Below are 72,089 nucleotides of genomic sequence, written 5' to 3'. Positions count from 1 at the left end.
AGTAGGTGCCCTACCCGACACCAGGGTCTAAATGTCTGAATAGAAGAGTAGAGAGACCACCTCCAACCACTGTAAATGTACAAGTGATACTGTATATTAACAAACTCTCTACAGATTGGTTAAAACATTTCCCAGTATGTAATAAACAAGTTAATTTAATGAGCAGCAACACTAACCTTATTGATCATATTGATCACATCAACACTTCATATATGATCTGATCACTTGTACATTCAGTGTACCAGCCTACTTTATTTACATTTAATAAAACAGTAACATATAAGTAAGTCACAATAATCTGCTGTTGTCATTACTGTTATATCACATATTTGACAATATAGTGAATACTATTTGTTCTGGCCCTGCCAGTTAATGTGAAGTGTTTTGGAGCCCCCTGCTGGACACTATATTCTTTCTACATTGACTTTCTAGGCAGTGATTCCTTAGAAGCTCAGAATATGATGTGTGTTTCAGAGAAGCAGATGTTTTCAATCCTTGCCATCCTACATTCATAGCCCTTCAGAAGGCATTGCTTGTAAGTTCATACATTTTGGAGGGATTTATCTTTGATATGAGAACATTATTTTCGACCAGATTTATGTTCATGATGTTTGATAGATGAGCAGCCAGTTAGCTAACATGTGTGCTGGCTCCTGCCTATGTTGCCATGTATTGCAAGGATACAAGCTTTTATCCTCATTGTAATGCATCTGCCTTTGTTATGTTTGTGCATTTATATTTCTGTGATAGTGTTCAGTCATTTGATACCACTGCAGTTTTGGTTGGTTTGTGTTCACAATAGACGGCGCTTTGTATTGATGTAATACTTACCATCCCTATATACCTATATCTATGCTTATGTAATGCTGTAGTTATGATTTTATGGAAATTATACTTACCACTGTTATTGTACTGTGTATTTTACAGTTTCACACTGCTCCATGAGTAAAGGATCTAAACAGCATGTCGTGGTCCTGAGAATTATTTGTGGACATGTTTAGCTTGCTGGATAACTGATGGGGAAATCAGTGAGGCCAGTACACTATTAGACCAGTGGTTCTCAAAGTGGGGTCCAGGCCCTCCAGGGATAGCCTGGTAAACTCCCTCCCTCCGGAAATCTCATTTGCATTTGTATTCAGGGAGGTCTGGGATTGCGCAGGGAGTAAGCATGCCCGAACACTGCGTGTCCGAACCAATCAGCGGCTGCTAGGGGCGAGATCATCCAATCACCTGCCTAGTAGCTTGAAAAAAAGAAAAACTGTCTGTCATCGATTCTGCGACCGGAGTCTCAGATGGGAAGTAGGCTGTGAAACAAATGTGTGTCGCAAGCTTCTTCCATTTGACGGTGTCAGGTTACTCCAGGGACCCTCTGCGTTCCAAATGGACCCTTACAGATATTTAACTCTTGTAGTGTGCAAATGGAACCAAATGGACCCTTGGGGTTATGTTACAGGGGTCCTTGAAATGACATTTGAACACTGCTATAGACTAACAACTCTAAATGTGTCTCCATCAACCAACATGTAATAGTTCTCTGACAGACAGAATGTCAACATTAGTGTGTTGACTCTAGACCTACTGATTTAACTATTTAGAGCCTGGATTCACACATTTAGCTTCAGCTACACTAATTATTACACTTACAGTATATAAAGTGAACAATTTTATTTAGACTGAACTGACCACAGAGCTTTTTTTATTTAAAGAGATATTATTTAATACTTTCATTCTCTTCTCTTTCCATGTTGCTCAAGAAGCTCAAGAAGTTTAAAAATACCAACATGAATGTCAGCTTATTATAATAAACCTAACAGCCTTATGTAGATGATAAAATATGTTTACCCTATAGGCCTGGGGTGTGGAAACTAAACTACTTCAAAATACAGATATAGATTCAAAATACAACGTATATCATAATTTATAAACTACATATTTGCTTGTAACATACAGTAGGGCCTATGCCCCAAAGCTCAGATGTACAAGTAAAGTGTGTGCGTGTGCGTGTGCATGTGCGTGCGTGCGTGCGTGTGTGTGTGTGTGTGTGTTTGTGACTGTGTGTGACTTAATTGAAACAGTGCTGCCCCTGTGAAAAATCCCCACTACACCACTGGTTGTGATATAGAATCATAAATGATTATTATACCACACTAATCAGATTGATCACGTTTGATAGAAGTAGACAATACGTCAAAGAGGTTACATTTAGAACAGAGATTAAACCTTCCGTGATATAGACATATATTATTTAATACTTTCACTGTTTTATCATTTTTAATCTAGCCCTTATCTTTTACTGTTTATTTTTTTCTTAATAAAGTTGGTTCCTTCCTTTTCTTTATGTAAAGTGACTTTGGGTATTTAGAAAAGCGCTATATAAATCTGAGCTATTATTATTATTACTGTCATCTCCTTCCATGTTGCTCAAGAAGCTCAAGAAGTTTATCAATAGCAATATGAATGGCAGCTTATTATTATTAACTTAATAGCATGTGTGCTTTATTTGTGTAGATAATAAAACATGTTTACCCTAGGCCTGAAGTGTGGAAACTAAACTACTTAATACTACTTAATATCCACAAAATGTATCATATTTATAATGAACACATTTGCTTGTAACAAACAGTGTAGGAGCTAATTCTTTAGTTTATATTCAATAATAATGTATTTATTTATTGTCCTTCTTGTATTGTGGTGTGTGTCTACTAATGGCTGTAGTGTGCTCAACCCTCTGCAGGTCTCTTTATGAGTGAGTCATGCTAGGGGGCGTGACAGAGAGACAGTCTTTAGACCTTGCTTGCGTGCGTTTTTTTCGATTTATTTTGTAATTTTTTTCATTTTATTTTATTAACCCACAAGTTTAGTTTTCTTTTCATTTATCCATTTGTAAACAGAAGAAAAATAAACATCTTTAAGTTGAAATCTAACCAAACCTGGAGTGGACATTCCATTCTTCAATCTGCAACAAGTGTCTATTATTTCAGTCTGCCCAAGAGTGGCTCACACAAATGGGAAAATGTGTTTTTAACAAAAGGATATGTGGTCACTACAAACAGGGCCTATACCTCAAAGATCAGACTTCATCAACATGTTAAGTTCACTGTCCTGCACCAACAGTACTTAATGAAATAAATACATAAACCATAAACACATAAACTATAAACATAACTAATAACAAAACTGTTACAGTGATAGTCAGTGCACATTCCTCACTGTCTGTCATTTACTCTACATACAAACATGAACCAGCTGGAATGTAATCACTGTACACAGATCACACTGAAATGTTGACACAGAACCGATCTACCAGCAGGTGATCAGATCTGCTACAAAATGATGTAATAACTGATGCAACTCTGACTCTCACTCAGGTGTGCGTCATCACTCATCATCCTCAAAGCCTCACTGTGGGCCTCAGCCTGCCTTGTTGTTCTAACCTTGTGTCACCAGGATGACCTGGGCCTCAGCCCAGGATTTATAAGCCCACTGCCCAGGGGTCCATTGTCTCATCATCTGTCTATGGGTGTCACCAGGCTTTCCACAGTACCTGTTTCTATTTATTAGAATATACTAGAAACTACAGTAGAGCCTGTCTACTGTATCTGGTGATTTGCACACACACACACACACACACACACACACACACACACACACACACACACACACACACACACACACACACACACACACACACACACACACACACACACACACACACACACACTCACACTCACACTCACTCAAAAAACTCAGTCTATATTGTTCAGTAGGGAGCACTGCCATGCCCATCCCAGTGAAACAGCTGATATGACTTTACAAACAGCTTTCGGACTTTACATTTTTGTATTTAATGAAGACATTTCAAAATATTTCATAAGTATCATCTATACTAGTATAATGTACAGTCATATACAGTTCTATTCAATGTAGCATGTGTACCTGTCAACGAGTTCTGTCTGTCATCGATTGCTGTCTGTAGATTGAGATTTAATCTAGTTGTTTAGTAGATGAACTGTAGTCACACAGCATCAGCAACTTTCTATTTCCTGTTCAGAAAAAGTGGCAGTTTGGGCGGAAGGAGAGAGAGATTAAACATACCTTTAGTTTAGGCGGAAATTGTACTTTTGTAGTGAGGACTCCTCTACTTTCCCTCATTTAGAAAAACAACATACGTTTATGTCAAATAAGCTGTTACTGCATAGCCTAAGATGCTATTAAACAATAACCATGTGGAGAGATCTAGTACAGTTTTATTGCAAATGAGACTTCTTTAGACATACCCCTAATCACAGTATTCCATTTGTGTAATGCTTCTCTGTATTGAGGCCTGCAATTCTCAACAAAATCAATTAATCTATGCACCTTTGGTTTGGATGTGTATATAAAAAAGTTCTTACTGAAATCATAAATTCATATTTCCATTAATTAATGACATGGCTTCATGTTGCCCCTGCCACACACAGCAATCATGTGTGAGTGTGATTGAATGTGGTGCTGTACTTTGCTCACATACATAATTGCCTCAACATTGCCCCAAATTTTACTGGAACAAGGCTTCAAGATATTCTCAAAACACAACAAAACTAATAGTCACAAATTACAATTTGCAGTAATTCAGAAGGTGGTGGCAGAGAATATTGTCAGTTGATAGATAGTATTTTTTTCAATATTGAAAGGTTTTGGATAGCTCTGTGGATCAAATTTAGCCCAAACTAAATTCATCTTTGACTATACACCCCACCCCAAAAAAATGTCTTGCATTATGAACCAATCTCTCTGCACCCCTCCCCTTACCACCCAACTTCATAACTTTTTTTTTAGCGCAGTGTCATCTTGTAGATAAAAGATTTTGAAAGACATTAAATAGATGTTTTAACACATTAGGAAGGCAATCAGTGTGAGTGTGCAAAGAGGGGTGGGGGTGGTTATGGAGCTTAGTGTAGAGCTGTCAGAACCGAGTATCTACTGGGTGCCTAGACAGAGGGGAGTATGGGGGGTGGGTCTGGTCTAGAGTTTAGTGGGCCTAGGGTTCCCCTCAGGTGGGTAGAGGGGAGTATGGGGGTCACTGGATTGCTCCCTGGGCACTTGGAGCGCAGAAGAGCAAAGTTAGGAGCCAAGGAGACCCTGAGTTTCTCCTCTCCCCCATGTCCGATGTGCAAAATCTCCAACAGAAATGATACGCCATTTCAACGACATTTTTGCAAACGATACATGAAAGATAAACTTGTATCTTTGCCAGATCTCACTCCAAGTGGCTTAGGGAGCCTGCGCTCTCTTCGTTCTCAGCTCCTCCAAAAGCAAATTAGCATTTGGGATGCAAACGATTTCTAAGTCACGGCACGCTGGAGGACGGAGTGAGGAGGAGGCAGAAATTAAGTTATTGGAATTTAGCTAATGCGTGAGGCTGAGAGGAGTGTCCCTATGTCGCCTGGCTCACTGGATAGTCCCACTGGTCCCAAGTGGACCTCCACGCTGGCTCCCGAGATAGGCACCCCCGAGATAGGCTCTCTTGAGTTAGCATAGGTAGTGAGGACAGTCCCCAGTGGTGGTGGTTGACCTCCACATATTGCAAGACTGTGTCATATACATATGTATGTATGCTGGCCCCAAATGGACCTCCTGGCGGGTCTGGCTGGCTCCTATGCCCGAGATAGGCACTCGTGAGTGGGCATAGGCGTTCGTGAGGAGGGTCAGCCCCCCCATAGTGGTGGTTGTAAGACCTCCACGTGGTGGTGCATGACTGTGTGTCAGGCAGACAAGGGTGTACTGTATGTCGGACTGGCTCACAGGAGAGTCGGTGGTGGCTGACCATTAATATTCCCAGGGGCCCCGACTGACTTATCATTATGGCTCAGAGCGTCCTCTCCCCTCTCCAGAACAGCTCCAGAACAAAAACTTGCTGCTATCCAACAAACAATGCTTGTTTGTTGGATAGCAGCAGAGACCCTTATGGGTGTGGAGGTCGGTTAGATTGGGATTCTATGGGGAGACTGGAGCCCAGGGCGTCATGGGCTGTCCCCTATACGTACCTTCTTGCTGTTAAAATTATCCAGAAAAAAAGATCAAGGTTCAAGCTTATTGCCAGCAGTACCAATCACAAAATAAAGACATGTGAAATTAATTTTGCACTAAAACCTCACACAACTACTAGTCTCAGGAATAAGGAGATGTTTGTGACAAGCACATCTGCACCTTATCCACGCCACACTCCTCCACCACCCCTGCCTAGACACCCAGACACTAGATACATGTTGTGATAGCTCTGTACTGACTTGCACACCCTCTCTAGGCCCATAAGGGGCCATTTCTCTCCACTGTATCCCCACTGAGGAGTCCATCTTCCCCATAGACCAGATAAGTGGCCATCTTTTTTGAGTGTAGCGTTGTGAGCTTGTACATCGGCTATTTTCACAATGTTTGTCTTTTTCTTACCTAATATTTGAGATAATATTGAGTCTTAAGAGTAATTAAATTGTAACTTTAGAAATGTGTAGATACCCTGTATACACTTATACTGTATGTTGGTTTGTTTACCGTTGAGTGAGAGAACAATGTTGCACAGCAAGCTAACCATCTGGGGACCCCCCAAAATCATTTGGGGGACCCCCAGTTTGGGAACCAGACACCTTTACAAACAAATTGGTGAAGAAATTTCCCGGTAAGGAATTTCTTCCAAGATTTGTGTAATATTCCCAGTCTATCACATTGGCAGCCATGTTTTTACAAATGTCACAGTACCACCCAGTAATAATTAATGTATTCCTTATTGGTATCAAAAGAAAGCTTCAACAGAATGTACATTACATCCTGGGCATTATGGCATGTAGAAAAGGGAGACATGTCAAATTACATTGTTAAATATGCTTATAACCAATTGCTTTAATATATAATTGTACTTATAATCACTTGACTATAATTTATATATGCTAATTGGATTCCTAGATCACCAAAACATGGGGTTAGGCACCAAAATTACTTGTGTAGGGCAAATAATGAAGGAGTAATGGTCTTTTAAGGAACTGGTGGTGGCCATCTTGGAAATTTGACATTTCTAATGATCAGATTTTGGTAAACTTTTGATATGTTATTAAGTACACCTGATACTACAATAAACCATTGAGAAACCTTTTGTTCTAATAATTTTTGGGTCAAACCATATTTGCACCCGCCTATAATGTTTTATTTCCAGAGAAGGGGTATGTCTAAAGAAGTCTAATTTGCAATAAAACTGTATAGATCTCTCCACACAACCACTGGTTATTGTTTAATAGCATCTTAGGCTATGCAGTAACAGCTTATTTGAAAATTTTAAATGTATGTTTTTTTTTCTAAATGAGGGAAAGTAGAGGAGTCCTCACTACAAAAGTACAATTTCCGCCTAAACTAAAGGTATGTTTAAAGGACTATATTTCAGTATTTCTTTATGTAAATTACATTCTGACTCTTTGGTGATGTAGGGTAGACACCTGGTACATACCTCAGCAAAGTTGATGAAGATAAGAGTGAGCATTCTCAAGTTATAGCATATTTGGTCACCTTTGCCCTATTCGGATTTGCCTTTTTCAGAGATTGGGGTAGTTCTAAAGAATAGCCAAAAAAACTAATTTTGCCCCAAAATAAAATTTCACAACAATCCATTTCATTAATGGGAGACCCTAAAGATAAGAAAAAACATGGTCGTGTTTTGTTCTAACTCGGGTGGGGGTATCTCAAAAACTAAGGGCTTTTTTGAGGACTTGCTACAGGACTAAGAGAGAGAGAGAGAGAGAGATGGTAACCACATGCTGCACTACTGATGTTCAAGTTGCAGAGACTGTGCATGCTACATGGCTGCACATGCACGTGTCAGACAGTGAGTAAACAACAGGATAACGCTTAGCACCAAAAGCTAACAACATACTCTGGGGACTCCGTGGCCGTGCATGCGCACGTACGTGGCTGACGTTAATAAGCAGGTGACATTTAGCCTGACACTCAGCCTGAATTTTCATTTAGTTTCACTCCATTATTCAGTCTGAAAGCCCTCTCAATGCAGCGGAGTTCTGAGATGGGGGCGTGGCCAAAGTGGGACTCCACTATGAGCCAACGCGATTGGTTCATACTGGATTGTCCCGATCCCGATTCGTCGGTCAGATTTTCAACCGAGCAACACCCGCCTTCGAAAGCGTCACCAGACCCTGAATGCTAGGCAAAGGATTCAGGGGGTGGAGCCAGGCTAGGTGACATTTGGAGAAAGCAAAAAACGGGGATAAAGCAGGGCTAATGAGGTGATAGTTGAGGAATGTAATGAATGACAGTTTTGTTCAGTCTCCCAGCTGAACTTCAATAATTAACTTCCATTTCTGTTGGTTCGCTGTTCTTCCCATGTTTGAAAAATAAATATGATATTCATAAAGATCACAAATGTAACTAAACCAGTGTCATTTTGCTGGTTTCATGTGTTTTAATAGAACTCACCTCTGATGGAAGCTGAGGTTCCACTGGCCATCCTGTCTACAGCTGTTGTTTGAACTGTAAAACAGTAACATACAGTAAGTCACAATAATCTGCTGTTATTATTAAAACAAAATTGTCATTACTGTTATATCACACATTTGACAATATAATGAATACCTTGAGAGGTTCTAAATGGACCCTTACAGGTCTGTAACCCTGAGAGTGTATAAATGGAACCAAATTGACCCTTGTGGGTCCATTTGGTTTGTACATTCTCAGGGTTATAGGGTCCTTCAAATGAAAACGTTTGATAACACATTGATTCTCAAACTTGTTTTGGCTCAGGACACCCCTGTAAATAACGTTTTCATCCACGGCACCCCTGAATTACATTCTTACTTTAGAGCACCTTACTGTACATTTATGTGATATTACAGTATATAACTAGAAAAAGTGCACAAAAGAGCACAGGTCTCCGCCAGGTCAGGTACGTTATTGTGGCCTCCTGGTGGCGCTATAATAGGCCAATGTGAAAAGGATGCCATTTATTCTTAGGTCTTTCACGGCAATCAGACACTGCATTCATGATTTGAGGCATTTTGTTCCAAAATTGTGTTTAGCTAAATTAGACCTGCTGGTGGCGCTATAACAGGCCAATGTGAAAAGGGTGGCATTTCTTCCTCGGCCTAGTGGGAATGTGCGTGTGAAAATTCACGGAAATCGCAAGCTGCGTGCATAGTTTGAGGCTTTTTGTTCAAAACGGACCAATCCTGCAAACTTTGGAAGCCAACCATAGGCAATGAGGATGGAATATGGGAAATCGGACAAATTTGTGTTGATCACATGACTATAGAGATACTGTGTACCGATTTGCATGACGTTTGGATAAAATCTGTAGGAGTAATGTAAAAAAAAAAGGGTTTTGCACAAATCGGCCTCCTGGTGGCGCTATAACAGGCCCATGTGAAAAAATTGGGGCAGAGGTTCTGAATTGGCATCCAAGGAGTGTGTGTGCACAGTTTCGGAGCGACCGGGCCAACGGTGCCAGAGATTAGCTGCTAACACACAGACAGGACACACGGACGGACGGACGGACGGACAGGGGCGAAAACATACTCTCTCGCCATGCCTTTCGGCCTGGCGGAGACAATAAAGTACGCAAATATGTAAATATTTCCCCCTAAGATACAATATGTCACGAGGTGAACTTAGGACAGATTGTTAACAACTTTATTTAACTTTGTTTAACCACTTGAACCCCATCATTCTTATTCTGGGTGGAACATTCACCAAAAATAGCCGATCTACAAGCTCACAACGCGTCCTACTCCCAATGGGACGCGTTGTGAACTTGTAGATCGAACAGATTTGATGTAGATCAAAAAAGAATGCACAAAGTACAGTGAAACTCATGTCCGTTTTACTAAGTATAGAGCAGTGTTAATCAACAGGTGGCCTGTGGGCCAACATTGTCCACATATGCTAGTGATTGTCAAAGTGGGGTCCAGGGCCCCCCACGGGGTCACTGAAGGGCTTCCAGGGGGTCCCCAGCTAAATTGTAGTTTGTAACTAAATGGACCCTTAAAAGGTCTGTACCTCCGTCTCAGAGAGAGACACTCTCAGAGTTATGGGGGTCTGTGGCCTAAATTTGAAACCAAACTGTAGATCCTTTTAATTAAAACGTTTGAGAAACACTCTACCATCATGTCAAAATAGAGAATCTACACCCACCGTAAGAATGTTTTTATCAATGTTGGTGCTTCACAGGCATGTGTTTCATAAAGTCTCTCTCCATATCTAAATAGAGACCTTAGAGCTCCTTTTTTTGTACTTAATCCATTAAGACTGGGAATGCATATGTGTCATTTTAAGATTTATTTGGCTCTAGCACGGCACTATGAGCTTTTAGATTAGCTAGATCTGCTATTTTTTGAAAATTTGAGGAACATTTTTTCAAATCTTTGAATATACATAAAGCGAACATTTTTTAGCCCAAATAGACAATTTGAAAACAAAATTAGCTAAAACAATTGCAATCTTATACAAAATGAAAGACACCATTAATAAAAACTCACTTCAGACACTGTACAACGCTTTAATAATGCCCTATTTAACTTACTTTAAGTCTGGGGAACCACATATAAAACAATAATTCATCCCATTATTATTTTACGAAGAAAAGCAATACGAATTGTCAACTTGGCTGACTACTATGCACCAACAAACCCATTATTCATAAATAACCGCACATTGAAATTTTAAGATTTAGTCAACCTTATCTCAGCAATAACGTACAAGGTTCACAATAGGACCCTCCAATCTGCTTGCAGGAGCTGTTTGAGCCCAGAGAAAGCAGGTACAAACTCAGGGGAACGGCTATATAAAAATAAAAAAAAGGGACAAAGGACAAACAATAGAGATGACTGTCTGCCACTGGGGTAAACATTTGGAATAAATTAGACAAATAACTTAAACTGAGCAACTCCGTAAGAAATTTTAAATTAACCTATAAAGTAAAGGTAATAAATAGATTTATGGATTCACTAGTGATATAGTTAATTACATCTTTCCACATTATGTACGTGTGCATATTTATATAAAGCGTACTTATATAAATATATATACACACACACACACACACACACACACACGCGCGCGCGCGCGCACGCACGCACGCACGCACGCACGCACGCACGCACGCACGCACGCACGCACGCACGCACGCACGCACGCACGCACGCACGCACGCACGCACGCACGCACGCACGCACGCACGCACGCACGCACGCACGCACGCACGCACGCACACACACACACACACACACACACACACACACACACACACACACACACACACACACACACACACACACACACACACACACACACACACACACACACACACACACACACACACACACACACACACACACACACACACACACACACACACACACACACACACACACACACACACACACACACACACACACACACACACACACACACACACACACACACAGTACATGCTGCACCGTTTCTGTATTAACTCCAGACCCAGGCCGGCAAAGCAGTCTATATGGTTCAGTAGCGTGCACTAGAGATCTTTCACCAAATGGTCCCAGGAAATTTGTTCAGATTCCGAGCCGTTCCGGACCGAAATTATTTTCAAATAACGGAATCGAACCCCAGTGGACCCGTGACAATTTGGTCCGGTTCCGAGTTCTGACACTTTTTTCTTCTTGCAGAACCTGACCCTAATTGGCTCTGTGAAATTTGTTCCGAGATCAGATTATTTCCCAGATTCCGAGACAGACCCGACCCAAAAAAAAAGCATATGAAACTACAAAAATAAATAAATACACACAGAGGTATTAATTTAATATGCTTGACAAAAGGTTTTCTTTGTAAATAAATGTGGACCTATTGACCAATGATGAATTTTTATGATCAAAGCTTTGCTTTCACCTCGTCAGAGGAATCCATGATTTGCACACTTGTTTTTAAATCAGCCTGGCAGCTGGCTTGCCTTGCAGTATGGTGGTACACATGCATTGCGAAGCTCAACTTTTTTTTTGCGCTGCAGAAAACATCACGCAAGATGCACAGCCATTCATGTTGCTGCTGCACTAACCTGATCCTAGGTCTATCTAAAACATCACACCCAAGTTAAACAGCACTTCATCGCGTTTCTCTCCTGATTAGTGCAGCCGCACACACACACACACACACACACACAGTAGGCATACTACGGGTCTTCTCGGATCCACTCAGGCATTACACATGATGATGGACAGACCCGAGTTCCGAGGTAATAGCGCCGTTTCCGACCCGGTACCGAGTGATTATGATAAAACGCGGATCCATCCGACCCGTGCGGGTCTCGGGTCCTGTTGGGTATTTTCGGAATCGGGGGCCCGTGAAGAGCTCTATGAACTGCCATGAACCCCAGTGAAACACCTGACATATATTATTTGTCTACTCTACAGCAACTGCTTTCCAGAGGCTACATTTGTACTTAAAGAAGACATTTTAAAAGATTTCATCAGCATCATGTGTGTGTGTGAACTATTTACACCGAACTGACCACAGAGATGCGTGTGTGTGTGTGTTAGTTCCGTAGTAATATGCGTGTGTTAAACTTATATTTATAATAGCATTAAATAAGTAGGCCGGGGGGGCTTATTGTCAGTATCAGCCGAGAACACAGGAGTCTATCCCCATTACAGCACTAGACCTCTGGGAGATGGAATGCTGAGGTGGAGCGCAACACCTACCATCAGCTCCCAGTACTTGCCGCACGACTTACCACACCCAAGCCGTGCTATTCACATACTGAGTTAGTGGTGCCCGGGATTGAATTTATGACCTTTTGGTCCAAAGGCCAGAGCTCTACTGACTGAGCCGGACACTAATAATATTATTTTCTACTAAATACATTCACTGTCATTTCCTTCCATGTTGCTCAAGAAGTTAGCTCCATTGAATCATGTTGACATTTAACCAAAAAATACATTTATTATCAATAGTCAAGTATTAGCCTACCGTATGATGCAATTTCTAAATTTTAACTGATGCAACTCTGACGGCAGCTCAGTTGGGCATGCCTCATAATCCTCAAGGCCTCGCTGGGCCCCTAACAGTGTACCAGTCAGTCAGTGAGGGGGTATTTTAAAAGCCTGTGCCCACTGCCCAGGGGCCCATTGTCTCATAATGTAACTACTATGGGTGTCACCAGGCTCTTCACAGTACCTGTGGAAAGACTAGTTTCTATTTATCATAAAATACTAGAAAGTACAGTAAAGCCTATCTACTGTATCTGGTAATTTGCACACACATACTGTACATGCTGCACCGCTTCTGGATGAACTGATATACTGTATATTATGTCTTCACAAACTGCTTTCAATAGACTTTACATTTGTATTTAATGAATACATTTTAAAAGATCATATACAGTTCTATTGTACAATGTAACTCCATCAAACGTGTGTTTGATTTTCTGGTTCAGTCCTTACCTTTCAATGAGTTCTGTCTGTCCACACCACCGTCCTTCGTCTGTAGATTGAGATTTAGGCTAGTTGTTGTTTGTTATGAACTGTATGAGCTGTCATACAGCATCAGATACAAGTTTCATTTCCCTGTTCGTGCAGTCTGGGTGGTGAGAGAGAGAGAGAGAGAGAGAGAGAGAGAGAGAGAGAGAGAGAGAGAGAGAGAGAGAGAGAGAGAGAGAGAGAGAGAGAGAGAGAGAGAGAGAGAGAGAGAGAGAGAGAGAGAGAGAGAGAGATGTCATTGAAAGCTGAAGTGTCACATAGAAGGTGATACAGGGACATTAAGTTGGATATTATTAAGACTTTAAGATGGAGAGGCCTTTTATGCTAGCAGCAGAAGGCATGAACACAATTATGAGAACAGTTCATAAAGCGCCCATAAATGATACTGTTGTCTCTCTCCAGATAGAGAGAGATAATTGCAATAATGTCTGAAATACAATAGAGACACAACTAGAGTCCTAATCAGTGCTCTGTCTGCTTCGCTGTGTACATACATCTACTGATGCCTCTGGACGGTAACAGGATAGGTGGGCACTAGGGACATCTGGGCACCTCGATGTAAAATTGGCTATTTTGTCCAAAATGTAAAAAAATAGAATCTTTGAAAAATGGTCTTAAGTAAAGTAAAGTATGCATGATCAGAACATGCTTAAACATTTGACAATTAAGGTGTAATATATAACCTGATGTTACGACCCCCTTTGTCTAGGGCAAAGGATCATAACATAAACAAAGGAGGACAATAGCTTTTGCACAAACAAGTTCATTTATTAACAGAAATAATTATATTTACAGAAATTAAATATAATGTAATTGGTACAAACTTAAATCAGGCTAACTAACAGAAAATAAACTAACTAGACAAAAGGAAGATTCCCCAAAAGGATCTTTTAACACATAACTTGAATACAGTCACTGGTGGGATTAGAGGTTGGTTGTTTGGGAGAAGGAGGAACCGAGACTCCGCTGCACAAATTGTTGTTTCAGTTCCAGACTGAATTGTATAGTGGGAAGTTGCGGCCTGCCAACCCGCCGTTGCCATGGTTACAGAGGGAAGTGAGTCCAGCCGACCAAGCCGTGGGGCTGATCAATTCCCCACGCGTGGAATAGTCGTCTGTCAATCTCCTGTCAATTTTGTACAAAATAGCCAATTTTACATTGATGTGCCCAGATGTCCCTAGTGCCCACATATCCTGTATCCCCCTGGACACATCATCAGAAATAACTTTATTGATATTGTCAACCAGTAGGTGTCCTACCTGACACCAGGGTCTAAATGTCTTAAAAGAGTAGAGAGACATTCAACCACTGTACATGTGCTAGGAATTATAGGTAGAGTAAGTCATATTTCTTTGTTCAAATAAGTGTTTAAAGGCTCTATATTCTCATAGTAATAATTTCTGAGTGTTTGTCCAGCTCTTTTTTTAAACAGAAAATTCATTTTCAGGTGGGTTGCCAATATCTTACAGGATAAACAAGTGAAATTGGAAGTGAGAAGTGATCACACAAAGAAGTGAGCAGACAAAATTGGAACTTGAACACTATAAAATGTAAGTTGAGAAATGGGTACTTTCTCCTGATTGGCTGAAATTGGCAACCCACCTGAATTTTTTTTGTTTTGTCTTTGTTTATTAAACAGCCGGAGAGAAATGGTGATGCTTTAACAGCCTTTCAGCCTTTCTTCCTTTATTTGTGACTCTTTTTAAAGGTAAAAAGTGATATTTTTGTGGTAAAACAGAAAGTTTGTTAAAACGTTAAAGTTCTATTGTGATGGTAATCACTGCTATAAAGCATTTGTTCAGTAACAGGGGACCATCTCTCCAGCTCTTGAACAGGGCCGGATCCTGAGTCCACGGACCGGAAAAGAAATATGTATTAAAAAAAGCGGCCTGTATTCAACATTTTACTTGATTAAAGTACAAAAGTATTGGCATCAAAATATACTCAAAAGTAAAAGTAATATTTTTTGGAAAATGTGCAATTTAGGAATAGTCACAGGGACATTCAGCAAACCCAGGCAGATAGCACAGCAAAACTGTTGCTTGTCCAGTTCAACTCACTGTGTCATTTTTCTGCTGTCTTGTCTTGATAAATGCTGTGTAATAATCAGTGTTTTATTGTTGAATTGGAAAGTGGTTGCACTCTATTTTATGACATAACGCGCACGTCGCTTAACACCTACACTACAGGTCACACAATGGACAAGTGATATGCATCTAGGTTCATTCCTATGTTAATTCATGCTGGTGTGACAACCGGCGGTCGGCAGCTTTTGTTAACTTTGTTGAGGTGTGAATTTAAAGTCTATGTGCGTGCGCGTGCTCCTGTTCAAAAAGGTTGTTGCACGGCATGTTAGGCCGTCCCATGAGCAATGCAACCCTGATAATAATGCTTTGAACCCTCACTCATATATAAAGGGCCTGAACACTCATGTGATTGGTGATTACACTTCTTCTCAGGGCTGTTTGTGTGGGCGTGCACAAACTATAGCTTTGAATGACACCTACAACTCCTAGTAAAGATGGAGCCTTCCATTTGTACACTCTCAGAGTTACACACTTTGAGACCCACTGGTGTAGCAGAGTGTTTCCAGTGAGCCAACATGTACAATATCAGCATCCTAACTTTGTTTGCCCAGAATGGGACAGAGCCTTATTGGTAAGACCTGTGAGGGAAGTACATGACATGTGTCTGTCATCTGTCTGCTCCCACTCTGCTGTAAAACTAAAGGCAGCACTGCTCTAAATCACATTCTACAACCACCACAGCTATATCAGCCCACAATGTTTAAAAGCACTTAAGCCCTGTTTTATAATTTGTGTGAGTGTCATGGGAAAATAGCCGATCTACAAGATCATTGCGCCCCGTATAATGCGATGTGTTGTGAGCCTGTAGATCGGCTATTTTATAAATGTTTTAACATGTTTAAAGAAATGTGAAACATTTTGAAGTTTTTCGCCTATAATGACATGGCCAAAACATGAACACCAGGTTGAAAGTAGTCTTAAGTTATGGGCTAGGCACATAAAGCTGCAGTCCATTTGTGTGTGAATAACTAGCTAAATAGCTTTTTTAAGCAATCTGTATCATAATCATAATACAATATAACTAGCACATCTTCAGTGGTTGGAGGTGGACTCCCTGCTCTGACTATTAGATCCTGTGGTCAGGTAGGACACCTACTGGTTGACAAGAGGTACTGCATAAAACTCAAAGGAAAACTCCCAGACATGTTCTCCATCAGGGGCGTCACTACCGTCACGCAGACAACGCGGTTATGTTGGGGCCCATGACGTTAGGGGCCCCTCCCCAACCAGGAAAAAAATCAATAAAAAATCAATAAAAAAAAACCTGGGTGGGCCCCTTAAAGGTTTAATGACATTCACTTTTACACCACATTCAAAGTCTTTGTCCTGGTCCTTCAAAAGTGTACAAAAAGTTTTAAGTGAAAATTCCATTCCAGTGATCCATGGCAGGTGTTTTTCTCTCACATTTCTAAAGCCTTTTCAACTGCAATGAAAAAAGAAATCTTTGCCTGCGGGTGTCGCTGGTGAGGGATTTTGCCTGTCAATCATCGCCTCTGCTCCGCCCCCCCCAAAGGAAAGGATAGGGGAGGGGAGGGGCGAGGAGGAGAGTGGGCGGGATTAATCGACTGTGACCTCACTGTCGAAGGGCCAAGCTCAGATTACTTTTCAGCCTAATTATTCAGAAAACCCCAGACCACAGAAAATCCACTGAATGTTCTAAGTTCAGGTTTTTTGGGTGTAATTGAGGTCATAAAACCCCAAATAAAACATTGAAAATAAAAAAAGTGAAAATGAATGTCATGATACCTTTAACCCTTTAACAGTCTGCTCAACCAATTGGTAGAGCACATTTTAAGTCACTATTTCTCATTGACAACATTGCTGAACTTAACTCAACCTGATTGAGCCCTTTCTACCATTTGGTTGAGGTATGTTATGGCAAAAAAAGGTCCACCAGATGTCACTGTTTCCCAGTCACATGGATTCTCAGGTAGCCACTTTTTAGGAAGTGAAAATCAATTAATCCACTCCTGAAAGGTGGGTTTTTTTGGTTGAAATTTCAGAGGTAAGATTTTTTTTTTGTCATATTATCATCTCAGAGGTGTTACTGAACCTGATTATGTAGCTTGATACAATAAAAAAAAATCTAATAATGGTCTAATAATTTTCTGAAAACATGCTCTACCAAACGGGTTGTTTGTCACTTTATGGTAAGTAGTGAAGCTAAACTAAAGTAATTAAAATGTACTATTTGCTATGGATAAATAGGGCTTTTGCTAATTCAGTGTTGTTAATATAATACATATAATGTTATTTCATTATATTTATGTATTAGTATGATTTTATTCCTATCTAAAAAAACACGCTCAACCAAATGGTTGAATTGTCATTTAATGGTAAAGGTAGTGGTGCTGAAATAAAAAATGGACTATTTTGATGATCTTTTGATGATCAAACAGATGATGCTGATCAACTCTCACAAGCAGAAGAGACTGGGGAACATAATGGGAGACATATTTCTCAGTGAATGCATATAAATCAATGTATATGCATGAAACTTTTACCATTACCATAAAGTGACATCTCAACCGTTTGGTAGAGGCCTATATTTGGAAAACTGTTGGGTCTGTTAAAGAAATTATAATTGATAGTTGTTACTATTGCCCCAAATAAATAAAAAATGCAAAGAAATAATTTTTCCAATGCTTTTTTCTTGGGGTGACCTTTAAAGGGTTAACATTGTAATAGACCGCCGAAGTCTGACGTCATTTACACATCCTTTGTTTGTCTACCTGGTTTGCAGTTTTCCACCCCCGTTCTGAATCCCATAGACGTATTTAATATCGCGTCAAATAAGAACTGTGTTCCAAAAATAAACAAATGACCCCGGCGTGTTGACTCTTATGGATATGAAGCATCAACTGACGGTGAGAAAACGCTAATGTTACTTCCGCCGAATTAGTTACATTTTCGCCAGAAACAGACTGTATCAAATATAAGTGACTGACTATCATAAACGATACAGAACCCCCTCCCTGACAATAACGCCGACACGCTGTGTTTATTTTTGGACCACAATTCTTATATGAGACGATTCTAAGATGACCCAATGTTATTCTCCATAGAGAAATTACTTCCGCAAACCTGGGGATGAACGAGTCACGTCAGGACTTCGGTGCTCTATGGTTAACCAAGGTTGATTTTATGTCGCAACATAATATCTCAAATTCGGACCATGACTGTGACTTCTTAATTTTATGGGAGGAGGGGAGGCGGTTTCTGTGTTTTTCCTTCATTCAGTAGTGTTAGTGATAGTCAGTGCACATTCCTCACTGTCTGTCATTTACTCCACATACAAACATGAACCAGCTGGAATGTAATCACTGTACACAGATGACAGATCACACTGAAACCAGTTGAACTTGACAGAGATCTGATCTACCACCAGGTGTTTCACCTGGGACCACCCAGGGGCCCGCCTCTGACACACAGTGATGTGCATTCCCATTGACTGCCATTGATCCATCACGTCAAGCTAAGAAGCTAAGTTAGCTCCATTGAATAATGTTGATATTTTTCAATCAAAAATAAATTAATCAATATTCAAGTAGGGGAGGGCGGGGACAAACGGCACGGAGGGGCGGTTGCAAGTCGGTCCTTTTTTCATGCTACACTTAAAATTCGTCACCCTCTTCCTCTTCGAGCGAAAACATCAGAGACGATTTCTTTCCCAGTTCTGATCAAGATTGGCAGAGTTGAAGCCACTTTTGTGTATTTCCACATTGTAGTAAAAAATACCCTATTTGAGTGTTTTCCATTTTTACTGCTGTGTTTATTTGGTGCCGATTGTAAATGGATTTTGTCTGTTAGGCTAATCTGTGGGCTAACTCTCAGTGAAGGTTCCATTGAAAAATATTCATTAGCTTTTGTGCTAGCTAGCAAAACATCCCAGGAGGGCAGGGAGGGACGAACGGCGCATTACGGACAGGGAGGGACGAACGGTGCATGTTTAACACAAAGTTGAGGAATGGACAGAGGCGACATTAACATGATACATTTATTTGACTATCAGCATGGTCATTTGCTGTAGGATTCTACTGAAGCATCAATGAGCGTTAGATGCCAGAAATGTAACTTATGTGCTTGTTATAGGACATTTTATCCGACCGCGCCGTCCGCCCCCCCATGTATGCACTGTTCGTCCCGACTGGCGGCCGTGTGCGGAAGTAGCGCAACGTCACTTTACTTAACGATTGCGTTCGACTCGTTTCACTAAAATTTAAACGGCTGCGGGTAATGGGAGAGGACAGGTGTCTCTTGTTCACAAAAAAAGTATGGTTACATGAAATTAATTAATCTCTGTGCAGGGAGGGAAATAAAAAGGGTGCGCCGTTTGTCCCCGCCCTCCCCTACTATAGTATGACATTTAAAAGTTATATTAAAAGTGATTCTGCCACCCATCAGTATGCAACTCAGACAGCAGCTCACTCGGTTGTGCCTCGATGTCTGCCTTGTTGTTCTAACCTCATGTCACCAGGCTTTCTGCAGTGTTGTGGAAAGACTAGTTTCTATTTACTGTTCAGTGCTCTGATCCGGTCTAGAGCCCGCCTACTGTATCCTGTAATTTGCGCACACACACACACACACACACACACACACACACACACACACACACACACATACAGTACATGCATCACTGTTTCCCTATCCGTTCTACAGACCCAGAGTGGATCAGCTCCCTGCAGAGCAAACTGATCCCAGTCTATATTGTTCAGTATCACACACTGCCACACCCATCCCAGTGAAACTCCTGATATATATATTATTTGTCTTCACAAACTGCTTTCAATAGACTTTACATTTTGTATTCAATTAAGACATTTTAAAAGAGTTTATCAGCATACAGTATATTGTATATATATACAGTGGTAGCCTACTCTTCCAAGTGGGACCAGAGACAAGAGCGTGGCTTTGCGACACTGAGCTGGACATATGACGACGATACACGAAAGAAGAAGACGTACAGTGACAGTCATATGGAGTCACATACAGTTCTATTGTAGGCCTACATTGTAACAATGTGTGTTTGATTTCCTGGTTTTCTTACCTGTCAATGAGTTCTGTCTGTCCTCGGTTCTTGTCTGTAGATTGAGATCTAGTCTAGTTGTTGAATGTCTTGTAGATGAACTGTAGTCACGCTGCGTCAGATACAACTTTCATTTCCCTGTTTAGAATAAGTGGCGGGTTGGCCAGAGAGAGAGAGAGAGAGAGAGAGAGAGAGAGAGAGAGAGAGAGAGAGAGAGAGAGAGAGAGAGAGAGAGAGAGAGAGAGAGAGGCTCTTATTCGCACACAGTAGATGCAAGTTGATACTTGATAATACAAAGGGGAGGGGAGACAGAGAGAGGTTGTCAAACTGGTTTCCTATCCACACAGACTAAACAACAACTGATCATCATGTCTACATATGACACGACATCAGTGGTCGAAAAAGTACTAAATTTTTGTACTTAAGTAAAAGTATCAATACTGCAGTTTTGAAATACTCTGTTACAAGTAAAAGTCCGGTAATCAAGATTTACTTGAGTAAAAGTACAAAAGTATTGGCATCAAAATATTCTTAAAGTAGGCTACCAAAGGTAAAAGTACTCATTATGCAGAATATCCCATTTCACATGTATAAAAATCGTTTGAAAATAGCCGATCTACAAGCTCACAATGCGTTGTCACATCACGACGCATTGTGAGCTTGTAGATCGGCTATTTTCATATGGGCGACATGTATAGGGCTGAAGTGGTTCATGCATGTTTTGTACTAATAATCTAAATCTGCAAGGTAACTAGTAACTAAAGTTGTCAAATAATTGTAGTGGAGTAAAAGTACAATATTTGCCTCTGAGATGTAGTGGAGTAGAAGTAAAAGTATTGAAAATGGGAAATACCAGTAATTCCAGTAAAAAAAAAATGCCTCAAAAGTGTACTTAAGTACAGTAGGCCTACTTGAGTAAATGTAATTAGTTACTTTACACCACTGCACAACATTGTGAAAAAACATCAAACATCAAAAACAAGCAAAATATATTTTAATTAACACATTTTTAGAATTTGTCACCTGATCATAATTCAATATCTCCAGAGAATGTCCATGATGGACACTGCTTTCATCATGTGTGTCCGTGTCTCTGTGTCGTCTGCATTGTGGCCATGTTGTTTTCATCAGTGGTGGAAGAAGTACTCAATCACAGTACTCTACTCCTGGTCAAACTAAGTTGCTCTGTCAAATTTCTACTTTGTAATTTTGTACTTTGTACAAAAATGTGTCCTAAAACTACTTAAGTATTCAAAAGTACGAATCACAAAGTGCGTTGTCTTTTTTCCCCCAGACATTTCCCCAAAAAATAATAACAGTGAAATTAGCAGATCTACAAGCTTGTAGATCTGCTATTTTCACTATATTTGAAATGGGGCTTAAATGGTTAATTCATGTGCTTTATCCTTCCTACAAATGTACTGTAGTGGATTCAAAAATACAATATTTGACTTTGAAATGAAAGTGAAAGTCATCAATACAAATACTCAAGTAAAGTACAGATACAATTTTTTTGTTTTACTTAAGTGCAGTATTCAAGTAAATGTACTTTGTTAATGTCCACTCTATAATGGGGCCCATGACTGCTGGGGCTCCCGGCCTTGCCTAATGGGTAAGTCCACCTCTGCTGCGACTATTTATGGTACGGCGGCTAAGCGTTATATTGTGCACTTTACCATAAAACATGGTGATTTTTCCATTTTAGTTCCTGACTATTACACAGAAGTCTGTGACTGGCACGGTTGGCCATTTAGGTGGTCAGTAATTTAATCAGGGAGGCCATGGCCACTCTGGCCACAACTTGGGGGTACGACGTCCGCACACGTCATTGGCTGATTCTGTAATTAAGGAAAATGTGTATAACATGTATATGTATGTATGTAATTATGTTCGCTAAAATGTTATGTATTTAATATTATTTAGTTCCCTGGATACCAGATACATGTAGCTAAGTACTGTAACTGCCAGAATGTTGTAAATAGTACCACTGTATTCCCTATCCTTAAAAATAGACACTGAATCATGATCCTAGGTGGTCTAGAACCTGAGTGGTCAAATAAGAGGTACTGAATGAAAGAAAATCTAAATTAATGAAAGAATGAAAGAACATTATTCATAATCCTTTTTTTTTTTTACTGTACTTCAAAGAAAACATACATTAAGATAAATAACAATCATAGAGAAGTTACATACACAAGTGGTGTGCATAATTTGAGAATTCTGTGTGAAACAGTAAAAAAAAACATCAAACAAAACGTTTCTTCCTACAAATAACCCAGGAGATCACAAAACACACACATACACACACACACACACACACACACACACACACACACACACACACACACACACACACACACACACACACACACACACACACACACACACACACACAAAAAGCTTCATATATGTACATAATTTTTCATAGTTTCTAGGTTTAGATTACACCTCCTATACAGTAAATATCCTGCTTTAGTAACATGGGATTTTCCAAACATTTCCTCTCAAGGGTGGAGCAGCAGAGCAGCAGCTGTAGCAACCGTATAAAAAGTCGAACATTTCACAAATACCACCTGTACATTCTATGAAGAACAACATGAACTGTGTTTGTATGAACTGTGTGGGATTTGATGATCCCATGCCATCTCACACTTGTTGTACATGTTGTATGTATTTCCTGTCAGTATCCTGCGTATAAAATATGCAGATATACAATAAAAGTTTGACTTGCCTTGACTTTTTAATACACATGACAAAATGCTACTTACAACTAAAATATACATCAAGACTAAACATTAGCATGAGAAGAGACAATACTCTAGTCTAGGCCTTCATGAGAGTGTACAAATGTAACCAAATGGACCCTTATAGGCAGGGTTGCATTGCTCATGGGACGGCCTAACACGCCGTGCAAGAACCATTTTGAACATGGGGAGCACACGCATAGATTTAAAACCACTTTAAAATCTCAACAAAGTTAACAAACGCTGCCGACCGCCGGTTGTCACACCAGCATGAATTAACATAGGATTAACATAGGAATGAGCCTAGATGCATATCAATTGTCCATTGTGTGACCTGTAGTGTAGGTGTTAAGCGACGTGCGTGCGACGTCATTAAAATAGAGTGCAACCACTTTCCAAATCACCAATGCAACACTGCTTATAGGTCCATTTGGTTATAATTGTAATTTGTACACACTAAGAGTTAAATGAACACTCAGGATTTAACTGTGTAAGGTTTCAGCCCTGTTCCGCACTTATGATCACCATTGAACCCAGCTACCACCCCTCCTGTAGCCCCATCTGTGACCTTCTCTATCGCTCCTCGTAGCTCAGAACTTGTGCACATAGCACTGTCATCCAGGACTGGGAGTGCAAGGCGAAAAAAAGTTGTTTTTGACCTACCTGCATCATATACAAAATGTGAAAGCAATGACATTTTCCTACAGATGTTTGAAGTAAAAATGGGGTCGTCAAATGACAACAACAGTTTTTTGACAGCCTGTAGCTAATTTCACACAGAAGCATGCTCCTGATCATCAGCTGTGTCTAGGCAGCAAGGAAGAGTGCTCTTCAGTGTTCATTAAATAATAATATTTCTGCACAGGCTATCAATGAAACATGATTTATACAGGATACTTTTACAACCCTGTTGTACATGTTAACTCATTAAAACCGGGAAAGCATCCGTGTCATTTTAGATTTTTGCGTTGGCTATAAAAAAAATTGCAGATCTAAGGCCTGGACCGCTGGCCTAGCGGTCCAGGCACTTCGTCTCCAAAGCAGACTGACAGCATATCGTGGGTTCGAGTGCCGATCCCGGCGGCCTTTACTGCATGTCTCTCCCCATTTCCTGTCAGACTACTATCCTATCAATAAAAGCAACAACAAAAATAATCTTTTAAAAATAGCAGATCTACAAGCTCACAACGTGTTGTGAGCTTGTAGATCTGCTATTTTCACTATTTTTGAAAAAGGCCTTAAATGGTTAATTCATGTGCTTTTTCCCTTCCTACAAATGTGTGCTGCGCTGCGAGCTTGTAACATCTGCTATTTTTGAACATTTTACAAAAATCGTGATAGTGTGAGAACTACTGATTTAGAAGGCATTTGTAGAACTTTGCAATGCAACATTGGAAGGAAATAAATTCACCCAGCACCCCGACTCCCGGATATGTGTTTGCTATACAGCAAAAGGCAGGTCAGAGATGGGTCTACCCGTCCCCCACTCACTACCTGCAGCCACACTCGGCTACCTTCATCTCCTCGTACAGGTAGCGTATGGTGAGGCGACCGTTCTCCTGGTACATGACGGTGATGGGGTCTAGTTTGATGGGGACGCAGCACGCCATGTTGGCCTTCCTGGGGTTCAAGATGTTCACTAGAGTCTGGATGAGGGCGTGCTTGGACGGCGTGGACTCGTCCGTCAGCGGGTGGTAGCACAGGCCGCGGCACTCGAAGGCGTCGTACTCGGGGGGCGCCACAATCCAGCTGTCCCAGCCGATGTCCTTGAAGTTGACCTTGAGCGAGGTCCTCCGGCAGTACTCCCGCTCTGCCTTCCTCCGCCTCCTCCGTCGCCTCGGGTGCAGCAGGGCCTCCTCCGGGAGCTCGTTGGGGAGCTGGCCTCCCTCCGCGCCGCCCCTTTCTTCCCCTCCCCCTTCTCGCCAGTCGGCCCCCGAGTACAAGATGGCCGCCTCCTCGTGAAGGATCATCTCTTTCAGTTCCTTCTTCTTCTCTCTCCTCCTGCTCCCCAGGTCGTCCGAGAAGACTATCAGAGCGGCCGAACTGTTGTCTCCGATGGACGTGCTCACGTCTACACAGGCTGAACCTCCAGACGGTCCACAGTCCTTACTGTCCACCACCACCTCAAACTGGTTCACCACAAGGCCTGACTTCACCCAGCTCTGAACGGCTCTGGTCACATCGAACATCTCCCACGAACTATGCGACCCGGCAACCTCCTTCCCCTCCAGCAGGTGCGTGACAGGTTCAAAACCCTCGTAATCCACCTCATAGACTTTGACGGTGGCCTTGGACCTGGGATGGTGCCCGAGGAAGAGCCGTAGTTCGGCGGCCGTGACCTTCTCGTGTCCTGGCAGACTGACGTTGAACAGCAGCCTGTGATTGGATCTGGTCCCATTTCTCGATGAGTGGCTGATATCTGTTGGGAGAGTTAAATTACATCATTTTATTTATGTACTGGATCTTTGTCTTTTGCTGATTTTTTTGTTTGTTTGTTTCATCTCCTATCTTGATACCACTAGCTTGTTATTTTGTGTTGTAATAATATACTGTAGCTCCAAGATGGGAGTCATGCAACTTGATCTGATGTAAAAATAAATATATTGTGCTTTTATTTGAAATCTTTATTTAGCTGGGGACAGATACCTAATAAAATATCATCATATCTTATCTTATGTGTTGTTATTGTAAACCCTGTTTAAATCCTGCCTGCCAAATTTCCGTCATGAGAAAGCTACAGTTTGAATTTCACTGAATTAGCAATTCAGACTGCTGGGTTTATTAGGAAAAATCACACAGTTTAATGGTTATCTATATAAAGGACGTATAGCATTGACATATACTTAATTTCAATGTGGTTAACATCTATCATGTTAAATATGTTAAAGTAATGATTCCTGCCTCGGACACAAAGTACTGCTGGCTGTCTCATGAGGGACAGCCAGCAACCTGCTATACAAAGTGTATACTAACTACACGATAGACCAGAAAATTAGCAGTATGTAGACCCCTAGTAATGCAGTGGAATGCATCCACTTCCCGGTGAAATAGAAAACTATCAGTCATATGGGTTCTTTTCACCCAGAGCTGCTCTGTACGTTGGAACATGTACCTTGTACCGTGAAGCTCCGTATGACATCAGACTGTGGTATGGCGGTGCTGTTGGAGGCATACTTGTTGTACAGCTCCATCATAAACTGAGGAGGGTGAATCTTGGCGTTGTCCTGCGGAACGTCTGACAAGTTCAGCTTCCTCAGAAAGCCCTCCTTCATGGTCCCCAGGAGGGTCTCCAGCCGGGAGCTGGTGTCCTCCTCCTCCAGGAGGTCCTGCTCCAGGAGCTGGGATTCGAACAGCCGCCCTTCGTCGGAGCCCTCGCTTTGAACCTCGTTATCCAGAGGCTTACAGGTGCACGAGCCCATGGACGCCAGCAGGCTCAGGCACATCTGGAAGAGGAACGTTCTGGAACACTGCATTTTGAGCCTGTATTTACTGTATATTCCGATAGATTGAGCTGATGTTGCGGTCCTGACAGATGTAGGCTTTTTTTTTTACCTTCTGCCTCCCCGATCAGCTATCGTCCACAGGGCTTCAAAAGACTGACTTTAGCAGGGGATGACAAGGTTTGGAAATTGGAATCCCCTATGCAAGGGACACAGTCCCGAGGTCCTCTCCCATGATCCCAGAGTAAACAGGGGACTGGTGTGGACCAAAATAGTAGCCCATTCGTGCTTATCTCTGCCATTGATGCCTTCTTTCGGGTTGTGTTATCTTTAGAAGGCTGGCTGCTAATGAAGACACTGTAAACACTTGACGGCGATAATGAGGGGAAACGGCGGAAACTGTGAGGTTACTGACAACAAGACACTTTGTTACGGCTGCGTTTCCCAGCTCGCTGGGCGGGTGAAGCCAAACCCGAAATGGCAGATGCTCCAAGAAATGCACACAGCATTCCTCGGCACATGCATCACAGCATAGCTGTGATACATGTCAGCCGTGTTCCTGACTCCCGTCCAAACATCAGTGTACATCATGTCACCATGGGTTGAGATATCAAGGGCGCTTTTAGGGTGCGATATGACGTCAACCACGATTACTCTGATATGTTTATAGGTATTACTGCATGAAGACCTGTGTCCCTATTACTGCATATCTGGTACTGTTCTAGTGAACCGCTTATGTACTGCAACTGCTGCTGCTACTTTTAGCCTCACCTTATGGCTGCACCTTACTGTATGTACATACTTGCTACTACATGCTATTATGTATATGTAAAGCCTACTATATATTTTTATCATTTGACCGGTTTCTATCCTGTGCTTTTCTCCTCGCTCGTCTTCTGTCTCTATCCTTCTCCCTTTTCATGAAAACTACAAATGAGCACTCATGAAAGTTCACACACTTTTTTTTTTACACCTATAAACATGTGATGTGACAACAAAGTTGTTTGGTGTATCTTAAGTAATCAGAACCTAGAAGTAAGAACTATGAAGTATGCAGTGAAACTGCATGTGCGTGCGTCCATGTGCGATTGAACTTGGCACAGGGGAGGGTGATTACTGGCACACTGGCATAAGTGTGAGAGAGATTTCTTTTAAAATAATGTGTATACATTCGGAAAAAAGAAAAACAATCTGCAAGCTCACAACGAAACACATTTGTGACGTGAGTGCTAAAACAAGAAGGTTAGACAGTACCCCAACAGTTTCATTGTGGGCATGAGATCTATTTAGCCACTGCCTTTTCATCTTATTATAGACCCCTAATTCAAATAATGCAAAGAGAATAAGTCAATAGTTTAATATGTATAATTATGAAAAAAAGTGTAATGTACATCAAACAATAATAAAAACATGATTTATGATTCACATACTGATGATTGCACTTGACTTGATTTTTTTAGCATGGTTTTGGGCAATGGTTGAAATTTCAGTTCCTTAGTTTAGTTCCTTAGTCTCAGTTCTCTGACTGCTGGAAATGTCTAGTCAAATGATGTGTGGTTTGTCCACAAGTGTCTTTCCAAGTTCTCTTTCTTCACCATCAGTGTGCAGTTCTTGCTGATGAGACAAATACTTACAGTAGAATAATGATGAGAGAGCTCTATCCAGTTCCATGTATGATACACAAATACATATGGCTGAGATTTCAGTTCCCTTTTCTCAGTTCTCTGTCTGCTGGAAAGGTCTAGTCAAATGACTTATGGTTTGTCAGAAAGTGTCTTTTCCAGTTCCCTTTCTTCACTTATTGTTGCAATTCATTTTCCTATGAAAAATAATGTGTTATAACTATGTCTTTTGTCTCATGAGGTCTGTTTACAAACTCATTCAACTGATGTCTTGTCTCATTAGATGTGGTTGAAAAAGTAGTAGTAGCTTAATAAACAGGTACCACACATGTACCTTTGATATGCTGCCAGGGTCAATCCTGTGTTAATTCACACTGCCCCACTCATTTGTTAGTTTCAAGAGTTGTGGTTTCCGTTAAGGTTAACAAGTATTCGATGTTGATGAGAAAGTACCATGCATGGTGGTGTAAGGTATGCCAGTGGAACAATGAAAGAATTAAGGCAGCTATTAGCAAACATTACTTCTAGCTGTCTGTCTTGTCTTGCATCCTCACCTGATGCAATCATGTACGGGTACCAAAACAACACATCTCCTGCAACATATTAATGAGCATGTCATCTCGACACTTTATGAGTCACCAAAATCATTCAAACAAATTATTTTTAAAAAAAGATTGTGAATATTTATGATAGATTAACTTGTCATTATAACCAAAATACAACGTTTGTCCGTGTACGGACACGTTGATGACCCCTTACTGTATGTACATACTTGCTACTACATGCTATTACGTATATGTATACTATATATTTTATTATTTGACCGGTTTCTATCCTGTGCTTTTATGGGACACATAAATAGGGACACAGTAATAGACCTGTGTCCCTATTACTGCATATCTGGTACTGTTCTAGTGAACCGCTTATGTACTGCAACTGCTGCTGCTACTTTTAGCCTCACCTTATGGCTGCACCTTACTGTATGTACATACTTGCTACTACATGCTATTATGTATATGTATAGCCTACTATATATTTTTATCATTTGACCGGTTTCTATCCTGTGCTTTTCTCCTCGCTCGTCTTCTGTCTCTATCCTTCTCCCTTTTCATGAAAACTACAAATGAGCACTCATAAAAAGTTCACACACTTTTTTTTTTACACCTATAAACATGTGATGTGACAACAAAGTTGTTTGGTGTATCTTAAGTAATCAGAACCTAGAAGTAAGAACTATGAAGTATGCAGTGAAACTGCATGTGCGTGCGTCCATGTGCGATTGAACTTGGCACAGGGGAGGGTGATTACTGGCACACTGGCATAAGTGTGAGAGAGATTTCTTTTAAAATAATGTGTATACATTCGGAAAAAAGAAAAACAATCTGCAAGCTCACAACGAAACACATTTGTGACGTGAGTGCTAAAACAAGAAGGTTAGACAGTACCCCAACAGTTTCATTGTGGGCATGAGATCTATTTAGCCACTGCCTTTTCATCTTATTATAGACCCCTAATTCAAATAATGCAAAGAGAATAAGTCAATAGTTTAATATGTATAATTATGAAAAAAGTGTAATGCACATCAAACAATAATAAAAACATGATTTATGATTCACATACTGATGATTGCACTTGACTTGATTTCTTTAGCATGGTTTTGGGCAATGGTTGAAATTTCAGTTCCTTAGTTTAGTTCCTTAGTCTCAGTTCTCTGTCTGCTGGAAATGTCTAGTCAAATGATGTGTGGTTTGTCCACAAGTGTCTTTCCAAGTTCTCTTTCTTCACCATCAGTGTGCAGTTCTTGCTGATGAGACAAATACTTACAGTAGAATAATGATGAGAGAGCTCTATCCAGTTCCATGTATGATACACAAATACATATGGCTGAGATTTCAGTTCCCTTTTCTCAGTTCTCTGTCTGCTGGAAAGGTCTAGTCAAATGACTTATGGTTTGTCAGAAAGTGTCTTTTCCAGTTCCCTTTCTTCACTTATTGTTGCAATTCATTTTCCTATGAAAAATAATGTGTTATAACTATGTCTTTTGTCTCATGAGGTCTGTTTACAAACTCATTCAACTGATGTCTTGTCTCATTAGATGTGGTTGAAAAAGTAGTAGTAGCTTAATAAACAGGTACCACACATGTACCTTTGATATGCTGCCAGGGTCAATCCTGTGTTAATTCACACTGCCCCACTCATTTGTTAGTTTCAAGAGTTGTGGTTTCCGTTAAGGTTAACAAGTATTCGATGTTGATGAGAAAGTACCATGCATGGTGGTGTAAGGTATGCCAGTGGAACAATGAAAGAATTAAGGCAGCTATTAGCAAACATTACTTCTAGCTGTCTGTCTTGTCTTGCATCCTCACCTGATGCAATCATGTACGGGTACCAACACAACACATCTCCTGCAACATATTAATGAGCATGTCATCTCGACACTTTATGAGTCACCAAAATCATTCAAACAAATTATTTAAAAAAAAAGATTGTGAATATTTATGATAGATTAACTTGTCATTATAACCAAAATACAACGTTTGTCCGTGTACGGACACGTTGATGACCCCTTACTGTATGTACATACTTGCTACTACATGCTATTACGTATATGTATACTATATATTTTATTATTTGACCGGTTTCTATCCTGTGCTTTTATGGGACACATAAATAGGGACACAGTAATAGACCTGTGTCCCTATTACTGCATATCTGGTACTGTTCTAGTGAACCGCTTATGTACTGCAACTGCTGCTGCTACTTTTAGCCTCACCTTATGGCTGCACCTTACTGTATGTACATACTTGCTACTACATGCTATTATGTATATGTATAGCCTACTATATATTTTTATCATTTGACCGGTTTCTATCCTGTGCTTTTCTCCTCGCTCGTCTTCTGTCTCTATCCTTCTCCCTTTTCATGAAAACTACAAATGAGCACTCATGAAAGTTCACACACTTTTTTTTTTACACCTATAAACATGTGATGTGACAACAAAGTTGTTTGGTGTATCTTAAGTAATCAGAACCTAGAAGTAAGAACTATGAAGTATGCAGTGAAACTGCATGTGCGTGCGTCCATGTGCGATTGAACTTGGCACAGGGGAGGGTGATTACTGGCACACTGGCATAAGTGTGAGAGAGATTTCTTTTAAAATAATGTGTATACATTCGGAAAAAAGAAAAACAATCTGCAAGCTCACAACGAAACACATTTGTGATGTGAGTGCTAAAACAAGAAGGTTAGACAGTACCCCAACAGTTTCATTGTGGGCATGAGATCTATTTAGCCACTGCCTTTTCATCTTATTATAGACCCCTAATTCAAATAATGCAAAGAGAATAAGTCAATAGTTTAATATGTATAATTATGAAAAAAGTGTAATGCACATCAAACAATAATAAAAACATGATTTATGATTCACATACTGATGATTGCACTTGACTTGATTTTTTTAGCATGGTTTTGGGCAATGGTTGAAATTTCAGTTCCTTAGTTTAGTTCCTTAGTCTCAGTTCTCTGTCTGCTGGAAATGTCTAGTCAAATGATGTGTGGTTTGTCCACAAGTGTCTTTCCAAGTTCTCTTTCTTCACCATCAGTGTGCAGTTCTTGCTGATGAGACAAATACTTACAGTAGAATAATGATGAGAGAGCTCTATCCAGTTCCATGTATGATACACAAATACATATGGCTGAGATTTCAGTTCCTTTTTCTCAGTTCTCTGTCTGCTGGAAAGGCCTAGTCAAATGACTTATGGTTTGTCAGAAAGTGTCTTTTCCAGTTCCCTTTCTTCACTTATTGTTGCAATTCATTTTCCTATGAAAAATAATGTGTTATAACTATGTCTTTTGTCTCATGAGGTCTGTTTACAAACTCATTCAACTGATGTCTTGTCTCATTAGATGTGGTTGAAAAAGTAGTAGTAGCTTAATAAACAGGTACCACACATGTACCTTTGATATGCTGCCAGGGTCAATCCTGTGTTAATTCACACTGCCCCACTCATTTGTTAGTTTCAAGAGTTGTGGTTTCCGTTAAGGTTAACAAGTATTCGATGTTGATGAGAAAGTACCATGCATGGTGGTGTAAGGTATGCCAGTGGAACAATGAAAGAATTAAGGCAGCTATTAGCAAACATTACTTCTAGCTGTCTGTCTTGTCTTGCATCCTCACCTGATGCAATCATGTACGGGTACCAACACAACACATCTCCTGCAACATATTAATGAGCATGTCATCTCGACACTTTATGAGTCACCAAAATAAAATCCAAAAAAAATGTGAATATTTATGATAGATTAACTTGTCATTATAACCAAAATACAACGTTTGTCTGTGTACGGACACGTTGATGACCCCTTACTGTATGTACATACTTGCTACTACATGCTATTACGTATATGTATACTATATATTTTATTATTTGACCGGTTTCTATCCTGTGCTTTTTCTCCTCGCTCGTCTTCTGTCCTTCTCCCTTTTCATGAAAACTACAAATGAGCACACATGAGCACATGTGTGTGTGTGTGTGTGTGTGTGTGTGTGTGTGTGTGTGTGTGTGTGTGTGCGTGTGCGTGTGCGCGTGCGTGTGCGTGTGCGTGTGTGTGTGTGTGTGTGTGTGTGTGTGCGATTGAACTTTTGAAGCAAGGTAACTTCAATATTTTTTTTCTTTCAAGTTGAACAGGTATTATGTTGACAAGAAAGTCTTGGAAACATTACTGTCATTCCATGTGTAGTTGCATACAGCAGGTTGGCTGGAACAATGGGAAACAAAACAGCTACACGATGAGTGATTAGATAATGAAGGGCACGTTTGCATTTAAAAGAATGCAGTGGAACTAGTTTGATGATGTGTCCCAGGGGTAGGCAACCTTAGGCACCGGTGCCAACATTGGCACAGGGGAGGATTGATTACTGGCACTCTGGCATAAGTGTGAGAGAGATTTCTTTTCAAATTAAATATTCAAAAAAAGGTTTAGTGTTAGTCAGTTAAATGAGTCTAATGATCATTACATCCTGATATGAAAGAAAATATTTCTAAAGGAGAAAAACAAAACAAAGGTTGTTGTGTATGGACATCAAAATCAGTTGGAAATATTTCAAATTAATGTTGTCATGGCACACTGACTATCAACAAAATGAAAACATGGCACTTCGGGCTCTATTCAGAGCCAGATTTGAACAAACCACTAATTTAGGATTTCGGACTAGGCAAGAGGCGTTTCCCCGCAAAATTCGGTATTCTATGGCACCCCCCTCACCCGCCAAACACCTGAGCTACCCGTTACATTATGCATAGGTGTGGTTTGGGCGTTACAATGATAAAACCAATCACCGTGCCAGAAGCCATTGCCTTTAAGAGAAGACTGCGCTAGCCGTCATCCCGATCCAATATATGCTCTAGCCTATCTACCTGTCTGCACTGTTGCCTGGTCTGATTATTATAAGCCACATTGGGCTTGTTTTCCTTCTTTTTTTTTATTTTATCCAAATACATTTTTATATTAATTTGTAGCCTATTGTGTTCACAATAAGCTTGTCATATTAGTCAGATCCGGAATAGTATATGAAAGCCATTTAAAATATGTATACTATTGGTACACACCGGCTGCTCCCAAATAATTAATTACATCATGTTGCGACAACGCTCCTACGTGGTACACAGACAAACAGTAGCACATGGGTATAATAAATTGGACAGTTTTAGGAAAGTTCTATAGCCTATGTACTCACGTTGGCTGTATTGTTCTATTTCCATCATTCTAATGGATTCCAGGGGTGTGTAAACATCTCTGTAGTAGCTCCATAGTTTCCTCTGAAGTGACGCAGTTAAAGTTAACTTACATCCATATTGTCCCCGTTATCTTTCATCATCCACCTTTGTTCAGTAATCCCGAACAGAGCTAAACTTTAAGTTTACATCAATCAAAGCCTCTCAAACCCAGACACATTGCTGCGATGCGTATGTGCGTCGCCTACCCAAAATAACAGACATACAAGCTATCAACGGCGCTGCGTCATGTCGTGTCGACAGTTACAGATCTGTTATTTTGGGCAGCATACAATGAGGCGCGCGCGCGCCACGGAGTAGCCTATCACTAAACCAAAAACATTACATTACGTGGTCAACAACATACTAGACATGTAACTTGCTTGGAGCTTTTAATGCAGTGGTTCTCAACCTGTGGGTCGAGACCACAATGGAGCACCCAACGCCTGGCGAGCTTGTAGATCTGCTATTTTCACAATATTTATCTGTGGAACCGAGTCAAACAAAATGGGGGGGTCCCCAGTTCAAATATGGTTATTTTGGGGGGTCATGAACGTAGCGTTTGCATGGGAGGCGTTGTGAGCTTGTAGATCTGCTATTTTCAAATAGCTGATGTATATGTTAGAGTGCTCATGTGGCCCATAGTCGCTTGACTCGCTTCTTTTGGGCTGGTTTTCCTAGACCTGGTTGCTTGTTAGTTGTTTTTCCTCACAACACTGGCACTGATGATAACTAGACGGCAGCCGTCATAGAATCAAAATGACCCCGCTGGGAGTGGTGGTGGCGTTTGTGGTAGAGTGACCATGGGTTTGTATGAAGAGAGATAGCGCATTTGCGGTAGAGTGAGCATCGGTTTATATGAAGAGAGAGAGCACATTTGCGGTAGAGTGAGCATGGGGTTGTATAGAGAGAGATAGCGCATATGCGGTAGAGTGAGCATCGGTTTATATGAAGAGAGAGAGCACATTTGCGGTAGAGTGAGCATGGGGTTGTATAGAGAGAGATAGCGCATATGCGGTAGAGTGAGCATCGGTTTATATGAAGAGAGAGAGGCATTTGCGGTAGAGTGAGCGAGCATGGGTTTGTATAAAGAAAGAGCGCATTTCACACACAGATCATTCATATATTACCAAGATTTAATGAGAAATAAGGCTTCTTTAGAAAAATGACTGACGGGCTGGGCTGGGTCTAATTTGTCAATTATTAGTCGAGCCGGGCTGAAATATTTAGGGGATATGAAAGCTCTAGTTAGTAGTTTGAAGTGCTCATGTGGCCTTAGAGTTGCTTCTTTTTGTTTTCATAGACCTGCGACTGCGGTTGCTTATTTCTCTCCAAGGCTGGCAACACGGCTCATGGTCCAACGCACAAAGCCATTGTAGTGTCTGTGTGCACTTGACGGGTGATTTTATAAACCAGCGGGTGCTTCTAGAATCCACTATCCCCCGTCCCCAAGCCGTACCCATGTGTGTCTGTAGAATTGCAATGTGGGGGATATAGCAACAACACGCCCACGGGCACACCTCCACGCGCAAATAACGGCGTCGGCATAATGGTGACGGGTAGAGCAGGTGCTAGAATAACCTATTGGGGCGGCGCAGGTCCATTATCCCGATTTAACGGGGAATTTTTGGCCTGAGAATGGGGCCCTTCATGTCAAAAAGGTTGACAACCCCTATATCCTCACAGGCAGCCGAGAGAGGGCCTGAGAGTTGCTGGTGTTTCTACTGTGGAGCTATATCCTTCTTTTCTCCATTTTAAAATACAAGACAGCCCAGAAACAGTTTAGCTCGAGACCCAAAAGAGAAATCAGATGTTTGCCCGGGACCCAAACTAGTGAAAATAGCAGATCTACAAGCCCACAACACGTCGCTTTGCGCCACATTGTGAGCTTGCAGATCTGCTATTTTGTTTTCCAATTTAGGGATTTTTTGGGATTCTTTTTTATAGTATTCATGAAATGGAATTATTTTCATTACATTATTTTTGAAAATTTGTTTTCAACTCATGAAAATGTGTGCATGCATAAGTTACTGTATGCCTTGCCTTGGTCTCAACAGCAACTGTTTTGTGTGTGTTTTAAAAGGTCACAGCTCATGGCCATTGTTTGGACTTCATGTCAACTCTTGCTGTGTGCTTGCTGAACTAGTGCTGCACTTTAGCTCCAACCTCAAAAGAAATTATTTGGAAGATTTACATCTGGCTCTCTTCAAGCTGTCACATTGTATAAGGAATGTGCTGCTGACTAGTTGATGGAGAGTCTCGAGAGTTTTTTGTTGCAAGATACTAAAACATGGCCAACCACTGCTAAGAAATAGTGCAGTGAAGTTGTCAATTTATCCATTTGTAAATCTCTGAGGATTTTACTGTGAGTGAAGTATAGATGGCGAGGTAAACGCATGAAAACAGACTTCTATCATGACTGCCATTAGCGCTAATGTAGGATGAATGTATGGCAGGAGATATAGGCTACTGTATGCTGTGGTTATGTAACCACTGCACTGTACAGTACTGTAATATAAATGCATATGTTATTATAGAGACTATTAAACTACATCACTGATTCTGACACCCAATCTGATGTGCATTAGGCCACGCCACGGACCCTGTGGCCTGAAGACACACTGTATATCTCTGGACCCCAATCTAAGAAATGTTTTATCGTTGGACATGATTTGTTCCAATGTGGTCTGTCATTTGGCCTGGAATCCCTTTACTGTTATAGAGATAACAGTGAAACTCTGATCAAAATAGACATTCTTGGACGTTCTATAGTTGTATTTAGTTGGTGTAGAGGTAATAAGGTTACCGGTAACTATCAATCATTAAGCTGAGGACCCCCTGGAAGCCCCTTAAGGACCGCTGGGCATCCCCAAACCCCACATTGAGAACTACTGCCCTACACCACATCATGTGTGGTATTTCTCTTGTTGTTGGATAGTTGGGCCGGGCCTCATGTTAGGCTTCATTTATACCAAGTTATATCTCCGTTCATAATTTGACGCACAACATGTTCGACAAGCGTCATTCGTTCGACGGGATTAAAACAAAACAAAAAAAACATATTTTCGACATATTTTCAAAGTGAAGTCACGCTTCAGCCCCTTTTTTTCTCCAGCCGAAAATATGTCATTTCACAAGTGAAAAGGTCAAGCAACAAAGTGTAAAATTAGCCTTCATTGCCGTGGTGGGAGACCAAACTCAAACCAGACGTCAGCGAGCCTGGGGACGTTGGCCCGCACAGTGGATGCCTCAGCGTTTCATTTCACTCTGAGTGTACCAAATGGAACCAAATGGACCCGTGAGGGTCCATTTGGTTCCATTTGGTGCACTCTCAGAGAACACTGAGGATCCAGCCTGATTTAACTGAAATTGACCCTAAGGGGCGACTCTTAGGGCCTTATCGTGCTCGCCGCCTTACCCCTTATATGCCTAAACATTTTTGCCAATTTTTTGCTATGTTGAAAAAGACTATTTGAACTATTTTAAAATGTTTTTCAAAACAGTAAAACATGCCTTAAGTTTAGGCATAAGGGGTAAGGCTCCGCACAAGATACTGTGGGGCCCCTTACGCTCTCACGCTTAAATGAACACCAAGAAGATCTTTGATTTCCCTCTCCGTCTCTCTCTCTTTTTTCACACAGTCTCTCACGCTGGCTTTCATAAAAACGTCTTTATTGAGGAGCTCTCCCAGGCCGTCCAGAGCTTCTTCTCCTCTGTGGAAGTCAGTCGGCGGTGAAAGACAGAAACAATATGTTTCTGCTGGCAACGGCGCAACATAGATTTGATTTCATGCGGGGGTTAGGCAGCAAACCAAACACAGCACTGTGGAACGCGCTGAGAAAGTCATGTTGCTGAACGCCTCGCGTCCGGTTGTGTTATCCAAGATTCCTGTGTAGCGCTACTGTACCCATTCATTCTCCATTCACATAAATGCCTCTACTGTAGATGACTTTGTGTATAGGCCACAGCTACTGTATAGCCTATATGTGATCGGTGGTGGAGAGTATAAGTCCCCTTTTTACTCAAATACCGTACTTCAGTACAGTTTTGAGGTATACTTGAGTATTTCCATTATTTAATAGCTATTGTTTGCAGCCAAATATTGTACTTTTTACTTCACTGCAATTATTTGACAGCTTTAGTTACTAGTTACTTTGCAGAGTTTGATTATATACATTAACTGAGACATGGTGACATATTATTATGGGGAACAAAAAGTAATTCATATCAGCCCTATACTTTTCACCAGCTGCAACATTAAAGTGATGAGTATGCAATGCATTACAAATGGTTTACAGTCCAATAACATTATTGTGAACTGGCCGTTCTGTATTATGAGTAGGCCTAATTTTATTTGGTACTGTGTAAGTATATGTTGATATGTTCGTACTTTTACTTGGGTAAAAATTGTAAAACAGGGTTTAAATTCTAACCCAGTATTTGTACATTGTATTGTTACTTTAAGTCAAATAAATCAGAGTACTTCTTCCACCACCTTACAGTATGATAAATAAATAGATAGATGGACTGATGGATATTCACAGTACATTTTGACTGATACATTAACAGTGCTGCATCTGCCACCGATACAAAATTCATTCACGATAAATGCAAAAATAAGAAAAACATATTTGTGGATGTAATGTGTGAACAACTCAGTTTATTACCATACCTCACATCCAATATTTATGATTTGTTAAAGCACAAACGATGCTCATGAAACTGATGAAGAATCTACATGTTACAGCTCAGCACACTTTAGTCATAGGCTAAAAAAAGATTGATGCTATAGAAATACATATTCAAACAAAAATGGAATCCCTTTTATTATTGTGTGCTGTAAATCTGATGCCATTACTGTACATTCAACAAACTGTAAACAACATCCTGGTCCATACTGTACTTTATAGGGGAAAGGCTGTAAATGATAGGCTTGTTCCTAAGTGTCTAATGTATACTTGAACTGAGGCAACCGGAAGAAGAGTGGGCCCTAAGGAAGAGTAAAATTGGCTATTTTTGTCCAAAATGTTAAAACATTTAATATTTGAAAAATGGTCTTAAGCAATGTAAAGTATATATGATGTGAACATGCACGGTACATCATTATCAGACCTATATTTATCCTTCAACTTCTTGTTTAAGCCCAAAATGACTGGCTATCACATGCAGGTTTTGTAGCAGTTTGTAGCAATTGTAGAAATATTAGACCTTAACTGTGGAATGTTCAATCATGTTCTAATCATATTTACTTTACATTACTTTAGACCATTTTCTAAATATCTTCTTTTTTCTTTTTCTTTTTTCAACAAAATAGCCAATTTTACGTGGAGGTGCCCACTCCTCCTTAGTGCGCACTCTTCCCGTTACCAGTCAACCGAGTCACTGGACAAAATATAATGTTCCAAAAGAGAACAGCAGGGGGCAGCCATGCACTGTCTTATTTCTCTGGAGTAGCAACCAGACTCCTAAAGAAGTCACATGTGATGCATTTATCCTGGCATCACCTTGCATCGGCTCTGCAGTCAGTTCTTTCTCTCAATGTTTATCACAGACGAAGTTGATACATTGTAAAACAACACAAACATTTCTCGAAAACCAACTACTTAGCAATGCAGACCAATCCTTTACATTTCCAACAGTTTAAAAGTGACTGAAACTTTGATATTGTGAGAGCAGCATTGATTCAGGAAGCGCGGCGTGTGTATGTTCATTTTACATTCACCTCTCAATAGATATCATACATAATCACAATAGTATATACAATGTACAAACACGTGAATAATCATAAAAAAAGATCGCAAAAATTCTATACGACCTCTCATGCATGTATAAAAGTTTCACCTTGACATACAAGAGACATTCAGCTACACCGGCACACATGAGGTGACATGGTACCACATATTTACAAAGTTATACTTATTTAGTTGTGTTAGCAATACTATTTACAAGATTATGTCTTGGCAGGGCAACCCTTTTGAGTGGAGTCACTGTTTGAGTCCATTGAGTCTCTGTGAGCAGTTTGTGGCGTAAAATCCAGTATTCACTTCTGGAATGGTTGAGAAGACGTAAGACGAGGTACTGAATGCAGAGGAGCTTGAGAGAGCTGAAGGCTTCAGAGTCCATCAAAGCTTGTAGCAGTCCAGGACGGAGTTCTTTGAAACGTGGACCTATACAATTGCCCTCTTCAAAGAGCCGGCCATTGCAATTGTCATCATCTCACAGCACCTTGGCATCCTTCCATTTTATCCACTCAAACCCTATTATACTTAGCTGACTCGCGGAGTTCCTCAGGGCTTTATACTAGGTCCATTCCTGTTCTCCCACCAACACCAAATCTCTTTGACGAAAACAGCTGATCTACAAGCTCTTGAAGATCAGCTATTTTTGCCAAATGCTCGCCCCCCAGAATAAGGATGCTAAGATTCATGTGGTTTGGACCTCCAGAACCATACACACACACACACCTGGAGCTGTCCTAGAATGAATCCCTACCGAGGGTCTTCATCCAGTGGGGTCCGTGGTGCACCATTTCCCTCTCAGCTCTGATTCAGTGAAGGAATACAAATAAAAGTTTACTGTCCACTTTTCTCTTTAAAAAACAAAACAAAAAACAAACCCGGAACTGCCGTAATGATGGATTTGACTCCTCCCCTCCCGTGCTGTCCGGTATGATGAGGCTCCACCCACCCCCTCCCCCTTTGCTGATTCCTCATCCTCTGGGGTCCTACCGACAGGCGCAGGTGTCCACCGACATGCCCGGATAAACCTTGAGGACCATGTTCCGGTCCGGGTCCAGGAAGAGAACGCTGAGGGGACTCATCTTGTCCGGGACGCAGCAGGGCTCCGGGACCCCGGGGACGATGCCCACCGCCCGGACAATGCTCTGGATGGTGGCGTGGTTGGAGGGCCGGACCACCTTTTTAGGAGAGAAGATGGTGAGAGAGAGACAGAGAATCCTTAGATCAGTGGTTCTCAAATCTTTTGCATGTCAAGGACCCCCCAAATTGATATGTATTTGGCCGTGGACCCCCATCTGAAAATGTTTCGTGCCAGGGACCCCCGGAAGAGAGGATTATTGTGTTAACAAAATTATTCAAACTTTTCCAATATGTCCAATTTAAAAAATACAAATACAAATAGCAGACTCGCAGCGTGGCACGCGCTATGAGCTTGTATATCTGCTAGATTTGTTTATAGCCAACGTATAAAATATGGATAAAGTAGTTAAAATGATTGCGATGCTGTATTAACACATTTTGCTGGGGACCCCCCCCTCCCCGGTGGTCCCCGGACCCCACTTTGAGAACCACTGGCTTAGATCGAACGTTTTAATGTCAAGGACCCCCGTAACTCTCAGAGTTGCAGACCTGTAAGGGTCCAATTGGAACAAGGAGCCCTGAAGGTCCCTGGACCCTACTTTGAGAACCACGGCCTTATAAAGTTTGAAACAAAGACACTGCTCACAAGAGAGAGTTATTTATTTGTGTCGTTAATGTACTAATTAAAGTACCTGGACAACACTGGAATATTTCAGTCAGTAATGAATGGGGTCTTTAATTTGTGTAGTTGCATTAATGCAGTATGATTGTGGTTGACTCCAGCAGGTTACTAAAGGGATAGTTCACCCCCAAAATGACTTTTTTCTATCGATTAGTCACCCCATCAAATTATTATAAATATTATAAATATTGGCTCAGGAATGAGACAAAGACCTAAAAATAACCATGAATTCAAGTCTCCATGGGGTGACTAATCGATAGGAAAAAAAGTCATTTTGGGGGTGAACTATCCCTTTAAACAATTAAACCTATATACTTAGTTGACCGGATTCTCCCAGGGATCTATACTAGGCCTCCTCCTTTTTTCCCTCTACACCAAATACCTTTGCCAAAAATAGCTGATCTAGCTCAGCCTGTAGGTCTACTATTGCTGCCAAATATTGGCTCCAGAATAGAGATGCTAGGGTTCAAGTGGTTAGACTAACACAATTTGAATAGGATATAATGAAGTATTGATAATCACACAGAAAAGATACAGAGCCATCCACGTCGTGTATATTATATTGCTTGTTGATTTTTGAAGAATCTTGATAAATCCTCTCTTACTGTATATGTGGTCCCTTGCACAACATCCTTTCAAATGAGGGTCTGCGGCCTAACGCGTATCACATTGGGGGTCCTTGACATGAAAATATTTGGGAACCACTGCATGACAGAGAACAATCCGTTTCCTAGTGGACTGGACTGTAAACACATAGAATTGGCTTTATTGTATGACATTTAAAAGTTATGGTCTAGTCTACTACACTACATCAGTGTTTCACAACCTGAGGTCCCCTAGGGGGCGCCAAAGATCAGCGCGTGAGGCCTTGTCTGTTTGGAGGTAGTCCAGAAGTTTTAACCCATTAAAACCGGGACAGCATCTGTGTCATTATCGATTTTAGCTGTATATCTAGCTGTATATCGTGCCACGTTATGAGCTGTAGATCTGCTATTTTTGAAAATCGTGGAAATTTGAGCAAATCTTTGAATACATATATATTTTTAAAGCAATCACTTTTAACTCAAATCTTTGCTTTTGTAAATATTTTGAGATGGGGGGGTCTGCGGCAAAATACATTTTGGGGGTCTGTGACATGAACAAGTTTTGAGCACCACTGATATAGCAACATAAGTCAACATCAGAACTGTTAGGATTTAGATGACATTTGTAGAATCGACCTCAGGTCTTAATGGGTGAAAACACGTTGCACAAAATCATAACTTGCTTTGAGCCTCTTTAACCCCTTGCATCCCTGTTTTGTCATCATATTGTCAGAAATAGTCCAAAATTGTGAAAGAAAATTCAAAAAAGTGTTGCATGCATGCATGCACGTGGGGGGTCTCAACTTTTGTCAGATGTAAGAATGGGGGCTCCAAGGAAAAAAGGTTGGGAACCACTGTAATCTCCAGCGCTGGCCTGAGGCTGATTCTACAAATGTCTTCTAAAATCCCCCAAAATTATACCCCTAATCTCAAAATATGTTGTTCCAGGGACCCCCAGAAGCAAAGATTTGAGTTAAAAATGTTCACTTTAAAAGAATATATATTCAGAGATTTGCACAAATCTTCACCAAAAAAAAAAGCAGATCTACAAGCTCATAGCGCAGCACGAAGTGACGCGCTATGAGCTTGCATAGCTGCTATTTTTTAATAGCCAAAGTATAAAACAAAGCTTTTTTAGCTCAAATCTAAAATGACACAGATGCTTAAAACGTGTGTTTTAGGAGCAGAGCAATGTAAAGCCATTCAGTCTGTCTGGACGGCGCAGTGGAAAGAGACACGAAAAGAGAGAGAGAGAGGTTTACGACAGGGTCACATGTGATCCAGTGATGATGTCACAACCAGATCTGTGTGTGTGTGTGTGTGTGTGTGTGTGTGTGTGTGTGTGTGTGTGTGTGTGTGTGTGTGCGGGCAGCAAATGAGCTCCCAGGATGCACCATAACTGAGGTGTTACGCAACCCACTACGACTGCAGGGTAGAGTTTCCGAGCGTCAACTCTGAGAGTGTGAGAAACTGATGAGTGGAGATGGTATTCAACACACTACAGAGAAGTTAACTTTTTTTAAATAAATTTTTGGGGGCTTTTTCTGTCTTTATTGATAGGAAAGTAGGCTGATAGAAAATGGGGAGAGAGATGGGGGGTGACTCGAACCCGCGACACGCTGTCAAGCTGGATTACCAGCGTATGTGGTATGCGCCTGGACCGCTGGGCCAGCGGGCAGGCGCCCCTAGAAGAGTTAACTTGATAATAAGCATTTTCTTAGGTTTTGTTAGTGCTGATTTATATATCGTAGGGAGACCTGGGGAAATTTAGTTTCAGCTTCACCCAGCTGATGGATGCTCAGATGGTTGTGATGAGCGCTCGGGGAGGAGCAGTTACGGGTTAAGTGTCTTGCTCAGGGACACTTCGACACATAGCTGGGGCTGGGAGGCAACCCGGGGACCGCCTGTTTCCCAGACACGACCAGCGTTTTACTATCACTTCGCAGTAGCGGGGGGCGGGGCCAGGAGGACAGTAGGGGTACGATTCTGTGCCTATCGGTACATAACTCGGACGAACTTGAGCCACGAGAAGCACCACCGAGCGCGCTAAAACGAGCGAGTTGCCGTGCTGAACGTTGGGACTGCGCCCCTCCATCGCGGTCCAAAACTATACTTTATCGGCGAAAAAAAGTAGTGCGCGGTTGTTGGAAAAAGTAACGTCTTAAGCGGGATTCATACCCGAGAGGCGTAGGTTGTGATTAACGAGGCAAGCCACTGACGCTGATACTAAGATTGGGTATTCGGGCTGAATTAGAATGTGACAACGCCCACCGTCCCCAACTCTTCTAATGTAGAGCGAAAGAAGCCCCGTCCGGGGCCCTACTGGGCGAGGCTACTGTGAAGCGATAGTAAAACGCTGTTCGCTTCCCAGACTGCCACTCTACCCATTCACATAATACATTTGTACCTAAATAAAATGAATCAGCTGGCTCGTTACTCACTTTCGGGATGGGGAACCCGCAGGTCCCGGCGCAGTAGTAGGCGTCGAACGCCTTCGGGGCCAACACCCACTCGCTCCAGCCGATGTCGGCGAAGTCCACCCTGAGGTACCGCCTGGCACACACCCGGGGCTCGCTCCACTGTCTCCTCCGGGCCTTCTTCATGGTCCTCTCGTCGAAGCTCAGCACCTGGGGCTTGCTCAGGCCGCCGCCGCCGCTCACGCTCTCCTGGCCCGGCTTGCGGCCGTGCTTGACCGCGGCGGCCGCCGCCGCTTTGGCCTTGGGCGGGAAATAGGTGCTCTGCCACAGCTCGTGGTTCTTCAGGCTGTTGAAGTGCACCTCCGGGAGGTCGTTGGTTTGGATCTGGTCCGAGGCGGACAGAGGGAGGTCTCTCCGGATCCTCGAGGCCGAGGCCGAAGCGGGCGCGTTCGCCAAGCGCATGCGCTCCTCCTCGCCGCCCGGAAAGGGCCCGTAGCGCTGGAGCGACACGGCCACGCTGTTGGGCTCGTCTATGACTCGGTCGTCGGCGTAGACCAGGATGTAGGGCAGGCTGGCCAAGGACGGCCGCTCCTGGCCGGGATGGGCCTTCGCCTGCTTCTGCTGGGCCTGCGATTAGGGTTGGAACGATGATCATGAGATTTTGGGTGACGATTAATTGCCGTACACATAATATGCGATTAACGATTTAATTGTTAGTTGTTGGACTTTGTAACATATCAATAAAATGTCCATTTCTGTTTTTACTTTTAGGCCCTGCACAAAGATTGTACAGGGCTGATATAACAAATAGCCTAACTTAAATTGAATAGGATATGACTGATGACTGGTAATAATCAAATATATAATGTACTATGGGCAAAACAGGTCATATATTTAATAATTAATAATTTGATAATAATTTATATATTTAAAGGTAGGGTAAACTTGATATTTTTGGGTACATTTTTTTTGTTGTTAAAAGGGTTAAAGTACCGGTACTATATTCTGATAGTAACCATTGCTACAGAGCCTTTGTTTGGTCACAGGGGTCTCTCCTGCTCTTTAGTAAACAGACTATAGTACATTTTCAGGTAGGTAACACATTTTAAGCCAATCAGGAGAGAGCACTGAAAATGCATTTTCTGTTTAATAAAGAGCTGGAGAGACATGGAGACTCCTTTTACTGAACAAACACTCTATAGCAATGAGTACTATCACAATATAGAGCTATTTAACACTTATTTTAAAGTTGTACAATGCAAAATCACAAATAACGATTTTTAGCAACCTCTGCTGGTCACTACCGTCACTGCATACAATTTCCCTAGTCCTCGATTACCCAGAATTCCATTCGTTTTCACCGGAAGCCGGAAGCGTTTCAAAAAGCGATCTTTTAATTGTTTTATACTATCTACGGATCGTTTCTCTTAGCCAGTGGAGCATTAGTTACCATGAGCTGTGCTTTCTTTTTCTGTTCTTTTTCGATCTCCCAAACCTACATTCTCTTAAAATCAGCGTGAGGTTCCTTTTTGTTAATTAGCGCGGTAGTTCCTGGCCAAACAGGAAACCGTTGCGGTAGTTCCTGAGGACGTCGGCCACGACGTCATGACGTTGGCCAGGAACGTCATTTTCCCGGGAAAGTCCCCCCCGTACACGTTCAATAGAAAATATATAAATAAAAGGCTTCCGGGGGTGAAATTCACGGAGTGGGTGTTGTGAAACTTTTGCCACTCGCAAAAGATATACAATTTAACTTTAGTTTTGTTGAAAACGTTACCTAGTATTACTTTAACAAAAGTAAATCACTTACCCTACCTTTAATAATTTAACTCATAAATATTCTCGATTTTTTTTTAGCAGATGAGTGGATTATGTAACTGCAGTGACAAGCCTACCTGCGATCTCACCAATCCAAAGTCAAACTCTGCGGCGAGCAGTGGCTCCTCCGCGTCCCTCACCCGCCGCACCAGGGCGGTGACGTCGATGACCTGCCACGAGCCTCTCTTCAGCGGCGACAGCGTCACGTTGCCCAGCGGCTCGGCGAAAGCGCCGTTCAGGGACGCTCCTCCTCGGAACAGCAGCTGCGGCGGTCGCGAGGCAGGAGGAAGGGCCGGGGGAGGGTCGTGCTCCACGCCGCAGGACGGGCTGTGAGCGCGGCGGCAGGGCCACGGCCGCGGGTGGTGCTGCTGGTGGTGGTGCTGGTGCTGGTGGCGGGGTCTCTTGTACAGGAAGTGGAAGGAGGCGGACAGGATGTGCTCCGACTCCTGGATGGAGGACAGGTTGAATCGGAACCATTCTCTGCCCTCTGAGGCTCCTGGTGATGTTGGAACACAGTTGAAGTGAATGATACGCTCAACACAAAAATGTTAGGCTAGAGAGAAAGGATCTGTAATAACACAACAAGACTTTTTTTCCCTTCTTTTTTTTCCCGTTCTCAATCATTTTCATGTCAAGGACCCCCACATTTATATGAATTTGGCCGCGGACCTGCATCTGAAAAATATTTTGTGGAAGGGACCCCATAAGAGAAGAATTGTGTCGTTAAAATGTTTTCAGATTATTCAAAAATAGTCACAGTATAAAATTGTGTTAAAAGTGGATACACTGATTTTGATGCTATACTGGGGACCCCCTCAAGGACCCCATGGCCATGGGGGTCCCTGACCCCCACTTTCAAAGTCTCCAGAGATTGGTCCGAGTGGTTAAGCCTCCAATCACCGAAACCTCGTGTTGACCTATAGGACCGATTCCCACTAGAGAGGAACCTTCACTTCTTACGCCTCCCCCTGTGATGTCTCTCCCCTCTCAGCTTTCCAAATCGTCTCCTTAAAGGAAATAATACAAAGGGGAGCCAACTGTCTGCTCGCCTTTAAATCAAAAGTCTCACGTTTCGCGGCTATTTATTTTGAAAACCATTTCTTCCCCCGCTCCCCAACGCATTTGACTGACACGAAAAAACAGACCTTTTCAGCAGCAGCAGCACACTCAGTCCGTGACCACCCCCACCCTCCCTCCCTCATCATCCACCCCATCCACCACCAACCCCCACCCCATCCTCCAGACCACTTCTCGGAGTTCAAACCTCTCGTCTCGCAGACTTCCAGTCCCAACACCACACAGCTCTCTATATACCGTCTGAAAGACAAACAGTGCCAGTGGAGCCGGCGTCCACTAGCGCTGCAGGTTTGGCTGCGGCCATATGGAAGTGCTTAGAGGAGAGGGCTCCTCTGAGGCGTTCCCGTGTGTCTGGGCGTGATAATAGCCTCTTGTCTAACACCTAGACTGCTGCTGCTACTGGGGAATTAGTAGTGCTACTCGGAAACTGCGCCCCTCCGGGGTCCACTAAATCACACAGCACTGACGGGGCGTGGAGGGGGAAGATATTTTATCTCATACACCGGTAGTAGAGAGAGAGAGAGAGAGAGAGAGAGAGAGAGAGAGAGAGAGAGAGAGAGAGAGAGAGAGAGAGAGAGAGAGAGAGAGAGAGACAGAGCGAGCATAGGGCTGCTTTATGATGAACTAAACACCTGCCTATGTGTGTGCAGTGTTCATAATTGTCCCAGTGATGAAATACTTAAGATAACAGCTTGATTAATAATGGAACCAAGAGGGTTTTTTTTCTCCAATTTGTGTATCCAGAAAGGTCTTGAGTCCAAAGCAGGACGCCAACAATTTTGTGTGCATTAATTAAGATTGATGGACATCTCTCTATATGACTGAATGAAAATCTATTTTAATGTTTTACGTTGAGGTAATACAGTGGTTCTCAAAGGGGGGGTCCCCATTGGCTCCTTGAGACGGCTCCAGGAGGTCCCCAGCAAAATGATTGATAGTTGATAGAACCAAATGGACCCTTTGGTTCTATACTGTTCTATCAACTCTAACAGTGTACAAATGGAACCAAATGGACCCATCAGGGTCCATTTGGTTCCATTTGTACACTGTCAGAGATATGGGGGTCTGTGGAATCATGCGTTTTGAAATTAAAAGATATTTTGAGAACCACTGGGGTAGAAACTTTATTATTGTGTGTCACTTATGTTTCGATTTAATTGAATACACAGACAGGACCCCAATGGAAACAAGCCATAGTGCTTTCTTGGGGTCAATCCTTTTAGCATCCTTTTGTACAGAACTGTACTTGCTGTCGCAAACTGTTAATAAAGTATTCAATCAATCAATCAATCAATCAATCAATCAATCAATCAATCAATCAATCAATCAATAAATCAATAAATCAATCAGAATGGACTTCTAAAAGATTTGAAAGCACTCACCAGGGGCAGCTTTGAAACTCCTCACTGTATTCCCGTCCTTCTGGCTGCTGCTGTGCGGCTCCTTGCTGTACTTCTCGTACACTTTGAACATGTTGATGGAGATCATGTCTCGGTGCTGGTGGTGGTGGTGGTGATGATGGTGTGCGCTCTGGCGCACGGTGGGGCGCACCACGCTTTCGGACACCACATCATCTTCTGTGGGTTTCACCACCTTACCACCACGGCACGACTCCAGCATCACCATGACGCGCAGGAGATGTAAAAGTTTGCTCGCCATGACTTGGATCTTATCGCAAAATTATTCCATCAAAAAAGGTGAGTTGGGAGTAGAAACAGTCAGGTTTTTTTTTAGGGGATGGAGAGATCAAGACAGATCAAATGAAAAACAAAACAATTGCGAGAAGATATATGTGTAGGACTGCAACATGAAACGTAATATGAACAAAATGCAATAAAAGTATGTATTATAAAAGACAGATCAACTGAACGATAGTTTTTTTTCGGTCTTCGATTCCTGATGATCGCTTTTTTTACGCACGGGACAACAACGGCTTTTTTACGCACGGGACGCCCACCCACACACACACACACACACACACACACACACACACACTCTGATCGTAAGCTCCTTATCCAGGTATAATCCGTGTGACGGACCCACGCACCCCACGGTTTACTCTACTGACTCCAGTTGTTTCTACAGAATCTACTACACACACAGTGTGGGAGGAGTGGAGCATGGGGACCAGGGGGAGGAGCCATGCTGCTTGATAGTGACGCCTTAGGAGCGCTCAGCCAATGAGATGCCTGCGGTCACCTCTGCAGTGGTGGGAAAAAAGTACTCACATTTTTTACTTAAGTAAAAGTATTGATACTTTTATACCTGATAAATACCTGCAGGATCCTGGAGGGTTGGCAGCCCTGACAATATTGCAATGTAGAAATACTCTGTTACAAGCAAAATGCACTTGAGTAAAAGTACGAAAGTATTGGCATCAAAATGCACTTAAAGTACCAAAAGTAAAAGTACTCATTATGCAGAATGTCCCATTTCAAGTTCTCAAATGTATAAAAATCTTTTGAAAATAGCAGATCTACAAGCTGCAAGTCGCGATGCGACGCATTGTGAGCTTGTAGATCTGCTATTTTCAAATGAAGTGGTTAATGTATGTTTTGTAATAATAATCAAAATCTTCAAAAGAACTAAACTAAAGTTTTCAAATAATTGTAGTGGAGTGGAGTAAAAGTATTGGAAATTTGAAATACTCAAGTAAAATACCTCAAAATAATACTTAAGTTCAGTACTTAAGTAAATGTACTTAGTTACTTTCCACCACTGGTCACTTCTCTCTCCAACCGTAGCCTGCCTGTTATCTGATGGAGCTGATAGACTACACCCCCCAAACCACCCCCACACCCCATGGATGATTTGAAAAGGCTTCTTTCTCTTTTAATTAGCTGTTTACAGTGCTAAATTGTTAATGCAGATTAGGTCATTAGAGAGCTCACAGTCAACAGTTTAAGTCGAGATTCAAGATACTGTATTGTGTATAGCCTATACAATGAGATCCTTACTCCCCATTCATCCCTGCAGACTAGTATCACTAATACTAATGTAAAAACGTTTTACTAAAAAGTTGTAAGAATTGAAATTTGGCAGTGGTCAGAAAAATGCAACTTACAATACATTGATGAAACGTGTAGGCTACTTAATTCTTATGCACCCCTATAGAAACAACATTTTTGCATACAAAGAATACATGTTACAACATAATATAGGCTAGTTCACGAATTATATATCACAGTTAAACAACTAATAGTCAGGGGATATTAGCAGAAGAATGTCCAATCTTGGAATACATTCCTTACCAAAAAAAATCTTCACCAATGTGTTTGTAAAAGTGTCTAGTAACACATCTCACAAAGACTGAAATGCAGTTTCCCTAGGGGAATTTTTGACAGCTGCTGAAAGTTGGGGTATCCACCATAACCTTATGCGGGGGGAAAAAAATCTAAATTTTATTATGTTTTAAGTAGCATGTGAGGGGTCAAACTAGGGTGTCTTTATGATTCTGAATCCATTGCAAGCATTTGTTTTGCACCAAAACCACTCCTTGGGCTAAAAACGGCCCAATCTCAATGGGCTTTTTACACAAAAAGTATACCTGGAAAAGGATGGCTATGGCCGTTTTTAGCCCAAGGAGTGGTTTTGGTGCAAAACAAATGCTTGCAATGGATTCAGAATCATAAAAACTGTGAGATGTGTTACTAGACACCTTTACAAACACATTGGTGAAGATTTCTTTTGGTAAGGAATTTATTCCAAGATTTTTTTAATATCCCCTGACTATAAAGTGTTCCTTTGGCACAACTTGCCCCCGGTTGGGTAAATTGATCATACAAAAAAGCTAATATGTTACCATTCAATAATATTCATACATTATAGACCATTATACAATCTTCTCTCTTGATATACTCTTGTTTACAAGCCATTTTGTGTATAATCATATTCAACATAGGCTTACTTTGCCCAAACCCAGTCGCTCATCTGACCCCATGGTCACAATCTGAACAAATACCGGCAGTATCACACATTAGGCTGTGTTTATGCTAGTTACAACTTGAGGTTATAAATCAGATGTGATATTTGGTCTGTCCTGCTGTGACCATGTATTTGCACCCACCGCCTTACAAGTACAGTATCTGTTCCCCCTCAGACACAGGACATTATTATCAGGAGCTCAATAAAAACACAATTGTGGCACTGTGTGTATGACGTATGTGCATGATCCATCACATGGCTGCTATAATGTTAAGATCAACTGATAAAAGGTTGAAACATGGGGTGGCTCATCTTACCCAGTGGCTCAACGTTCCTCCGTTCTCCATAAAGTGACAAAATACCATACAGTAATGATCATAAATAAGCAAGAATAATGGCATAAACCCGGGTTTAACCTGGGTGAGCTGTGATATAGAGATTATAGGGTGGAGGAGACACCCCACCAGTCTTCAGCAGATAAAGAAGAATGGTCTGGGTTTCTTTGTGCTGGCTCCTATCCTGTTTGTTCTTCCTAATCTATGTAAACAGTGGAATTAAACTTGTTTCAAGTAGCCGGCAGGCTCCATTTCCTCTGTATGTCTCTGTGTAAGTCTAACCACTCAAACCCTGTATATTTAGTTCACTGGGGTCCCCCAGGGGTCTATTCTAAAGATCCCTTTTTCCCCCTCTTTGTTTTTACTGATCTACAAGCTCACAATGCTTTTACTGGTGATGGTTTCCAGACCAATCATTGTATTTTATTATGAAGAAGTGTGTTGGCCACTTGGCCATCTCTCACAGTTCGTAGATAGCAAGATAGCAGTATTTTATTTCTTATGTGGTAAGCTTCCTTTGTATCTAGCTTTGCTTTTAAATTCAAATGTTACTGGACATTCGACACGCTCACAGACACACATTAGATATATCAGTCCACGTATGAACAGTGAGCAAGGAAGGACTGCTTTCATTTACTATGCTCCATACAAATGGAACAAACTCAGGACTCTCTGAAAGTGGTTTGATTGGTCTCCAAGAGACATTTCGGATGCTTCTTGAGGACACACTACATAGTGACAGCTGTTTCATGTAACCCTATATTTATATGCATCTGTGATTTGTTTTTAATGTGGTTTAAATGTTTGTTACTGTTTTTAATTATATCTATTGTAGTTTATAACTTTGTTTTACATGCTGACTGTGATCAAGGCGTCCTTGAACAAGAGAGCTTGCTCTCAATATAGTCTACCCTTAATAAAGGTCAAAGAGAAAGAAAAAAGAAAGAATGTGTCGTGTTGCGACACATTGTGAGCTTGAAGATCAGCTATTTGTATAATGTTCTCCTCATGATAGGGACGCTATAGGGTTCATGTAGAATAGTCTCTGTAATGGTGTAAATTGTACGTGTTTATAGGCTATGAAGTGATAATAGGCCTGACTTAATATCTATATTTAGATTTGGGAATCTAATATTGCTGAACTTTGACTTAGCATACGAGCACATCAAGCTTGATTTGCCTCGTTCTTGCCATTAATTGGCCAGGAAACCTTATAACCTACACACAAAAATAAGCATGACATGATATCCATTAGCGTTAATAGCAGCAGACACCAGTGCATGGTTTCCCACTGTAGTCTGCGTGGAGGTGGTGACAGGTTTGGGGGGCGGGGGGGGGGGACTGCGGGTTGGACGCCTATTAAAGCACTGTCTGGCCTGTGGGGCCCCCAGAGGTGGCCCCTGACACCATGGGGGCCCAGCAGAGATAAACCACTCTGCTGGGACACAGGTCCTCTCTCAGTAAAGCTGACATAATAAGTGATGATGCAACAACATTAACCACATGAATCCCCAGCGTCCCTATACTGGGGGCAAACATTTGGCAAAAATAGCAGATCTACAAGCTCACGTTTCGCAAGGTCGGCTATTTCCTGCGAAGATATTTAGTGTAGCGGGGGGAAAAAGAGGGGCCCAGACAAAAGCTTTTATAGGATTTTCCAATGTTCCAATAGCATTCCTATAAGATTCTCAATATTGCTATAATAAGATTATGATAGAGGTGATATAAATTATTATTTTATATCACCTCTATCATAATCTTATTGAAATCCTATTGAGACATGTTCTCCTTACTGGAAATGTGGGCTCAAACATTTTCAGGACCCCAAAATAATATGTAGCTACTTGGCTGCGGCCCCCATCTGAAAATATTTTGTGCCAGGAACCCCCTTACAATTACAATTTCTGTTATGTTTAAAAATTATTCCAATTATTTCCAAATAGCCGATCTACAAACTCACAACGCGTCATGTGGCACGTTGTGAGCTTGTAGATCGGCTAGGGTTACAGAATGGTTAAAAAAAGGATTCTGATGCTATAGGCCTATTAACTTTGGCTGGGGACCCCCTGAAACTCCCAAAAGGACTGCTGGGGGACCTTGCACCCCACTTTAAGAACCACTGCTTTAAATCTATTAAGAGGCTTCAATACAATCGCAAGGCATTGTGAGCTTGTAGATCGATGTTCAAATGGCCGAAATGTATATGTTTTGTAATAGTGGAATAAAAGTATAATATTTGCCTCTGAGATGCAGTGGAGTAGAAGAAAAAGTATTGAAAATTGGAAATACTTCAGTAAAGTAAAAGTACCTCAACATTGTACATAAGTACAGTACTTGAGTAAATGTACTTAGTTACTTTACACCACTGGGCAGTGAGTGACGTCATTCATGTGTTGTTTGCTCGTTGCATATCTGGCGTTTGAAGACACGTGGTGGGTGTCTGAAGAATGCAACAACACTAATTATGAACATTATTACCTTCAGCTGCGTGCAGCTGTCAAACTGTGCGGTGAAAGGGTCGTCGTCCTATTGGTGAGTGTTTCATTCAGTTTTGGACAGCTATACTTCTTTACCTTGTAAACCTGTGATGTGACAATAAAACTGATTCTGATTCTGATTCTATATTATCAGCATAAGGCTAACCTTTCTTCGATAATAATAATTGTAAAGAAGATTTTTTTGACTGAAACATTTACAGAGACGTTTACCATCTGTCTCCCTCACTGCTGTGCTGTCATGTGTGTTTGTTACACCTCTTTTCTAGTAGGGCCTACACCCTACATCGTTTGTTCTCTACATTTTGAGGTGTATTCTGGTTCATTTGTAGTGGACTATTATGTCACTAGTGAATTAATTGTTTTGAAAGTCACCTTACAAACTGACACAGCCAGTCTGGCTGTGTAGACCAGTGGTTCTCAACCTGTGGGTCTGGACTCCCAGGGGGGTCGCCACATGATGTTGGGGGGGGGGAGGGGTCCCCCCAGCCCCAGATGACAGTGAAGTGACAATTTAAGGAGTTTTAAGACTTTATTAACCTCGCATCACCAGTATTTCCACCTCTGAGGAAAGCCTGTTATTAAAGACCTGTGTGACCTAGGCCACGCCTACTACTACTACTAATAATAATAATTATCTTTATGGATTTGGATTATTTTGGGGGGTCGGCCTGAAAAGGTTGAGAACCACCACTGGTGTGTAGATCATTATATTGAACAACTGAGCGATTTGGAACATGCAGGATGTCCAAAATCACTCACTACTCATTATATAGGCTAGGCCCACTATATGGCTATATAGAATATAGTTGGTTCTGAAACTTTTCTATGTCAAGGAACCCCAAATGGATAAGAATTAGGCCACAGACCCCCACCTGAAAATATTGTAGTGCCAGGGATTCCCATTAGAGAAGATTCATTACATAATTCTACAACTGTCTACTGTATAATCATGACTGAAACCTATGATTTGAAAAGTCATTCTTGTACTTTCTCTCATTGGGTTAACTTGTAGCCGCTGAAATGATAGTGAAATTATACTGTTCCTTTTGCTGGTGACCTCCGTGGAACCTCCCCAAGGACCCCTGGGGGTCCCCAGACCCCTTTGAAAACCACTGCACTATGTAACGATTTCCTATGTTGTAGTGCTAGTTGGAATGTAGCCTATAGTGAGCATTATTATTATGCCCTGTATCAACCTTTTGCAGGCCGCGACCCCCAAAATAATCATATTTGAACTGGGGACCCCCCACCCTGACAAGCACTTGAAATTGTAGGAGTTGAGGCGTTACATTTTGTTTGACTCGGTTCCATTGTGAAAATGGCAGCTCGACGTGCTATTATCACAATTTCTGCCTCTAATATATGACAATTTGGCCAATGTTTGACCATTTTTCATTTTAGAGTTATTAAAGAGGTCTTAAAAGTCCTTAAATTGTCACTTTGGAAATGTGCATAGCCTATACCCTGTATACACATACTGTATGTTGGTTTGTTTACTGTTGAGTGAGAACATTGTTGCACATTAAGCTAATCATCTGCCGATCTACAAGCTCACAATGCTTGTACTGTAGATCTGCTATTTTCAAAGGATTTGTATACATTTTATACATTTGAAAACTTCTGAAATGGGACAGTCTGCGTAATGAATACTTTTACTTTTACCAAAACTTTTGTACTTTTACTCAAATATTTTTTTAATTCCGGACTTTTACTTGTAACAGAGTATTTCTACATTGCAGTATTGATACTTTTACTTATGTAAAAACGTTTTACACCACTGGTTAACAGTGACAAAGGGACTAGAATACATAGGGAATCTGGAATTGGCATGACGGCTACATTACAAAACATTTGTCCCTGTCTTATACTGTGTATCCAGGCTGAAAAGCAGCAGGAACTCAACTCGGCGGGCTCCAAGGACGAGAGGAGATGACAACTGATGATGTGGAGAATTTGCAACATCTGCAGAGGACACGCCGGTGACGTCAGCTGGAGGTCAGGAGGACCCCTCGGTCCTGTCAGCATCTGGTGGTCCCTTGGAATATTCCTAAACCTTTGCACCAATGGAGAGGAGGAGTAAGACACACTTTATTTTAGAGTTTTTTTTAGACCAGTGGTTCTCGCACGTTTTTCATGTCAAGGACCTCCATATTAGTATGTACTGTATATGGCTGCAGAAGTCCATCTGAAAACATTATGTGCCAGTCCCCCATGCATACAAGATTTGTGTTGTTAAAAATAATACTCAAAATCTTTCCGTTTTTGTATGTATACATTATATGGTTAAAGTGGTTAAAATGATGCTGATGCTACGTTAACTAATGCTGTTTGGGACCCCCTGGAACCCCCTCAAGGACCCCTTGGGGGTCCCCGGACCCACGCTGAGAACCACTGACTGGTGTAGACCTCTGAGAGTTGGAGAAGTTCTAGTCCATTCTACGGCAGTGGCTCAGGGGTAGGGCCATCCGGATGGCAACCGCAAGGTTCCTAGTTCAATCCCAGGCTCCCCCAGAGTTAGTGTCGAAGTGTCCTTGAGCAAGACGCTGAACCCCTAATTGCTCCCGATGAGCAGGTTGGTGCCTTGCATGGTTTCCTCCGCCATCGGTTTATGAATGTGTGTGTGTGAATAGGTGAATGTAATGCACAATCTATGTAAAACATTTTGGATAAAAGCGCTATATAAATGCACCATTTGCCATTTACGAAGATGGCGCTCGCCTACAAGATCTGATCTACACGCATTGGTGTAAAGTAACTAAGTACACTCAAGTACTGTAGTTAATTCCAATTTTGAGGTATTTGTTCTTACTTGAGTATTTCCACTTTCCAATACTTTTACTTCTATTCCACTACATCTTAGAGGCAAATATTGTACTTTTACTCCACTACAATTATTTGAAAACTTTAGTTACTAGTTACTTTACAGATATAAATTATTACATTATAAAACAGACATTAACCACTTTATCCCTATTTTATACCTAGGCTATTTGAAAATAGCCGATCTACAAGCTCACAACGCGTCGCCATGCGACGCGTTGTGAGCTTGTAGATCTGCTATTTTCAAACATTTTAGTACTTTTACTTTTGGTACTTTAAGTACATTTTGATACCAATACTTTTGTACTTTTACTCAAGTGAATTTTGAATTCCGGACTTTTACTTGTAACGGAGTACTTCTACATTACAGTGTTGATACTTTTACTCAAGTAAAACATTTGAGTACTTTTTCCACCACTGTCTACACTGTCTAACAATGCGTCTCGATGCGTCGCATTGTTAGATCAAGTGGTACCACAGCGTATCTACAGCATTAGGCCTAATGGAAGCAGCAGACACAGACCCTCGCTCATGTTAGGACCCATTTAAGATTTTTCATCTCGTATGACATCACCGTCTCTCCCGCTCAGAGAGAGGGGGGGGGGTTGGGGGGAGAGAGAGAAAGAGAGAGAGAGAGAGAGAGAGAGATGGAAGGAAGCGTATCCCTAAAACATTCTGTCATTCACAGAATATTTGCCTGGGGTGCTCATCAGACGAGAGGAGAGAGGCTGAGGCCGCCATGTTGCTTTTGGCCCGAGACCCCGGTCGCCTTGCCTCCTCCTCCTTCATCCTCTCCTCTCCTCTCCTCTCCTCTTCTCCTCCTCCTCCTCATCTTCCTCTTCTCTTCCTCTCCTCCAGGCCTTTTGACTTTGTTTTCATTAGCAGCAGCGCTGGCTGGAACTGAATGACCATTCACACACTCTGGTCATGCAGTTGTGTGTGTGTGTGTGTGTGTGTGTGTGTGTGTGTGTGTGTGTGTGTGTGTGTGTGTGTGTGTGTGTGTGTGTGAGAGAGAGCGAGTGAGTCTGGGGGCCGTGACACCCCCTCAATTACCCGTTCATTCAGCTGTCTGATCTCAGCCAAACTATGCCCCCCCCCCCCCCACACACACACACACACACACATACACACTCCAGACTGGGTTCTGAGCCATACCACCCTCATAGAGAGCCACAGTCAACGTCACTCCAACGAAAAATGTCAGACAAGCGTGCTCGCACACACACACACACGCGCGCGCGGGCGCGCATGTGCACACACACAGTTTCACTCGGCCCCTTCTCTCCAGGACATATCCTGTTGTCTCGTGCGCGGGCAGTGCCAGCCTGCACAGAGGAATGTCTGCTGGACGAGAGAGCTAAACTGGTGCATGACAAATTTGACCACCGCAAATCACCGCAATTTGCCAGACGTTACGGGAGAGACGAAACAACACTGAACCTGACAACCAAATGGAATTGGTTCTGTGCGTCTATACGTTAACACACACCACCTGGAGAGCTGGGTTGTCGCGAGTGTGTGTGTGTGCGTGTGGTGTTAATTTTGGTCCCACTCCCTCTGTGTATTGATATCTACTGTATATGCCTAAAAGCACACACTCATACACAGTAAAATACGCAGTGTTCATTTAACACAGACATGGAATCAAGTAGATCTGTATATGGGTCCATTTGGTTCCATTTGTACTCTGAGTTAAACTAACTCGTCTCATTTTACTATGCAAGTGAACATTGTGTGTGTGTGTGTGTGTGTGTGTGTGTGTGTGTGTGTGTGTGTGTGTGTGTGTGTGTGTGTGTGTGTGTGTTTCCATTTTAACAGTGCTTGCTATTGTAGTAGAGTTTGTGCTGACATCTGCTTAAATTTGTTCTGAACTTTACACCTAAACTCTAAGAATGACTCGGTCATTCTGTCCACCACTTTGTTCCCAAACAACACATAAACTATGCTGGCTGGATTACCGTGAAACCTTCATGCGCTATGGTTACTGAAACCTACTGATATTAGTGACCATGGCCTTTCCTCTTGTGCCACCCAAAATGTCTTTTAACCCAAGATATCTCATTATCTGATGGGCAGATTACCAATGTCACAGATTTTGGTGACCCCACAGCCAATCCTGCATGCTGTGTGTGAGGGGCAGCACAGCCTCTAGGGGCCACCAGCAGGGCTTTTGAACACTTAATCATAAAATAAATAAATATCACACTAGAAATGATAAAGTGACGGGCTACAATAGAATTTCAGTGGAAGGCAGCCACAAAACCTACAAAAAAGTGTTTTTCTGGGCTTCAAAGACATGGTGGAGCTGTGTGTGTGTGTGTGTGTGTGTGTGTGTGTGTGTGCGCGTGTGCGCGTGTGTGCGTGTGCGTGCGTGTATCTTTCTCATTCCTGCTTGTAATGGAGGAAAACTCATTTTTGCCATCAGCCAGTTCCCTGGTGTTTTTAATCCAAGCCTTTGTATTTTTCTCGTTCGCGGCTTCGAAACGCACGCTTGGTGACTTTAACCATGTGCGTATATCTGTGGCTGTGCCTGCGTCTTGCGTTATATATTCTATTCTCTTGATTTCTCTCCCTCCCTCCTTCCCTTCCTTGCCAGGCTTGTGTCTCCACTGCCTGTGCCCCTGGATGGATGAGTGGTTGACCCCGTGCCACGGAGGAGTGTCAGAGCCACACACAGACGATTCGCTCATCCATCACTCCTCTGCTGCAGACAACCAGGGCCTGAACTCACCAAGGTACAGTAATAAACTGCAAGCTTCCCCTTCAGTCACACACACACCAGGAGCTCTGTGTGTGTGCGTGTCTCTCTCTCTTTCTCTCTCTCTCGCTCTCTCTCTCTCTCTCTCTCGCTCGCTCGCTTCGCTCGCTCGCACGCACGCACACACACACACACACACACACACACACACACACACACACACACACACACACACACACACACACACACACACACACACACACACACACACACACACACACACACACACACACACACACACACACACACACACACACACACACACACACGCTCCCTGCTGAGCACACAGACCCACACAGCTGGGCCAGGCCCTCGTCACCCCGTAAAGACGCGAGCGTCACTCATCATGATGAATGTCATCTTTGACGTGGTCTTTCCCTCCACTGGCCCAATTAGAGCGAAATGGTTTGACTGAGGTTGTTTTCTTTATGTATTTGTTTTCCTGTTCTTCGACATTTTAAAGGTACACTAAACATACTGGACTGTACCATGTCGCATAGACTATTATTTGAAGGTCTATTGACCCGAAGGAAGGAAAATTGGATTCATTATGGCCGTGCATAAGCACAATGGGGATATGGGGAAATCCATTTTTTACACCAAAAGGAGAAAACAGATTTCCACTCATTTGTTTGACTGACCTTTTGAATTGTAAAAACACATTCTGTACTTGGACTCTCTCTCTCTGTCTCTCTGTCTCTCTGACACACACACGCACACGCACACGCACACAGCTACGGTGCTGTAGGCATGTAGGAAGGCCCGTTTTATTTGTAGGAAGGACATTACAAGCTATAAACCAAACGTCGCCACTCGTGATGTATGGCTCCTAATTTTCTCCCCTTACATTAGGTTCAGGCACAAGCTTTCATTAAGGAAACGGTGATTGGTTTCCCTCTAAGCATTTCCACTGACAGTTTCTCTCAGCTCGCCGGGCGTTGTTGACGATACGTCTTCGGAGACCCCCCATGTCAGTACCAATCACACACGACGTGTTGTTTGTCAGTTTGTTGGAAAAATGGACAGTGGTCTTGACTCAGGTCTATTATTCACTTCTTTTTTTGGGGGCTTCTGTTTGGAAGAAGGCTGTGATGAAGGCCCAGAGAACAGCTGTGTTTTATTGAAGCCAGCTGCAGAGGTACCTCCAACGTAGAGCTGGGCATCGGTATTGTATCGATATCGATGAGTTATATGAGACTAGATATCATATATCAGATAAGATACAGGATTTTGGATATCGTAATATGATATCCATTAGTTTGTGTTTTCCTGGATATAATCACTTAAGCCTCATTTTACATATAATTGTCAAGAACTGTAAAAAAGTTTGAAAATACCGCAAGCTCACAACGTGTCACATCATATGACAAGAGACGGATGTGCTATTTTCACTATTTTTCATTGTGCTTTTTTGTTGTTGATACATTTAAAATGTTTAACAAATGTTGAATGAATATTATCATCACAATACAATATTGTCACAATATCCATATCAAGGTATTTAGTCAAACATATTGACCAATAGTGATATTGATATTGTCCATATCGCCCAACAGTATAGAGGTTAAAGAGTAGAAGGCTTCTCACCTGCAGGTTGCTGGTTTGAATCCCCAAACCATAATTTATGTTGCTGTTCCCTGGTGTTTGTGGAAGCAAGGTGTCGATGCACAAAAGAGATATTTAGAAAGTATTGGGAAAAGATCCTTTAGTAAAGTTGCAGGTATTTTCTCTTCATTTACAGTAAGCTAGAACAGTCTGATGATATTGATATTATATTCATTGGCCAAGTCACTGTCTCCATTACTACATTATACAGTCAGAGTGGTAGCCGCATTTTGCTGCTTGTACAGTATGAGTGAGTTACAAATGAAACCTTTTTTGATTCTTGGTAGCCATTGTAGACACGCAATTCCTTCCTCAAGATTCTGTAACCTTCTGTTACATGTACACTATATTGCGTATGGCAGCACATAATACAGTGTGAATATATACTGTATAGTTACAAATGTACTTTACCCTCCACACATATTGGTCATACGTCTAAAGCAGTTTGGTCCACTTTGGTTTGGTTTGGCCTGACATGGCCAGGTTAATGTACTGTATGTGTGTGCACTTTTTATGAGAAATGTCCCTCCTATTGTTTATGCCCGCGATGGGTTTGAGGAGAGCGTAGGGTCGTGGAGCGTTGTGCTCCGTCCCCGTGGTTATCCATCACTTCAAGGGGTTTCCCAGAAGGAAAGGAGCCTTGTTTCTGCCATCGTGCCTCAGTCAGCGAGGCCGTTAGGCTCCACGTTAATGGACTAAGTGGTCTGTCGACTGACGCTGAATGCTCTTCCATCTTCCTCTCTGTTGTTGTCTCACATTATTACTCTCTCTGTACGCCGTCTGGGCAGCCTTTTTATTCTGACTGAGCTCTCTCCTTTCCCCTGCCTCTTTCTCCTTTTGAATACTTAAAGGGATAGTTCACCCCAAAAATGTCCTTTTTCCTATCGATTAGTCACCCCCATGGAGACTTGAATGCATGGATATCTTTTTGTTTTTGTCTCATTCCTAAGCCAATAATTTGATGACCAGCGGTTCCGGTAGGAGACACAAATGAGACTCTTTGTGTCTCCCACCGGAACCTCTGCCGGTCATCAAATTATAGGCTTAGGAATGAGACAAAAACAAAAAAATATCCATGAATTCAAGTCTCCATGGGGTGACTAATCGATAGGAAAAAAAGTCATTTTGGGGGTGAACTATTCCTTTAAGTATTATTTTTTTTAAAGGCAAGTCATTTGACAGAGCAACTTTCACTTGTAGTTGAGTAATATTTGACCAGGAGTATCTATACTTTGACTCAAGTACTGGGGTTGAGTACTTTGTCCACCGCTGGCTAAGTGTTCATTTAAACCTGCAACCCGGGACTTATTTTAATGACTACAATTTAATTTTAACCAATTTGTATGTTAGAATATGTTAATACAATATAACTAGTACATCTGCAGTGGTTGGAGGTGGTCTTCCTACTCTTCCACGGAGACATTTATGCTGCGTTGTGTAAAGTAATGAAGTACATTTACTCAAGTACTGTACTTAAAGGTAGGGTAAGTGATATTTTTTGGTTAAAACAAAAAGTATTTTGTTAAAAGGTTAAAGCACTATATTCTGATAGTAATCATTGCTATAGAGTGTTTTTTCAGTAACAGATGTCTCCCTGTCTCTCCAGCTCTTTAATAAACAGAAAATACATGTTTCGGTAGGTGTCAAAATCTCAGCCAATCAGGAGAAAGTACCCATTTTTAAGCTTAATTTGTATAGTACTCCAGTTTCAATTTTGTCTGCTAATTTTTTAGTGTCATCACTTCCAATTTCACTTGTTTAATCTGTATCCTGATTGAGTTCTCTGTCCTGGTTGGATACAATTGGAAATGAAACTGAAACTGAAACGAAAATTAATTTTCTGTTTAATAAAGAGGTGGAGAGACAAGGAGACTCCTAATACTGAACAAACACTCTATAGCAATGAGCACTATCAGAATATAGAGCTATTTAACACTTATTTTAACCAAAGCAAATCACTTACCCTACCTTTAAGTAAAATTTTCAGTACTTTTTCTTCTACTCAACTACATCTCAGAGGCAAAAATAGCTTTTAGATCTGCTATTTTCTAAAGATTTTTATACATTTGAAAACCTTAAATGGGACATTTAATGCATTTTGTATAATAAGTTATTTTACTTTTGATACTTTAAGTACATTTGGGTGCCAATACTTTTGTACTTTTACTGTACATTTTGAATTCCGTGCTTTTACTTGTCACAGAGTATTTCTACATTGCAGTATTGACACTCTTACTGTAAAACCTTTGAGTACTTCTTCCACCTCTGTCTGCCAGTGTGAATGCAGCATTACACTCTGGTGCCGGGTGTTTGGAAAAACAAGACGTTTTTTTCATTCCGTCCTGAGCCATTGAGAGTGACTAGTAGTGATGTGCGGGTCGGGTTTTTTCATGACCCGCCCCGCCCCGCCCCCGCCACGGAACACAACCCGCCTCAACCCGCCCCGCGAACCCATATATAAATCTATGGCTCTTTTTTTTTTTGAGAGCGGATGACCCGCTCACCCGCAGCCCGCATAATTGCCTCTGAAATCCTGACTCGACCACCCTCGCCACGGGTTGACCCGCGGGTTACGGGTCGGCCCGCTTATCACTAGTGACTAGTAATAGTCTGATGGTCCCTAACCACGGTGACAGACGACCACCTCTGTAGACGGACACACGCAACCCAAGCTCTTCTCTGCTTCTCTCTTTTTCCCTTGCCCCCTTACTCCCTCTCTAGGGTTGCCATGTCTGCTTATTGTAAGTGACTTCGGGCTTGTTTTTTCTGTGAAGTATATAACTTGTAGATATTGGTAGTTGTGGTTTGCAGTTTTGTTTGCTTGTTTCCAAAGTGTAGTTGCTTATGTTCGGCTTGCTGTGTAATGTTGTTAAAAGCATTTTCATGTCAAGAACCCTCAAATGAATATGTATTTGTCTGCAGACCCCTATCTAAAAATATGTTATGCCAGGGACACCCATGCAACATTTTGTGTTGTTAAAATGTTTCAAAAAATATTCGACATTTTTCACATTTTCTTGATTTGATTTAAAGTGCTCAAGTCGCTTCTTTTGGGCTTGTTTTCACAGACCTGGTTGCTTGTTTCTCTCGTGAAACCTGGCAACAGCTGTTCCAGCTCCCCTCTCTCTTTCTTTCTTTCTTTCTTTCTTTCTTTCTTTCTTTCTTTCCCTTTCTCTCTCTCTCTCTCTCTCTCTCTCTCTCTCTCTCTCTCTCTCTCCCTCTCTCTCTCTCTCTCTCTCCTCTCTCTCTCGTCTCTCTCTCTCTCTCTCTCTCTCTCTCTCTCTCTCTCTCTCTCTCTCTCTCTCTCTCTCTCTCTCTCTCTCTCCCATCGCACGTTTTCTCCTCAATCCTGTTTTCAACATTTCACTTTAACTGTCCATAAATCACTTGTCGTATCGCGGTGACGTGCGTTGGGCCTCAGCCCTAGCCTGCGCCTCCAGCCGGCTGATGGGATCTCGCTTTTCTCTTATTTCTTTTTTTTAAAAGTGGCTTTTCTTTTTGGTGCAGAGTGATACAGCGTATGTCAGTACCTTCCGTCACTCGCACACAATTGTTAGATTTCGGCTCGCTCCGGCTCTCTCTCTCTCTCTCTCTCTCTCTCTCTCTCTCCCCCGGCCAAGTTCCCTCAGCGTTTTTATCCCCTTTTCATGCAATGAGAATGGAATTAGGCCGGTGTGTTGCAGACTGCAGTCCTCCTGGCCCCGGGCATATTGTTTTCTTTGGCCCGACGCTCTTTAAGTCTGGCAGCCCCCTCCCCCCCTTTTTTTTCATGTCTATAAATGGGCCCTTTTCATGAATCCATGAGGGGATTGCTTGATTTTTTAAAGGGATTTAAGAGGATACCGAACCGTACTTGAGTTTAGGCGGGCCGGCCCCGCAGATTTCACACCTCCATCACGTTGATGCTGATCCGGAGTGTCGGGGGTCCGCGGGACATTAAATTGGCATGGTGTTTATCACGATGGTTCCACAAAGTGGACCGGACGGCAATGACTGGAGTGATGATGAGAGGGTTTAGTGGATAGCTTCCTGTATGTGAGGGATGGGTGAAGGGCGGGGGGGGGGGGGGGAGAGAGAGAGAGAGAGAGAGAGAGAGAGAGAGAGAGAGAGAGAGAGAGAGAGAGAGAGAGAGAGAGAGAGAGAGACGGAGATACAGTACGTAGCTGGGATAGCAGAGAGATGAAGTAACATTGAGGTGATGAGTGAATGAGGCATAGAGATGTTGAAACTTAGAACCGATGTCTTGTTTTTAAATGTTCTTTGAACACTTAAGCCCTAAATATACATCATGTCGCAAGTGTGACACTTTTTTAAAATCTTTTTTGACATTTTGGAACATTTTCTCTTTTAATGACATGGCCAGAAGATATATCCATATAAGTTATCATCAACATAGCATAATATAATGAGGTCAACATAACATACCATACAGTACTAACATTAACATAACATTATTGTAATGTCAGTAACACTATTGCACTCAGTAAGAACGCAAACCTTTGCCAATACTGTGCAGCTGTCAAGATAAGCAATTTTCACCTAAGATAATATATGGATGAGGAAGTTTGCCCTTAACCTTAACACTATCAGAGTTGCAGACCTGTAAGGGACCGTTTAGAACCCTTTCAAGGAACCCTGAGGGTCCCTGGACTCAACTTTGAGAACCACTTCCCTAGACCAAGGGTTCCCAAACTTTTTAGGTTGCGACTCCCCCAAAATAATCATGATTTGAACTGGGGACCCCCGAAAATAATCATATTTGAACTGACAAGCACTTGGAATTGTAGTAAATTACATTTAGTTTGACTCGATTCCGCAGATGAAAATAGACGAACTACAAGCTTATAGATCGGCTATTTTCACAATGTTTGCCTCTTTCGTACGTAATATTTGACAACTTGACCAATTTGGTATTTAAAAGGTCTTGAAAGTCATTAAATTGTAACTTTAGAAATGTGCAGATACCCTGTATACACTTATACTGTATGTTGGTTTGTTAACTGTTGAGTGAGAAAACAATGTTGCACATTAAGCTAATCATCTGGGAACCCCCCAGTCCCGACCCCCAGTTTGGGAACCACTGCCCTAGACCAGTGGTTCTCAAACTTTTTCATGTCAAGTTGACACTTGACCCGTGGACCCCCATTTGAAAAGATATGCCATACAGGGACCCCCATAAGAGAAGTGATTCTCAAGCATTTTTTATTTCAAGGACCCCCAGTTTGACATGCATTAGGCAACGGACACCCATTTAATGGCATTTCTATCTCTGGGACCCCAATTAATATTGTAAAATCAATGTTAATTTAACTCTGAGAGTGAACAAATGGAACCAAATGGACCCTAACGGGTCCATTTGGTTCCATTTGTTCCCTCTCAGAGTTACAGACCCATAAGGGTCCATTTGTCCATTTGTTCGGCCCGCCCATTTGTAGTTCCTAATCAATTAGCTGGGGACCCCCTGGAACTCCCTCAAGGACCCCTGGGGGTCCCCGGACCCCACTTTGAGAACCCATGCCCTAGACTGTGACTTTGACCTTACTCACCCAAAAGTCAATCATCTCTGCAGGTCAGCCCACTTGATCATATTCCCACCAAATGTCATAAAAATCGGCCTATAACAGTTCTTGAGTTCAACCTCGACCTTGACCATGATGGTGACCTTTGACCTTTTCAAACCAAAAAGCCAATCATCTCTTCAAGGCGGTCTATTGATCGTTCCCACCAACGTTTGTTCTAGTTATGTCATTTACAGACAGAGGGAGCCACAGAATTGATTAATGATGACATCATTGGATGGCACACTGCGACACCCTTCAGAACAAAGCATTTGCATCACTTCTCATCTCATTTTACATGAGGAATCCAACACGTTAAACCTCACCTTTCTAAGTCTCTTTCTCCCTGAGGTATGACCCGTTATTGTCCTTTTGACCGCGACCTTGATTGTGACCGTGTGGCCTTATCAGTACAAAAAGTCAGTCATCTCTTCAGGGCAGCATACTGGTCATTCATTTCCCTCCAAATTTCACAAAAATCCAGTCTTCTGTTCTCAAGTTTTCCAACACACAAACACAAACAGACAAATGAAATGCGGCGAAAACACTATATCAACTAAACATTACATCATAATAACATACACAACATAACATGACATCAAGAGATATAGTAACATCCACATAGCATTATAACATCAACAGAACATACTAACATCAGTTGCCCAGCGCAAACACATTCTTCAATTCAACTGTTGGATGCCATCATCTGATTTATAAACGTAATCGCGTGTGTCAGTGTCTCCCACCGTAAATAGCTGCTCCACAAGCTCACATTGCTATTTTCAGTGCGAGACACGGTGTGCAACCACGTATAAATCTGGCTTTACATGGCACTTACTGGGTAGCTTGTAGATCTGTAGCTTATAGATCTTGTAGATCTTGTATGTTCGATATACAAGATACAATGGCCCTCATTTATCAATGGCCCTGTCTGACGTACACACACACACGCACACACGCAATGTTAAATGTCCGATCTCCCGCGGTGGCCCAAATGAATCCACAGCATGAAGAATAACCTGCGCTGGTCAAAGGTTTGGAGTGTCGGGTTTATATCCTCAACCCAGCCCAGGTTGTATAACTCCATATAGAACACACTACTGTAAGTTTGGAGACCTCAGTGTCCATGAAAAGATAACAGCGGCGCGGCCGTGCCAGTCCCGACTCCCGAAAATGCTCTCGCATAAGCGCTGGTATATTTTGAAAATAACAGATCTACAAGGTCACAACGCGTCGCGATGCGACGCGTTGTGAGCTTGTAGATCTGCTGTTTTCAAATAGCCAATGCGGCCAGATCTGCAAGCTTAACCGAATGACTGTTAAAGCAGTTTGTTTAAATGAGTTTATAAAATGTTATATTTTCACAAGGATTATTTATTAGTGTGTTAGATATACATTTAGGAGTGGATACATGTGTCCAGATGCCTGTCAGACGGGCTGACAATGCTGCTCCGCATGTCTAAGATGGAACAAACGGGTGCAGCCAAAGTCAACAACTGCCTCCGACCTGTCGTGAGATCTGAGCGGGCCGTACGCTAAAGGCAAAGATATTGATATATATCTTGAAGATCGCCGTACGCCCATTATTTGGTCTATTGGTTGATAAATGAGGGCCAATGTGCATCCAATTATAAATCAAGGCTCCCGCAGCACTATAATGGGTTCGAACGAAGTGTTAAACCCATCCCCCGCATTCACGTTTCTTGTTGGGATCATCTTAGGTCCAGATTTGCTTCCGAGATGAGCGTGCGGTACACAGCAGTGTGTTTGCTTTAGGAGGGGGAAGCCCTGCGTCTCGGTGAAATCCTGCGAGGGGGGGACTCTTCATATCCATGTGTGTGACAGCTAGAAGCCACATGCGGCCCTCCTGCCTCGCGGCTTTGATCTGCCCTCAGCCCGTCTGTCAACGCGTCACATCGCTTCAGGCCTGGAGGGGAGAGATGGATGCAGGGGATTCACTGGGAACCCTATGCCGCTAATCTGTGTTTGTTTTAAAGAAGAAAAACAACACAAGACCGGGCTCCCTTTTTATGTTGCAGGGGACACGGCTCTGGTGGGATTTGAACCCACGCCAGCAGGGGCACGTGTTGAATCTGGAGTTGTTTGCACACACGTACGCACGCACACACACACACACACACACACACACGCACATACACACACACGCACACACGCACGCACAAGCGCACGTCCACAGTGTTGTCAGCGAGCCAACTCTGACATAACTGTAGCTAATTTTTTGGTTCCGACTGACTTATTCCTGTAATTACAGTACTGTACCACACACGTGTGTGTGCGTGTGTCTGTGTGTGTGTGTGTGTGTGTGTGTGTGTGTGTGTGTGTGTGTGTGTGTGTGTGTTGTGCGTGTGGTGTGGTGTGTGTGTGTGTGTGTGTGTGTGTGTGTGTGTGTGCGTGCGTGCGTGTGTGTGTGACCCTGTCATGAACCTGATGATATAAAGTACTTGGAACAGGCTGCTGTGACCTGAGAGTGAGACGTTATCGAACCACAGTGAACTCTCACCCTCTGATCTCACCATCCTCTCTTGACCTTTTCTCTCTCTCCCTTTTTTTACCCCCCCCCCCCTCTCTGTCTCTCTCTCTCTCTCTCTCTCTATATATATATTTCTCTCTCTATTTCTCTCTCTCTCCCTCTATCCCTCAGTCTCTCTCTGTCAGTTCCAGGTCTCTCTCTCTCTCTCTTCCCCCCTATTCATAAAAGGACACAATAACTCCTCATGACCTGTTCGGTTCTGTCACAGTTCCCGTCTGTCTGTCTGTTTGGCTGCCTCCTTGTCTGTCTGTCAGCATGCCTCTCTGTGTGTGTTCATCTGGCTTGTCCATCCGTCTGCCTATTTACTGTCTGTCGTGTCTGTCGTGTCTGTCGTGTCTGTCGTGTCTGTCTGTCTTGTCTGTCTGTCTGTCTGTCTGTCTGTCTTGTCTGTCTGTCTGTCTGTCTGTCTGTCTGTCTGTCTGTCTGTCTGTCTGTCTGTCTGTCTGTCGTGTCTGTCGTGTCTTGTCTGTGTGTCGAGCATGTGTTAAGGAGTGAAGTCAGTCTGCTGCTCGGAGCCAAACACCTCTCACTGCGACATTTGATATCGCCATTTCAAATTACCCCAGGAGAGGGGGGTGTGTGCGTGTGCGTGTGTGTGTGCGTGTGTGTGTGTGTGTGTGTGTGTGTGTGTGTGTGTGTGTGTGTGTGTGTGTGTGTGTGTGTGTGTGTGTGTGTGTGTGTGTGTGTGTGTGTGTGTGTGCGTGCGTGCGTGCGTGCGTGCGTGCGTGCGTGCGTGCGGGGGACGCAGCCCGACGTGTATTTTCAATCAACGTCAACGTCAGTCGTGTCACAAAGCTGGAGGCTCAGAGGGATTGAAACGTTACCAGTGTGTGTACGTAATTATTAATTTAAACTGTGAGTTAAAAGCTGCTGGCTTCTTCTGCTGCTTCTCCCTGGTGTGACTGTGTTGTGTATATTCTCCTCATTTCCTGAACTGGACTGAGATACGGTATACCTCACAGTTCAACAGTAGACGCTGTGTGTCAAGAAACGGAGGAAAATGTAACTGCATCATTGTCTTTGTGTCCAGGTTGGTAGAGCTCTGGTCTATGCACCGCATGGCCATGGGTTCGATCCCGGGCACCACCAACTCAGCGGATGAATAGCACGGCTTGGGTGCGGCAAGTCATGCGCTAAGTACTGAGAGCTGATGGTAGGTCTGGCACTCCACCTCAGAATTCTCTTTCAGGGGTCTAGTGCAGGGGTCTTCAATGTTTTTCAGGCCAAGGACCCCTTAGCTGAGAGAGAGATGAAGCAGGGACCCCCCACTACATATTGGATTCATGTTAAATTAGTGTTTTGAGACATTTAACCACTTCAAACCTCAGTACTTAGTAAACTTGTCCCGCTCTTTTTTCCCCCTCTACACCAAACCTCTTAGCTGAAAATAGCAGATCTACAAGCTCACAACGCCTCGCAGCGTGAGGCGTTGTGTGCTTGTAGATCTGTTATTTTCGGGGACCCCCTAGGGGACCCTGTTGAAGACCCCTGGTCTAGCGCCTTGTAAAGGGATAGAGACCCTCGTTCTCGGCTGATACCGACAATGAGCCTCTCCGACCTACTTACTGTACATACATATGAATGGGTGTGATTTCTAAATATTACATTTTTATATTTAATACTATGTGCGTGATGTGTGTCTGTCTCTCTCTCTCTCTTTGGCTGCTAACACTACAACAAACATTACTCTTGCGAGGACCAGTTAAATGGTCCTATCAAATTCTACCGATGCGATGCTAGAGTGCGGACCAGCCAACCCCAACTCCTGAATCGCTGATCTCCACACCCTCCTGTCAAGCGTCAGGGTTTTAAGCTCCGTTGTCGCGCAGCAGTGTGTCGACCAGTGTTGATTTTGACAGCAAACTTTGATTTAGTTTTAGTCTTTTGAATACAATTCAATTTAGTTTTAGTCATATTTTAGTCATCTGAAATGTTTTCGTTTTTGTCTCGTTTTAGTCGACTAAATATCAGATTATAGTCTACTAAATCTACAGTTCATTTAGTTGACTAATATGTATTTTGGCGGGCCGTGATGGCTGATTTTACACTTGGTTGCATGCTGAAAATAGCTATTTTCATGCTGAAAATAGCTATTTTCAGACCGCAACACTCGAGCGCAACCAAGCATAAAATGACTTGTCTTTTAGTTCTACTGGATCTCTTCTCCACTCGTCCCTCACTAACATTTTAGTCTAGTTTTTATTTGTTGACGAAATTGTCAATATATTTAGTCTTAGTTTTAGTCATCGTAGCTTAGTATTTTATTTTGTTTTTTATTTTGTTTTCGTCCGTGAAAAAAGGTAGTCGACGAACATTTTTCTTCATAGTTTTAGTCGACAAAATCAAGGTGCACCTCTTTCCCTTCCTGGCTGTGCCGTGGGTTGGCTTGCCGCCAGTTCCAGGTGCCCTGACACAGTGCCCAGCCAGCCTCATCCTTCTCTCTCTGACCTTGTCTGTGACCCGT

At 42.1% G+C, this 72,089-nt stretch overlaps 2 protein-coding genes across 2 annotated transcripts; both read right to left on the bottom strand.

Annotated features, from left to right (window-relative positions):
• Positions 1-24,834: 24,834 nt before the first annotated feature.
• On the bottom strand, positions 24,835-26,817 carry gdf2 (growth differentiation factor 2; the record flags this gene model as incomplete). Its single annotated transcript, XM_080454966.1, has 2 exons — positions 24,835-25,763; positions 26,457-26,817. 2 exons carry the CDS (start codon positions 26,815-26,817, stop codon positions 24,835-24,837), a joined length of 1,290 nt encoding a protein of 429 aa, XP_080311092.1.
• Positions 26,818-38,878: 12,061 nt separating this feature from the next.
• On the bottom strand, positions 38,879-49,618 carry LOC308104151 (growth/differentiation factor 10-like). The gene is made up of 4 exons (XM_080454470.1): positions 48,959-49,618; positions 46,577-46,995; positions 44,706-45,308; positions 38,879-41,096 (listed from the first exon to the last, which is right to left on the bottom strand). The coding sequence occupies exons 1-4, from the start codon at positions 49,233-49,235 to the stop codon at positions 40,905-40,907; spliced, it is 1,491 nt and encodes a 496-aa protein (XP_080310596.1). The 5' UTR covers positions 49,236-49,618; the 3' UTR covers positions 38,879-40,904.
• Between the last annotated feature and the right edge of the window lie 22,471 nt (positions 49,619-72,089).

This window comes from Gymnoscopelus braueri (genome assembly GCF_963280865.1).
Source record: "Gymnoscopelus braueri genome assembly, chromosome: 17".
Taxonomy (NCBI): Eukaryota; Metazoa; Chordata; class Actinopteri; order Myctophiformes; family Myctophidae; genus Gymnoscopelus; species Gymnoscopelus braueri.
This window is presented reverse-complemented; position numbering and strand designations above follow the sequence as displayed.

Excerpts from the sequence above, each read along its gene's own strand:
- LOC308104151 (XM_080454470.1), bottom strand. The coding sequence starts at position 49,235 with ATGGCGAGCAAACTTTTACATCTCCTGCGCGTCATGGTGATGCTGGAG. Across the intron at positions 46,996-48,958 it reads GAGTTTCAAAGCTGCCCCTG|GAGCCTCAGAGGGCAGAGAA; the intron begins GTGAGTGCTTTC and ends CAACATCACCAG. Across the intron at positions 45,309-46,576 it reads TTGGATTGGTGAGATCGCAG|GCCCAGCAGAAGCAGGCGAA; the intron begins GTAGGCTTGTCA and ends CCCTAATCGCAG.